The sequence below is a fragment of the Humulus lupulus genome, chromosome 6 (genome assembly GCF_963169125.1).
Source record: "Humulus lupulus chromosome 6, drHumLupu1.1, whole genome shotgun sequence".
Taxonomy (NCBI): Eukaryota; Viridiplantae; Streptophyta; class Magnoliopsida; order Rosales; family Cannabaceae; genus Humulus; species Humulus lupulus.
In genome coordinates this window covers 33,232,878-33,304,966 of record NC_084798.1, presented here as the reverse complement: position 1 = coordinate 33,304,966, position 72,089 = coordinate 33,232,878, and the positions used below count along the sequence as shown (strand labels likewise).

Genomic DNA, 72,089 nt, shown 5'->3' with positions numbered 1-72,089 from the left:
GTCAAAACTCACTTCTGCTACCAGCCACCTTCAACCCATGTTTTGTGGGTATTGGGTCTTGCACATTACTATTTTGAGCTTTAAAGCTCAATTTTTTTGGTGTTTTAGAAAAAGAGAAATTTGACCATGCACTAAAATAACTAGGTTAATATTTATAATAAGATTTGATTTTTTTTCAAAATCATATTTTTTTATTAATTTTTCAGATTTATTTTGTAAACCCCATTTTTTTGTTTAATTTCTTTTTAGTCATTTTCTCCCTCTATAAATAGGGACTCTTTCTTCACAATTAGTATGTAATTTTGAGAGTAAAGAAACTATAGCAAAATTTCTACTTACTTTCTTCTCATATTTTCTTCTTTGAATTTTGTGAGAATCATGAGCATAATGGCATAATCTTCCTAAGAAGGTTAGGGATCATTTCATATGCTAGTGATGTTATTTTGCTACTTTGAGTTACTATGTTTTTAATGTAATGTATTTGAGTTATTTATGTTCTTTCATCCCCATTTTCTATCTTGTTATCTTTATTTACTTGTGCTAATAGTATATAGGATTAGTCATGCTCTTTCTATGTGCTTCTAATTAGTAAAATTAATATTGATACAAAATTTTATGTCTAATCTTCTATTGCATTATTGCCCTTGGGTATTTTGTCATTTTTAGATTTTTCATAAGATTAACATTGTGTTTTTAAAGTAAAGAACTTTATAACTCAAATGGACTTTTGTTAGAAAAGAATATGGACTTTAATGTTAGATTTTCCAAGTAAATGTTGGGATGTGAACTATTTACTTGTGCATTTTTGTAAATCAAGTAACCAAGTAACTAAATAAGCATATGGATGATTTTTGAAACCTTTCTATTTCTCAAACTCTTGCTTTCCCTTACTTTTGCTTCACTTACTACATTTTATCATTTCATCAAAAAGACACTACCAAAATCTCAAATCTCTTTTCATTTTCATTTTTTATTTATTTCATGTTACTAACTTTTTGTGTTATATTCTACTAATATTTTGATCTTACGTTACCTCCTTGTGGATCGACCACCCGATCTATACTACAACCACCGCTTAGTGGTTGTCACGATTTGGGCGTTAAACAAATTTTGGCGCCGTTGCCGGGAAGGTAGCTTTCAAAGGTTTAGTAAAAATTTTACCAAAATATTAGTAACTTTATTAGTATTTTTGTTGGTATGAATATTGTGTTAATATAGTTTTTTTAAATTTTTTTTATTTTACTAATTTTTAGTTAATTTGATTATTATTATTATTATAACAAAAAAAATCTTTATTTATATATATTTTTTCTTTCTTCCTTTTCATTTTTGAAAATATATATTTTTTTCTTTTCCTTTCTTTTTGTTACAAAAAAATAATAATCATAAATATATATAATTTTTTCATTTTAGTTAATTTTTATTCCATTTATCTTTCTTAATTTCTTTTTCTTTTTTTAGTTTAATATATATTTGTAAAAAAAAAAGAGATTAAACTTGCTATTTTATCTTCACTTCAATTCTCTTTTATTTACTTTGTTTTTGTGTTGATTATTTTGTTACTTTAGGTTCCTTTGTTTAGTCTTTTCTTTTTCTTTGCCTTAGTTTTCTTTAGAACTTAGGTTTTCCAAAAAAAAATTGCATAAAATTGTTCATAAAATTTCAATCATAAAACGCTTAGTATTGGGAACAATTGTGTAATATTACAAATGGTAGAAACCGATATTGTTCTGTCTAGAAAGATTGGTTGTTAAATAAGGTTTGTGATAACGTTACCCTCCACACTTACATGGGAACCTCGAGGAGTTCTGTCTAGGCAAGTGTGAGTCTAAAGCGGTACCTTGGCAACCTTCCCAATCGGCCTGGGAACATTTCAAGCATCTACCTTTGCACTATTACATTGTTGAACTCATTACTATAAGAAAACCAAGCTTGTTCTGTCAAAATAAGCAATTTCACTCTGCTTAAAGGTTGTTTGGTCGAAAAGGTTAACTTGTGATCCACCATACTTACTCAGTAACCTCGGGGAGTTCTAGTAAGACGTTGGAGATCACCCAAAAACCTCCAAATCTACCTGGGAACAACTTTAACCAAAAAAAATTAAAATAAAAAAAATACAAACATAAAATAATTCTAATTCTAATTTCTGAGAGTGGATGAATCATCATGCAACTTCCATTGACACTTCTTCCAATTCTTCTGCCACTCCTTCTGGAACTCCTTCCACCAATCCTGCTTCTCCACAAACTTTAGCTGATAATAATCCATTCGCAATGGCTCGCAATGATGAAATCCAACCAAGAACTCCCAATGACTACCTTCATCCTACTCGCACTTCCACACCGTCATGCATTATCTTCCCACCTAATATGCCCGCATTAGACTTTAAACCTGGCATGATTCAACTTTTGCCCACATTTCATGGAATGGAAAATGAAAGCCCATACATGCATATTAGAGAATTTGAGGAGGTAGTGGCCACGCTCTATAACCGAGCTGAAAATGCCGATTCTGTGCGACTGAAGTTCTTCCCTTTCTCCTTGAAGGACAAAGCCAAAAGCTGGTTATACTCTTTGAGACCTAGGTCTATTAGAACATGGGAGGAGATGACCAAATCCTTCTTTCTGAAACACTTCCCCAGCCATAAGACCAACAGTCTAAAAAGACAGATTTCCACATTCTCCCAAAAGGACAATGAAATGTTCTATCAAGTCTGGGAAAGATTCAAAGATCTGTATGAGAACTGGCGTTTGGTCAGTTACTTCTATGAAGGCCTCATGAGTCATGAGTGCCAGTTTGTAGAAATTCTATGCAATGGTGAATTCCTCGAAAAAGAGCCAGACGATGCTCTTGAATATCTCGAAGAAACCGCGAAAAAGTCTCACACCTGGACTGGTCCAAGTGCTACTGATAGCACCAACCGACACAAACCATCTAAGATCTATCAACTTCGAGAAGAGGATAGTGTTAAGGCCCAACTCGAAGCTTTGAAAAAGCCGTCTGAGGTCTTAATGACGAAAAATGGCCTAAAATCTCACATGATCGCTCAAGCGGAACTACAAGAACCTTGCTTTGTTTATGAAGGGGCAGAGCATTTAGCTAAGGACTGCTTAGCTTTTAAAGAAATGAGGGGGGTTTATGAGGAGAAATGCAATGCCTTAGGGCATATAACAAGCCATTCTCCCATACGTACAACCCTAGTTGGAGAAACCACCCAAATTTCAGTTGGAGAGATTCCAACCAAGCTCAATCGTTTGGAGGGCACTGGAGAAATGAGCAACAAGTTCAACCATCAAAGGCGTATTCTACACCTCAATACAATGCTCATCCACAACAAAACTCTCTCGAGAATACTCTTCATGCATTCATAGAGGAACAATCCAAACTAAATCGCCAAATGATGGAAGAAATCAAGGAAATGAAATGTCAATTCTCAAAATTGATTGAATCCTTGGCCAATCCGAAAAAAGGCAAACTTCATTCCCAACCAAAATTCAATGTGCAAGGCCAACACATGGCCCAATATTCAAATTCTAATGATCAAAATGTTAAGGAAGTAAATGTCATCACGACTAGAAGCAGTAAAACTTTGCAAGACCCACCTATAAAATCCAACACTCCCAGTACTCCAAAAGTCATTTCCAAAAATCCACCACTCAATGCCACTCCAAAGGTACCATTTCCCCAGGCTTTGAAACTTGTTGGGAAACTTCCTGATAACCGAGCTGAAATCCTTGAGCACTTGACACAAGTGAAGATTAATCTTCCTTTGCTTCACACCATAAAACAAGTGCTGGCTTATGCCAAAATCATCAAGGATCTATGCACTACAAAAAGGAAGCACCATGTCAAGAAGACTGCTTTCTTGACTGAGCAAGTGAGTGTGGTGATTGAACAAAAGGCACCACCGAAATATAAAGATTCTGGTTGTCCCACCATTTCTTGCCAAATTGGGACCCATGAAGTTAGCCAAGCCTTACTTGATCTTGGCGCGAGTGTAAATCTCATGCCTTACTCTGTATACTCGCAACTCGATCTTGGAGAAATGAAGCCAACATCTGTTGTGCTACAGCTTGCTGATCACTCCACCAAAAAGCCTAGGGGTATTGTCGAGGATGTTTTAGTTCAAATTGAAAAATTCTATTACCCCGTGGATTTTCTTATTCTTGATACCCAATCTGTGATAAACATGGAGTCTAAAATTCCTATTATCCTCGGAAAACCATTCCTTGCCACTTCAAATGCTTTGATCAATTGTCGGAATGATCTAATGAAGATACCGTTTGGAAACATGACTCTTGAAGTCAATATCTTCCACATCGAGAAACAACCTCGAGAAGATGATGAATGCTATCAAACATTCATGATTGACTCTTTAATTCCCGAGGAGGTTCAATTGTGAAGCAACTTTGATAATCTTGATGAACTCCTCCTTCTGTTTGACAACGAAAGTCCCAGTTCTATTGAGTCTGCTCTTGCAATATCAGATCACATAGACTCACGTAATAGAAGGACTCAGTTTTGGCAACCTCGCTTTGAAGAGCTACCTCGTGAGAGGTCACATCCAAAAACTTCATCCGAAGAGGTCTCAATTGTTCAATTGGCCCAACTTCTCAAGGGTTTGAAACATGTCTTCCTGGGGGATGGTGAAACCTTTCCAGTTATCATCTTGTCCAACCTTCAAAATTCTCAAGAATTGTAGTTACTGGAGCTACTGCAAATGCATAAATCTGTGATAGGTTGGACACTTGCTGATATCAAAGGTATTAGCCCTTTAATTTGCTCCCATTGATCAATCTGGAGGACGAGGCTATCCCTCGAAGAGACCCTCAAAGGCGACTGAACCCCACAATGAAAGAAGTTATAAAAAATGAAGTTTTGAAATTGCTAGACACTGGTATTATTTACCCAGTAGATGATAGCAAATGGGTCAGTCCTACTCAAGTTGTTCCCAAGAAATCTAGTGTCACCGTGATCCAAAACGAAAAAGGGGTCCTTGTCCCCACAAAATATGTGACACGGTGGCGCATGTGCATTGATTATAGAAAATAAAATGTCGCCTCCCGCAAAGATCATTTTCCACTCCCATTCATTGATCAAATCCTTGAACGTGTAGCTGGTCATCCTTTCTATTGCTTTCTTGATGGCTATTCTGGCTATTCTCAAATTGAGATTGCATTAGAGGATCAAGATAAGACCACTTTCACTTGTCCCTTTGGAACTTTTGCTTTCCGGCGTATGCCATTTGGCTTGTGTAATGCACCAGCTACTTTCCAAAGATGCATGATGAGCATATTTAGTGACATGATTGAAAAATCAATGGAAGTATTCATGGATGACCTAACTGTTTTTGGAAATTCCTTTGGCACATGCCTTCTTCCTCTTGAAGCTGTTTTAAAATGATGCATTAAGAAAGGACTTGTGCTCAATTGGGAGAAATGCCACTTCATGGTATCTTCTGGCATAATCTTAGGCTACATTGTTTCTAAAAGAGGAATTGAGGTTGATCAATCCAAAGTCAACCATATCTCCAACCTGCCTACTCCTAAGACTATCAAAGATGTTAGGTCATTCCTTGGTCATGCTGGTTTCTATAGGAGGTTCATACAAAAATTTTCAATGATTGCTTGTCCGCTAAGCAACCTCCTAGCCAAAGATGCCACTTTCGAATGGACACCTAAGTGTAAGGAATCATTTCGAACGCTTGTCAATTCACTCACTTTTTCTCCCATCATTCACTCACCCGATTGGAGTCTTCCTTTCGAGATCATGTGTGACAACATCAACTTTGCTGTGGGAGTTGTGCTAGGAAGGGAGGGGAAACCCTTTGCTGTCTATTATGCAAGCTGAACTCTCAATAGTGCTCAAATGAACTATTCCACTACTAAAAAAGAGTTGCTTGTCGTTGTCTTTGCCCTTGACAAATTATGATCTTATTTGATTAGATCGCCTATTATGATCTTCACAGATCACTCCGCCCTTAAGTATCTCCTTTCCAAAAAGGATGCTAAGGCGCGATTAATACGGTGGATCCTTCTCCTACAAGAATTTGATATAACGATCAAAGACAAGAAAGGTGTTGAAAATGTCATCGCGGACCACTTGTCCCGACCTGAATTCAGTGATCCCGATGATGGTTCACCTATTCATGATGATTTTCCCGATGAACAATTGCTTTCTGTTGCTAAGTTACCATGGTATGCTCACATTGTAAACTACTTAGTAACTAGCGAACTCCCATATGAATGGAGATCACAAGACAAACGCAAATTTCTGGTCGAGGTGTGCAAGTTCTTTTGGGATGACCTATACTTATTCAAGTATTGCCCCGACCAAATCATGCGAAGATGCATCCACAACGATGAGGTGTATAGTGTGCTGAATTTTTGCCACAATGATGCTTGTGGTGGTCACTTTTCTGTGAAGAAAACCGCTGCAAAAATCTTACAATGCGGTCTTTCGTGGCCCACTTTATTCAAAGACACCAATGATTTCTGTCATTCTTATATAAGGTGCCAAAAGTTAGGTTCCTTATCACGTCGGCACATGATGCCCCTGAAACCAATTCTTGTTATCGAAATATTTGATTGTTGGGGGATAGACTTTATGGGACCATTTCCACCTTATTTCGGCAACCTTTACATTCTTCTCACTGTGGATTATGTTTCCAAATGGGTCGAGGTCGTGCCATGTCGAACCAATGATAACACTACAGTTGTCAAATTCTTGAAAGAAAATGTGTTATCAAGGTTCGGTACTCCTCACGCTATCATTAGTGATCAAGGCACTCATTTTTGCAACAGATCCTTTGAGTCTCTTATCCGCAAGTACGGTGTACTTCATAAAGTTGCAAATGCCTATCATCCACAGACTAATGGTCAAGCTGAGTTAGCCAATAGGGAGATAAAACACATTCTGGAAAAGACGGTAAATCCTGACCGAAAAGATTGGTCTACACGTCTTCTAGACGCTCTTTGGGCATACCGCACTGCTTTCAAATCCCCTCTTAGGATGTCTCCCTATAGGCTTGTCTTTGGAAAAGCCTGTCATTTACCTGTCGAGCTCGAGCATAAAGTGTATTGGGCTTGTAGGCCATTAGCGAGCTGAGATATGGCCTAATTATATCAGCCACGTGGATCCCCCATGACCAGAGTTGTTGTTGTTAGGACCTACCTCGCTAGCTCAGGGTATCAAGAGGTTCGCCAAGATTACTTAAGGACCGAGTTAGGTCTGTGAAGGCCATAGGTCGAGGAGGCATCCAGCTCGTGGTACGAGCTGGAGTTGGAAGCTATGACCTCCTATAAAGTCAACCACGCAAGGTAAACGTGCATATATCAGACATCATGTGTCTGATATATCCCTGACTTTTCGAACACGCAGCATGAATGTGCGTATTCAGGCACCCACGACTGGGTTGGGCCGTGCGGCCCATTATCCCCCTTACCTATTGATTAGACCACACTTAACGTGTCAGGTTTTAGGAATTAATCATGAATGTCACAGAAGTGACATGATAGGTAGGAAGGTCACGGGATGACCCCCCTTACCAACTCCTAGGTGCCCTCTCCTATAAATATGGAGACCCTAGGAGTTGCAAAGAGTCGGATTCTATTGTGTAAGGAAATACCCTGTAAAGAATACCAGGCATATAGCAATAATATTGGCTGGTGGAGTAGAAGGATTTTAACCTTTGAACCACCTAAAAAACATAATTGTGTCATCAGTCCATTTAGAGATCATTCCTCTATTTTGGTTCATTGTTAAGCACTAATCCCTTCCTCTTATTTTCTTAATTACCTGTTGGCGAAGAACCGCGTCAACAGTTTGGTGCTTTCATTGAGAGCTAGTTAGATTGGTGCTATCACAAACATCCAACTATGGTGACCACTCGATCAAGACACGGTAACAAGGCGGAACAACATGATGGGTAGGAGGCTCATCATGCCGCCATCTCCGGTGAACAAATTCCTAAGGTCCAGCAGCGGCCAGGCAAGCAGCCGGTTGGCCAAGATGACACTGGAAGTTCGGCTCCCCGGCCACCTAATCCAAGCCCAGATTTTTACACTGCGGTAGAAATGGAGAACGCTCAGCTGAGGAGCCAACTAGCGAAAGTTAGTCAACAGATCAAGGAGGTGTTGGCCCGACTACCCCCTCTTACAACCGACACTAACGTCAGAGAGAGGCAAGGCGAGACTCGTAAGTCCTGCCGGGGTAATCGGTCTAGGCCTAGCCGCTCGGACAGACCTCCGACATCCAACTCTATTCCCTCATCGCACCGTTGAGAGGCAAACTTCGAAGAAATTCCTAGAGCCGAACAACAGTACAGTCGCTCGGTCCGAACTTCAACTCCTAGCTCCCAGCCAGCCTCGAGCGCGCCCAGGAGGGCTCGAGGGAATTCCAGAAGGAGATCCAGGGAGGGCTCACAGCATCAGCCCGTCCCCGCCAGCCGTCCTGCGCCTCGCCAGGCGCGGGGCCCGCAGGTTGGCAGGGTCGAAAGACCCCCACCTAACTTGATCCACCCTGACGGAACCAGGATTGCATCTCCAGTCAGGCATCCTCTGTCACCAATAAGATATCCATCTCCTCCTCGGCCCATCCGAGATATTCTAGCTTATGGAGGCAGCAGGAGAAACCCGCCGTCCGCAGGACCTTCCCGACGTAGCAGGGCGCCAAGAGGGAGCCTGGATCCTCTCCCCCAAAGGCGGACTCCGAGCTTCTCTAACGGGAGCTACTGGACCGGCAGTCGCTGGAGCGACCTTTCTGGCGGAGACCTGCGTCAACGCTTAAGCTCGGCGCAAAGTCCTCAGGCCACCTAGAGGGGCGACCTTCGAGACCGCCTTAACTCTCATAGGGGGGACCCGGAAGGAGGTAGCAGCCATGCTCGCTCAGGGGGAGACCTGTCCGAGGTACGTAACGGCGGGAGTGCCCCAAATAACCTATCTCAAGATATAAGGGGAAATAACCCACTAAACATATACAATGGATCCGGAGCTGTCGAACAGCCCCGGAATAACCAAGGAAATCAGGACAAAACCCTTGAGCGCCTGGCTCAGATGGAGGAGCTAATAAGGAAGCTCCTATCGGAGAAATAGAAAGATGAATATGATTCGGGGGACGTGCTTGAGCTCTTCGCCCCCAGCATAGCAGCAACGGCATACCCACCCAGTTTCCGTATGCCGCACTTGTCCAAATTCAACGGAGACGGAGATCCGTCGGATCATCTGGGGATGTTCAATACCCTGATGATGGCCCACAACATTGGCCCTGAGCTGAGGTGTCTGATATTTCCCTCCACACTGACTGGACCAGCCAGGCAGTGGTTCAAACAAAGCAAGAAACAATCAATCAGCTCCTGGAAAACTTTCTCTGCTTACTTCAAAAGGGCATTCCAAGCCTCCCAGGCTGCCCGCGTCAAGGCCGACTCTCTGGCTAACGTGAGGCAACAACCCGACGAGCCTCTGAAGGCTTACCTAAGCAGGTTCGCAAACGTCGCTGCTCGGGCCAGAGACGCAGATGATAGCTCCAAGCTCATGGCCTTGAGGACTGGAATCCTCGTCGGAGGGGGACTCTGGAACGAAATACAAAGGAAGGGAGTTAGCTCAGTGAACGAGTTCCTAAATAGGGCCCAGGGGTGGATCAACTTGGAGGAGGCCCAAGCCTCAGCTGCAGGAACTAGCCAGGTCCCTGAGCAGCCCATTGGAGTGGGAACGGAGGTCGTGACAGCGACCCAGAACGTTACACATAATAACCAGTTCGCTGGAGGCAAGAGAAAGGGGAACGGCGAGGGCAACCAGCACGGCCCAAAGAAGAACAAGTCCATAGAGAAATTTAAACCGGTGTACGCGACTTATACAGAGCTCACCCACTCTAGGGAGAACATCTTCCTAGCAAACTCTGCTCGCCTCCCCTGGAAGAAGCCGGAGCCATTAAAGCACCAGAAGGGGAAGCGAGACACCTCCAAGTTTTGCCGTTTTCACAACGACGTTGGCCACAATACCGATGATTGTAGGCATTTGAAAGATGAGATCGAAACTCTCATCAGAGCCGGCCCATTGGCTCAGTACGCGCGGAACAGGGCTCCGACAGGCCGACCAGCTCCGAAAGTCCCGGCCAATCATCCCGGGTCTCGGGTAGATTAAGACGTCCCTCCTCCAGTGATAGGAGGACAGATATCCACAATCTCGAGAGGTCCGCATTTGGCTGGCGCGAGCAGGGGTGCCCAAAAGAGGTACGTAAACGAACTCAAGGCGCATAATGGAGTAGAGTTCGTCCCTGAGCGGCATCTGCCAAAACAACAGCGATTGGAGAGGCAACCAATCATTTTTACAGAAGAAGATGCTGGCCATGTCCAGTTCCCTTATAACGACCCTCTGGTCGTAGCAGTGTAGCTCGCTAATCGGAGGGTTAGGAGAGTGCTGATCGATAATGGGAGCTCGGTAAACCTTCTATTCCGGTCCACACTGGAGAAGATGGGTTTGACTGTCGCCGAGCTGAAGGCAACCTCCATAATTCTATATGGTTTTTCAGGAGAAGGATCGGCGGCTATAGGGATGATCGAGCTGATGATCACCTTAGGAGAAGGACCTCGGACAGTCTCCAAACTCCTCGAGTTTGTGGTCATCGACTGCCCCGCTGCGTACAATGCTATTTTGGGTCGACCCACACTCATAGCTTTTGAGGCCATCACCTCCGTTCGCCACCTCGCGCTGAAATTCCCTTCTTCCACGGGGATATGCACGGTCTGTGGCGATCAGCTTGCTGCCAGGGAATGCTACAGCATTTTCGTGAAGGGAAAATCAAAACCCGGGCAGTTAGCAATGGCCATACAAGGTGGAGGAGAGGAATCTCAGGAACCTTTAATCAATCCTGAGATTGAAAAACCTCATAGCGCCGAAGGGGAAAATATTGTCTTAAGTGAGGATATTGACCCCCGAATAGGCGAGGATAAGTCCGAACTCCAGGCTATTGAAGAGCTCGAGGAAGTAAACATCGATCCATAAAATCCTTCACGGATGGTCAAGCTCGGGAAAAACCTCTGTAGCAAGAGGAAAGCGGAGCTGATCAAGTTTCTGCAGGATAACCTGGATGTGTTTGCGTGGTCATACGAGGACATGGTGGGAATCAGTCCAAATTTCATCATGCACACCCTTCATCTGGATAAGAGCGTTCCTGCAAAGTCCCAGAAGCAAAGGCGCCTGGGAACAACTCGGGCTGAGGCCTTAAAGGAAGAAGTAGCCCGGCTCAAGAAATGCGGCTTTATCCGTGAAGCCAAGTTTCCGATTTGGGTCGCCAACCCCGTGCTGGTCCCGAAGCCCAACGGGAAGTGGCGGACCTGCATCCGACCTGAATAAAGCCTACCCCAAAGATTGTTTTCCCTTGCCAAGGATTGACCAATTGGTGGATGCCACAGCGGGGCACGAGCTCATGTCCTTTATGGATGCGTACTCAGGCTATAACCAGATCGCCATGAATCCGGAGGACCAGGAGCACACCAGCTTCATGACCCCGACTAACGTCTATTGCTACAAGGTCATGCCATTCGGGCTGAAGAACGCCGGTGCTACATACCAGAGGTTAGTAAATAGAATGTTCGCCAACCAGATCGGGAAGAATATGGAAGTGTACGTTGATGACATGCTGGTCAAGTCAAAGACTGTCGATAACCATGTTTCCGACCTGGAGGAATGCTTCAAGATACTACGGGAGTACGGCATGAGGCTTAATCCACAGAAGTGCACTTTTGGAGTCGCATCTGGAAAATTCCTGGGTTTCATCGTCAATACCCGAGGAATCGAGGAAAACCCCGACAAGATCAGGTCATTGCTCGAGCTTCCCTCGCCTAGGTCGCACAAAGACGTCCAAGGCCTGACAGGAAGGGTGGCAGCCCTCAATCGGTTTATTTCAAAATCCACCGACAAGTGCCTGCCATTCTACAACCTGCTCCGAGGAAATAAGAAGTTCGAGTGGACCAAGGAATGCGAGGGTGATTTTCTCGACCTGAAGGCACATCTGGCCGAGCCGCCCGTATTGTCCAAACCAAAGGCAGGGGAGCCCATTTTCCTCTACCTAGCTGTCACAGAGGATGCAACTAGTGTCGTATTGGTCCGAGAAGAAGACCGGGTTCAGAAGCCGGTCTATTACATCAGTAAAAGACTTCTTGGGGCTGAATCCCGATACCTGTTGATAGAAAAATTGGCGTTCTGTCTTATCATGGCCTCCCAAAAGCTCAGGCTATACTTCCAGTCCCACTCAATACACGTCATGACCGATCAGCCTCTAAGGCAGGTTTTGCAAAAACCTGAAGCATCGGGACACTTGTTAGAGTGGGCTATCGAACTCAGTCAGTTCGAGAATTTGTACACCCCACGAACTGCTATAAAAAGTCAGGCCCTGGCCGATTTTGTGGCAGAGTGCACAGGATTCCAGGAGGATCCTGTAAAAGACTCACCCCAGGTCACCTTGGCCCAAACGTTGTGGAAGATCTTCGTGGATGGCTCATCCAATGAGAACAGCTCCAGGGCTGGAATCATTTTGATATCCCCTGAGGGACATAGATTCCACTCGGCGCTGAGATTCGGATTCAAGGCCTCCAACAACGAGGTCGAATACGAAGCTTTGCTGGCTGGGCTAAGAATAGCCCAGGAGCTGAAGGCGAGCTCCGTCCAGTGCTTCAGTGACTCCCAGCTCGTGGTAAATCAGGTTCTAGGTGAATATCAGGCACGAGGAACCAAGATGGCTGCTTACCTGGCAAAGGTAAAAGTCGAACTGTCCGCGTTTGGGCGAGGCTCAATCGAGCAGATACCTCAGGAGCAGAACGCTAACGCAGACGCTCTTGCCAAGCTCGCCACCTCCGGGGAGATGGAGGCTTTGGGGTTAGTACCGGTAGAGTTCTTGGAGAAACCAAGTACAGAAGAAGTCGGGGCGGAGGTCGAGATGATCGACGCCAGGCCGACCTAGATGACCCCCATCCTTGAGTATTTCACCAAAGGGAAGCTACCTGAGGGGCGTAATGATGCGCGGCGGGTACTATACCAGGCTCCAAGGTATACGATGGTAGATGGGGTGCTGTACCGATGTGGGCACTCCCTTCCTCTCCTATGGTGTGTTCTGCCAGGCGAAGCAAAGGTCATCCTGCAGGAAGTGCATGAAGGTTTTTGCGGGGATCACACTGGGGGGCAAAGCTTGGCCCTAAAAGTTTTAAAGCAAGGATATTACTGGCCCACTCTGTCAAAGGACTCGATCTCGTGTGTCAAGAAGTGCGACAGGTGCCAGTGATTCGCCACAGTTTCCCGAGCTCCCCCCGTCGAGCTGAAGATGATCTCCTCCCCATGGCCATTTGCAGTTTGGGGGATCGACTTGGTTGGCGCCCTCCCTACTGGAAAAGGCGGGGTCCGCTACGTCGTGGTGGCTATCAACTACTTGACAAAGTAGGCTGAGGCAGAGCCTTTGGCAACAATAACTTCCAAAAAAGTCCTCGACGTTGTGGTTAATAGCATTATCTGCCGATTCGGGCTGCCCAAGAAAATCGTTTCCGACAATGGGACTCAGTTCGACAGCGACCTATTCACCGAATTTTGCGAAAGGTATGGGATTGTGAAAAGCTTCTCGTCCGTGGCCTATCCTCGGGCAAATGGCCAGGTTGAAGCCGTCAATAAGACCCTAAAGGCGAGCCTTAAGAAGAGACTAGACGAAGCAAAAGGGGTCTGGCCAGAACAGCTCCCCCAGGTTCTATGGGCATACCGGACCTCGCACCGGACTCCTACGGGTCATACTCCTTTCTCCCTGACTTTTGGGAGTGAGGCAGTCCTCCCTGTGGAGATTAAGGTACCTTCGCATAGAATCCAGGCATATGACCAGGACCGCAACCACGAACTACTTTGCGCTTCCCTTGACTTGGTCGATGAAAGACGAGAAGATTCGCAACTTCAGCTCGCACATTACCAGCAAAAAATCACTCGTTATTTCAACTCAAAAGTCAAAAAACGCGCCTTTAGCATTGGCGACCTGGTCCTCAGGAGAGTTTTCTTAGCTGGTAAGGACCCCAAAGATGGAGTATTGGGACCGAACTGGGAAAGGCCATATCAAATCATCAAGGTCATTAAAGAAGGAACTTACAAATTAGCTCGGCTCAATGGAGGGGCAGTCCCACGAGCTTGGAACGCCATCCATTTGAAGAGATATTATCAATGACACCCTTGTAAGGTCTAAAGGCCATTTTTTATGTATTGAGCAATGAGAATTAACTTTTCGTTCATGATTGAATATATTTGCAAGTGTAATCTAAAGTAACCACGAAAGACCCTTTCCTAGTTACTTGGGGGGCATATGGTGCCTGGATATAACCAGGTCACCTTAAAGGCTTAGAAGTTAATTCAAATTGATTGATCGTTGTTTTTCTTAAAAAACACGAGATATTGATAAAGGATTAACGCGAACTAAGCTCTACCCTGGATATAACCAGGTCATAAAACTTATAAGTTAATTCAAATTGATTGATCGTTGTTTTTCTTAAAAAACACGAGATATTGATAAAAATTAACACGAACTGAGTTTTCAAACTAAGGTCCTGGATATAACCAGGTCATAAAACTTAGAAGTTAATTCAAATCGATTGGTCGTTGTTTTTCTTAAAGAGCACGAGATATTGATAAAAATTAACGCGAACTAAGTTTTCAAACTAAGGTCCTGGACATAACCAGGTCATAAAACTTAGAAGTTAATTCAAATTGATTGATCGTTGTTTTTCTTAAAAAACACAAGATATTGATCAAAATTAACGCGAACTAAGTTTTCAAACTAAGGTCCTGGATATAACCAGGTCATAAAACTTAGAAGTTAATTCAAATTGATTGATCGTTGTTTTTCTTAAAAAACACGAGATATTGATAAAAATTAACGCGAACTAAGTTTTCAAACTAAGGTCCTGGATATAACCAGGTCATAAAACTTAGAAGTTAATTCAAATCGATTGATCGTTGTTTTTTTTAAAGAGCACGAGATATTGATAAAAATTAACGTGAACTAAGTTTTCAAACTAAGGTCCTGGACATAACCAGGTCATAAAACTTAGAGGTTAATTTAAATTGATTAATCGGTGTTTTTCTTAAAAAGCACAAAATATTAGTCAAAAATTAACACGAACTAAGTTTTTCAAAGCAGTAACCAAAATGCATAGAGGCAAAAGGAAATAAACCAATTAAAAGTAAAAATTGATAAAACCAATTGTCTCGAGGTGGAAAAACCTCATGCAAAGTTACACAAAAAAAGATGATAATAATAAAGGAGTGGGTGCGAAAAAGAAAGGCCCTAGGCTCCACCAGGCTGCCCCATGGAGGTCGCTGTCTCACCCTCCTGCTCGGCCACGGCGAATGCCTCCCCGGTCTCAGAAGGTGCCTCTTGCTAGAGGCGAGTTTTGAACCCTTCCTAGAAGACCTCCTAGTCCGCTCCTAAGAAGGAGAAGTCGCCGTCCGGGTTATAGACCCAGCAATGGTAGAGCATGTCCTCCATGGCGGAGCTGGAAGCTGCCTTCTCCATTTCCAAGGCGGCCTTAGCTTCCTCGGCCCCAGTCTTCGCAGAGTCTAGCTCGACCAGCGCGGCAGCAAGGGCGGCTTTGGTGGCCTCTTGAATCTTAGGACGGGCTTTTTCCAGCTCGGCATGTGCGGCCGCCAAAGCATCCTTGGCTTCTTTTTCCTTCTATTGGGCCGTTTGCAGGGCGCCCAAGGAAGTTTGATGGCGGCCAAAACCGTCTGATGCTCGCCCTCATCTCCTTGAACCGGGCCCTGGACCTGGATATGCTCCGGTGAAGGGCCAAGACACTCTACAAAAATAGAGAGGCAACTGCCTTAGAAAAAAAAAAAAAAAAAGAGGAAAAACAGGGCAAGGCATGATAATCAAAGATCATAAAAGGGTAAAGTCAGCTTACCGTTAGGGCCATTCCCAATGAAGAATCCATTACACCCTCTGGGCTCCTTGTTTCGATGGCCCGCAGGTCTCTCTCAGTGGCGCGGTAGAAGTGTTCGACGGCGTAGCTCGCCGTCTCATACACCGTCCCCCAAAAGATGTCTGGAATCTTCTCCAGGGCCTAGGGGTCCACCGGGATGCGCACCTCGGGGGCCGCGGTTGCCGAGGCCCCGAGCTCCGCCCCTGTGTCTCGAACAAAGGCCGGAGCTCGCAGAGGGGGCGGGGGCATGTTCTCCACTGCAGCAGGAGGTGCAGTTTCCTTGGCCTAGGCAGCTGGGGTCTGGTCTTTCCCCTTTGCAGGGGACTTGATTGGGGCCCCAGCGGCTTTCTTCGCCACCCGGAGCTTCTTCATTTTGGGCCCAGAGGCCCCAGCTGAGGAGTTCCCTCCGGCGAACATAGCTCGCAGATCTCTGCTCCCGGGCTGAGACATCTCCTCTGTCAAAACAAAGACAACATCAATATACCAGTAAGCATTCATGCAAAAATAAAAATAAGGGGGAAAAAGTGAAACTCAAGTATATATACTAAAAGGAATCCTACCCCCCGAGCTAGAAAAGGAATCTATGGTCACGACCATCGGCCCCGGAGCTTCTGCAGGGGAATCTAAGACAATTACTTCTCGAGCTGGCGCGGGTTCTGGGTCCAAGACTGGCTCAGGACTAGACTCTTCTACGTATTTCCTAAGACCCGGAGCTACGGTACCCTCCCGGAGTGATGGCCATGACCGAAGGTTGGTCCCATACTCCTCAAATAAGGCCGACCTAAAGGCTAGGGTGTTGTCTACGACTATGGTACCCCTAGGGCGGCTATTTTCGTAATCCAACACGAGCCGGTCGACACAATGGAGCAGGGTTATATCAAGGTCTGGGTCACTTCGATGGTGTTGGACAAGCTGTTTGGGATTGAACCTAGCTAGCCGGGGGTCTGCAATGGCCCTATCTAAGTTCCTAAATAGATATGGGTTACCTTGGCCGGAGGAACCTGCAGCTGCTCCGGACCGGATCCTCTCCTCGTCCGTTCTTTGGGCGACCTCCAGCGCCGGCTTCCTCCTCAGGAGGGGCACCTCGTCCTCCTCGTCCTCATCCCCCGCGGCCTCCTCCTCTGGGATGGCCCTCATCTCGCGAGCTGGGGGAGGCACCCGGGGTCTCCTCAGGTTCAAAGTCTGGCCTAGAGAGATCAGCTTGCATGCCAACATCGTCTCATCTGTCACGAGCTGGCGATAGTCCTTTTCACTGGGGGGCAAGCCCACCAGTGTCTCATACTGACTCCCGAGGATCACAGACTTGTCTGTCCTCGCGAAAATGGCTGCAGAATTATTCTAAGTCAGAAACGGATAAGGGGGAGCTAACCGATACTTAACTTACGAGCTAAGGATGAAAGGAACTTACGAGGACGGTTGAAGTAGTGCAGGTCGCAGTTGCGAAACCCCTTGGACATAAAGAACTAGTCTTAGAAGTCATTGGGGTGGCTGGGCAGCTCGATGACCGCAGCCGTATTTGGAAACCGGGTCAAGTAATAGAACCCGTCGCCTCGCCCCCGCTGCTCCGGGCTGGCCTTGAGGCAGAAAAAATATAGGATATCTGCCGGAGTGGGGACCTCCCACTCCTGTTTCAAGAACAGATATCTCAGCCCCGCCAACAAACGATAAGAGTTGGGGGGGAGCTGGAAAGGAGCCAACCTCACGTAGTTGAGGAAGTCGGCGAAGTATTGGTCCAGCGGGAGGAAAGCCCCAGCCTTGAAGTGCTCGTCACTCCAGGCCGCGAACTCCTCATCAAGCGGCGCGTAGCTCCGCTCACCCTCTGTGGGAGTTCGGGCGATCAGAGCCCCCCTCCCCAGTTCGATGTTGTGGGAAAGGAATATCTTATTCACTTTCCCCTGGCCAGTGATCTTCGAGACGATCCTCTCGACCTCAAAGAAAGCATCAGGCGCCACCTCAAGCTCCTGCTCTACGGCCGGCCCGAAGACAGGAATTGGGGAGTCTGCCATCACCTCTTTTCCTTTGGATTGTTGGGAGGACGAGCTGCCTGCGATCCTCTTAGGAGCGTTCTTCTTGGGTCCCATCTGGTCGCCTAGCGAACAAAAGAAGAAATTTTCAGAAAAGGTGACCTAAGCATAAGGGAGAATCAAAAGAGGAGTTTCCTTTGCACGAGCTGAGGTAATCTCAGCCCGTGGAGAGTGAGACCACGCGGTTCTATGAACACGCGCCTATGCTCCCAACAGATCCCCGATTGCTCGGAATTCGTGTGTCAAGAGGGTCAGGATAAAAATTTGCCTTGGAAGGAAAGTTTCAGTAGGCAAGAGGTGCAAAACCGCCTGTGAGGCGTGTCCCCTAAGCTACCCGGTTTTGCACCCAAAAGTATTGGATATTTTAAACAAGCATACCGAAAATCCTACCCAGAAGAATTCCCCAGAAAATGCACCCTATAAGCCATGCTCCTTAATGGTTTTCTTCTACATTCGATGCCCTAAAGTAAAACCTACACCCTTCATACCCACAAAAAACCCACAGAATATTGCATGCAGATACAGTTACCTAGGCTACAGTGAAAAGGAGATTTAAAACATGCACAGTCAGAGAACTTACGAAATAGTTTGCTGTGGGAGGGATGAAGGGGTCGTCTGGGTTGGGGCCTCGACGGAATGACTGGTTCCAAAACTTCAAAGGAACCCTTGCGCCTGACCTTCTGGAGTGCTGGGAACGGTGGCCGGAAAGAAGAGGGTTTTTCTTTTGAAGATGAGAAGAGAGAAGAAAATGGAAAGTTCAGAAAATTTTTGAATAACCGGGTGGCCCATGCGTAAGGTGGCCACCCCTTTTATATACGTGAAAGGCCACATGAGGAGGGTCGTTGGATTGCCCTGATGTGGGATCCAAGACTCTTCACTCGAAAGGCGAAACGACGACTGAGTATAGGCTAGGCCATTTAATGCGGTTCTCGGAAGACGTACCGTCACCAACCACGATGTTCCACGTATTCGACACCTACGTAAAAGGTGGAATATGGAGAGTCCATGAAGAAGCCTAAAATCCCCTACTATGGCCCTACACGGCGTCGTGCACCATGAGCTGGGGCTTGGGGGGCAAATGTATGCCCTAATTTTCCAATGGGCCATTAGCGAGCTGAGATATGGCCTAATTATATCAGCCACGTGGATCCCCCATGACCGGAGCTGTTTTCGTCAGGACCTACCTCGCTAGCTCGGCGTATCAAGAGGTTCGCCAAGATTACTTAAGGACCGAGTCAGGTCTGTGAAGGCCACAGGTCGAGGAGGCATCCAGCTCGTGGTACGAGCTGGAGTTGGAAGCTATGACCTCCTATAAAGTCAACCATGCAAGGTAAACGTGCATATATCAGACATCACGTGTCTGATATATCCCTGACTTTTCGATACACGCAGCATGAACGTGCGTATTCAGGCACCCACGACTGGGTTGGGCCGTGCGGCCCATTATCCTCCTTACCTATTGATTAGACCACACTTAATGTGTCAGGTTTTAGGAATTAATCATGAATGTCACAGAAGTGACATGATAGGTAGGAAGGTCACGAGATGACCCCCCTTACCAACTCCCAGGTGCCCTCTCCTATAAATATGGAGACCCTGGGAGTTGCAAAGGGTTGGATTCTATTGTGTAAGGAAATACCCTGTAAAGAATACCAGGCATATAGCAATAATATTGGCTGGTGGAGTAGAAGGATTTTAACCTTTGAACCACCTAAAAAACATAATTGTGTCATCAGTCCATTTAAAGATCATTCCTCTATTTCGGTTCATTGTTAAGCACTAATCCCTTTCTCTTATTTTCTTAATTACCTGTTGGCGAAGAACCGCGTCAACAGGGCTATCAAAGCCCTAAACTTTGCTCTGAATGCCGAAGGTATCAATCGCAAACTCCAATTTTCCGAAATTGAGGAGTTGAGAAATGATACATATGACAATTCCAGGATTTATAAAGCGAAATTGAAAAATCGCTCACGATAAAAAAATCCTGCGAAAACACTTTGAGCCAAATCAGAAAGTGCATCTGTATGATTCTCGCTTGCACTTGCACCCCGGTAAACTGCGATCGCAATGGACTGGTCCATTTATTGTGAAGCAAGCATTTCCCAACGGTTCTATTGAGGTCGAGGACCCAACCGATGGGAGAATTTTTCGAGTCAATAGCCAAAGACTGAAGCATTATATTGAGAGTGTGAGTCATGTTGAAAAGGTCCTTCTTAAGGACCCAATTTATACACTCTGTAGTTCTTAATGGTTTGTTTGTTTGATTTTATTTATTTATTTTTCCTTTTATTTTCCTGTCACTCTTTTATTGTTGTATGTTGTTTGTTTTGGGGTATTGTTACCAGGCTATTTTCGCTCTCGCCTCATGGACATGGTCATCATCCAAGTGTTCTCTTTCCTTACCTTTTTCATTGATTATTCATTTTGACATTGAGGAGACTGTCTGATTTTTGGTTGGGGTGGTAAGCATGCATTAGCTTTCATTTGGAAAATCTTATTATTGGGTCATTAGCATTCATTTGGAAAACATTATTGTCTTGTTGAATTTTTAAGTCAAATTTTCTCAAAATTATCCAAGCATGAGTATAACTTGTTGGTTTGAGTCAGTTCTTATAATGTTTAGCTATTAAGAAGTGATTTTCAGAGTTCTTTTGTGCACTTTCCAAACATGTGATAAATTGGTTGTTAACACAAATAGTTGAGAGAAAATTCAAGTTTAAAGTTTTTCATTTCTTGGTAAGTTGTGAGAGTTGAGAAAACAACTTTTTGAACTTTTATTGATCATTTCCTTTCATTTTTGTGTTGCCTCTTGTCAAGATTATTAAAAAAAATGAATGATAAAAAAAATGAAAAAAAATGATGATGAAAAAAAAAGAAAAGAAAAAAAATGTTGAAAAATGAAAAAATAAAAAGAAAAAAAAAGAGAACAAGAGCAACACTTTCCTCTATTGTTTTTTTATTATTGAAAAAATATATATTTTTATATTATTATTATTTTGTGTAAGTGTATTAAAAAAAATCATTATCATTATAGTTCCTTTTCTTATTTATCATTTCTAGTTAGTTGTCTTTTTTTTTTTTTTTTTTGCTTTCTCATGTAAATCCCAAAGGTTGTTTGTCATTTGGATTCCAATAAGTTGATATGCCTACTTGTGATCAATATTTGTTCAAATTGCTTGTCCTAAAAAGTTTATCTTTTCTCATTTCAACGTAAATTGTTATATTTCCAACTTCAAGAGTGTAATCCTTCCCATACAAATACTTTCAATGCCCGTGAGGAATTTGGAGTTGAGACATTTATAATTTTGAGATTTTTTTATACTATTTGTGTTATGACTTGCGATAAAAAGAATATGGTTTAGTGCACACACACACAGAACTCTGCAATCGCAACTGAAATAGTTTAGATAGTAATTTCTGACTTCTTGCTAATACTTTGAAAATGCTTGGATGATTTTGCTTGGTTTGACTTGATTATTCAACTTGATAATTTTATTTTTCGCTTGAATCGTTAGGGACTAGTAATAAGCTAGTTGGAGGTTGTGATTAATGCTCAAAAATGCAAATTCATTGGTTTTAAAGTGTAAAATAAATTAAGTTTTAATTAATATTTTCATGAATTTATTGTAATATATTTTATAATTGAAAATATTAATTTTTAATTTAATTTGTGTTTAATTTTCATAAAATAAATTGCATTTGGACATTAATAAAAAGAGAGAACAAAGAAATAGTTAAAACTGAAAAAGAAAATGAAGGAAATTGCATTTTTGAAGAAATTTGGCCCAATCTGAAACCCTCAAGCCACTACTACAAAATACCCTTTACGGGACACTTTTTTAGGACATGTACATAAATGCAAGTCCTTAAAATTATTTATGAAGTTTTTAGGACACTCATTGAGAGTCCTAAAAAAACACAATTTAGGACTCACAATGAATGTCCTAAAAAAAATATGCGAGTCCTAAAAAAATCTGGGCTAAAAAATGAATGTTTTACTTAACAATTTTAAGGACTTGCTTTGGGAGTCCTTAATACTCTTTAAGGACTCGCTTTGCGAGTTCTAAAAACACTTAGGCTGAAAAATTAGGAATGATGAATTTTAAAGACTCGCTTTGCAAGTCCTAACAGAGTATTAAGGACTCTCAAAGCAAGTCCTTAAAATTGTTAAGTAAAAGAGCATAAAAACACCCATTGTTTCTAATTTTCCTCTTCTATTTCGCATTTCCCTCTTCTATTTCGCGCTAAAGGTAATAAAAAAATCCCATTTTTTTCCCAATTCTATTACTCAGCCCTCTCGCACCTCAGTCTCTCTCTCCCTTCTGAAACCCCAAATGTCGAAACCCCCAAATCCCACAAGATCTTCTCCATTTTCCCTCCCTCAGCTCACTGTTGGTTAATTTTTTTCATTTTTTTGTTAGATACGTCTTCTTCTTTAATTTTTCCCCACTGTTTTTTTTCCTTTTTCTTCTTCCTGATCTCCGACTTGTAGATGGCCCTCCGACTACCTGTCTCTTCGCCTCCCTCCCTTCTGCTCCAGCTCATCTACAGGTGCAGCTCCCTCTTTATTTTCAGGTATATATATATACATAAATTTAGTTTCATTTATTTTTAATATTATTAACTTAATAAAGGCTCTGTCTCACTTTTCTCTTAGATCCAAGGCTTTCTCACTCAGAGTTTAATCACTATTTTTTTTATTATTTTACTATTCTGATTTTTCTTTTGTTCTGAATTTTTTTAATATTTGGCCTTTGATTTGATTACGACTTACATTTTGAGCTCAAAGCCTCAAACTAGATAATATTTGAAGCCTAATTTTGGAGAATTTAAGAACTGATGCCCTTGTATGTCATATTTGCTTTCAATCTTTGTGGTTTTGCTATGCATTAAATTTTTGGTTGAATGCACTCTTAGAGGTTTATATTGTGTTTAGCTCATATATTTAGTTTGACAAAATGCCAAAAATTTGTTATTAGAAACAAAGACTGAATTGATTGGTCATGTGTCCTATCCAGATGAGCCTTTATAATTTTTGGTTTTATTTATGTTAGTGTGGTATTAACCATTGTTATTACTTGCACATGTTATGAGTGGATATTAAGATGTTTATGGAAACTTTTTAATCAGTTAACACTTCTGCATACTAGAAAATGGAACCAAAGTTTAGTGCCCAATTTTCATGATCATCAATAAGCATTATTTTGTGTTATTTTTTTTTTCTATGTGTTTGCTTGTCCAGAAATTAGAAACAACATCAATGAATGAGATGGACTTTTGTGTTTTGTATATTTAACTTTTGGATATAAATATTTTTACTTTATGTTTGTGAATCTTTGAGATAAACATTCTGTAATGGGTTGGGTTTAAGTTGTCATCTTTAGTTTTTTTTTTCTCTGTATATATCCAAACATAAATGTGGGCAGATTTTGTTACATATGTTTGTATTATATATTATGTATACCAAGGACCCTATTTATATATATATATATATATATATTCGAAGTGCATAGAGTCATAGTTCTTTATGAAGCAGGGCTATTTGCTTCTTGTACACTTTATTTTATAGTGATTTTCAAATTTGTCTTTTTTTTAGGTTTGACAATTGCTAATGTGTGCACATATATCATTAATGCAGGAAACTCGGTTTCCAAGTTCAAATTCAAAAAGAAGCTTGAGTGAGTTTGATTTTACTGATATTTTTTCTTGTTCAATTTCTATATATATTTCTCTTATTTGAATTTTGAACTTTTTTTATTATGTTTTCTCCTATCATTTTTTTTCTACACATTCTTTTTCTTCATATTTATAGTTCTTTTACACATAGTGTTTCTTTGAATTTTATTTTAAATCCTGATTTGCTTGTCTTAGTGTGGTATGTGGCATCTAACTTTCAACATGATATGGAACATACATCTAACTTTTTTATTTTTTATAATGTTAATAATAATGTTTAGGTTAATATTTTGATTGGTCTTAAAGCATTGGATCGTAGCCAATTGCAAGAGGTATATTGTATTTGATTTTTTTGTTAAATTTTCAATATTTTACAATTTTGAATGATAATTGTATTACTTTAGTGGAGTTTGAATATTTTAGATATTCATCCGTAGCGAGGTAGGTTCTGAGAATTCTGTGTGCTGCGGTGATAACAGAAAATTGAGAACTTGCATGTCTTAGTGAAGTAGGTTCTGAGAATTTTGTGTGTTGCGATGATATATGGATGAAAACATTTGTGCTGTTTGATTTGTTTGACATATTGGTGTTGAATGTGACAGATGGCTAGGCTAGTAAATTAGGGGATATGCTGTCCGATTTTCTATAGATGGCAACATATTGGCTCTTTTTCTTCTATTTTCAGTGCAAGATGTGTATTTTTCTATGTTTTAATTTTCATGTAATATGTTTTTTTTTTTGTAACCTATTTTTTGTTAAATTTTCATTTAGTATATTTCTGTTAATTGATGTTGTGTTTTGCTCAGTCAGAATATGTTGTGTGATTATATCATTATAGCAATTTATGCATGTTGTACAATTTTCTTGCATAGCACATGTTTGATGAAAGTCCCAAGTTTTATGCTATAATCTTAATATTAGGCTCCAAAATCTAAAGGTTTGAGTCACCTTTAAGCATGTTTTATATAGTCAACCGAAATGTTATATATTACATATAATTAAGGCCACCTCTCTACTTGACAGACATTTATATAAACATTACTCAAATATAAAATAGACTATGTAACCACCATCATTTGTGTGGGGTCCAATGTTGTAGAAATTGATATTCTAACATGTTTGCCCATCTTTTTCTTCCTCTTGTGTTTAAGATGTTTCATCCAAATTACTTAAAAGTTATTTTTGCATCATGCAATTTACAAGTAACAGTTATAACAACTACTAGCTTTGTATTTAATTAAGAACCATGCACATTTCCTTTAGTCTTTAATTCATGCTTTTTGAAAGATATATCGATTGCTTGTTGGATCTATAATGGAGGCAAAAGCTTCTTTAGGAAAGTGTTTGCAGGGTTTTCTTTTATCAAATATGCTTGGTTGTTAGATATTTATTTTATTCTTTTGAATGTAATATAATATATAGCAGTGTCTTTATGTAACACTGAGAATAAGTTTAAGATATATAATTTATATTTATTATGACTATTAAACATCTTACTTCTCACTTTGGTTGTTCTAATGTTTTTGTTGTCTATTATAATTCAATTTGTGAAGAACAAAAGCATGGGAGAGCATTATATTGAGTTTTATAATTCGTTTTGTTTGCCATGTATAAGTTTGGTCTTTATCTTGTGAGATATTTTATTTTTTGGGAGTACATCTAACTTGATATAATAAAAGTATGTGTGAACCTTTCTTGTTTTTTTATTTCTAGTTGTCAACATTTTAAGAACTTTTTATTTCCAGTGGAGAAGTTTTTTATTAATATTTTAGTTTTTTGTTCTCTTTTGCTTTGGTGATCATTATTCTTTAAGTTCTTGCCACTGTTCTCTGATTAATTCTTTGATGACAATTATTTCTTTATGATGCTAGTTTGTTGACAGTATGGAACATTTGGTTTTGGAGCAAGAAAAGCAATATCCATCTGGAGTAAGATGACAACTTTCAAGTGCACATGTATGTTTGCTTTGCTATGTAGCTTGGTAAATGTGTGTGTTGCATTTCTATAGATTATCTCTTGTATAATAATCTTTATTCTCTTATAAATGTTTAGTATAATCGTCTCCCGTCTTTTGTTTAGGATTCTTTCTTTGAAATCTGTCTTGTTTTGTCGCTTGATATAGAAATAGCTTAGTGTGGCAAAAGCTAGAATTTGTCTTTTGTAAGGACTTTCAACACTAGTTTTTATGAAATTGCAGTATTTTTTTCTTCTAGAGATGTGATACTCAAAGTTCTTTGGGATTTAAATGTCGGTTTGAAATTATTTCTTAATAGCATGTGGACTGTCTATAGGTTAATTAGTATGTGTGAGTAACTAAATATCTCTCCAAACTCCAATACTAAATCTAGACATTATGCAGACTGACATCTATTTTTAACGTTTTGCACTTAAATTTCTTTTATATTGAATATATGTAATTGATCTTTTAAGTAGTATATTATATCTTAAGTTTAAAACAATCATTTTTCATTCTTAATTCAAATGAATTTGTATTTCTCTTTATTTATATCTAGTTGCATGAGGATTAAAAATTAATCATTAAAAAATGTTGAAATTTGTAAACAAATACAAGCGTGGCTAGTTCTCTTGAAATATATTTCTTGTCCCAAATTTCCTTGATCTATTGGACTTGCTTATTTTCTAAAGGTATATTTTTTATAAACACAATATTCTAATATTAATTATCAACTTGCAATGGATTGATTGTTTCTAAGCAAACTTTTGAAAAGTTTGATGAACCTAATAATTAAAGAACTTTTTTATAATGTGCAGGTTTATATTGAGATGCATTTCTTTGGCGCAAAACTAGATATTGGTAGTTGAAGTTTTTAGAATCAAAAATATATTTCATTAACTTTGTATACATTTCTTGTTTAATATTTGGTGATGATAGAATTTGATTGTAGTATAAACTTTCATGTAATATGATTTTGTAAGCTGTGTAGACTAAATATTGAAATTATATTTTTGAGTAATTAATAAAAAATTATTTTGTTGTATGTTCTTTTGAAAATTTTAGAAATGTAAAATATATAATACATTTTGGACTCTCAAAGGGATATATTTTTTTTAAATCAAAATGAAAATTGTAACTGCATTTTTTTTTAAAAAAAAATTACTTTTAAGGGCATGCAAAATGAGCCCTAGAATCTTAATTTAAAGACATTCAATGGGATCTTTTAGGACTCACATTGCGAGTCCTAAAAACATCCTTTTAGGACACGTGCGAGTCCTTATAAATTAATTAAAGGCACTCAATCCGATTTTTTAAGACTCGCGTTGCGAGACCTAAAAATATTCTTCTAGGACTCGCAATACGAGTTCTAAAAACTTACTTAAAGGCACTCAACAAGAGTTTTTAGGACTCGCATCATTCTTTTAGGACTCTCAATGCGAGTCCTAAAAAAATAGAGGACTCGTAATGTTAGTCCTAAAAAGTCTTTTTTGTAGTAGTGAGCCCAGGCCCAGCCTCCTCCTTCCTCTCTCCTAGCGCCAGGTGGCATGCCCTCCTCGCGCCACGCGTCCCAGCCAGCAGCTGCCTTGACCCGCGCCCCACCTGGAGACCCGGCCCTTGACCTGCGAGCCTCCAAGCCCAACCCACGCAAACTAGCTCCAGCAAAATAGCAACCCTCTAGGCCCAGCGCAAGCCCAGCCTCCTCCAGCACCCCACCTGCCCTTCTCCTCTCCCAGCCAGTGCCACGTGGTGCCCCTCCTTTGGCTGGGAATGGGTCGAAACCCACTTCTTCCACCAGCCACCTTCAACCCATGTATTGTGGGTATTAGGTCTTGCACATTGCTGTTTTGAGTTTCAAAACTCAATTTTTTTGGTGTTTTAGAAAAAGAGAAATTTGACCATGCACCAAAATAACTAGGTTAATATTTATAATAAGATTTGATTTTTTTTCAAAATCATATTTTATTATTGATATTTCAGATTTATTTTGTAAACCTCATTTTGTTGTTTAATTTCTTTTTAGTCATTTTCTCCCTCTATAAATAGGGACTCTTTCTTCACAATTAGTATGTAATTTTGAGAGTAAAGAAACTATAGCAAAATTTCTACTCACTTTCTTCTCATATTTTCTTCTTAGAATTTTGTAAGAATCATGAGCACAATGGCATAATCTTCCTAGGACGATTAGGGATGATTCCATATGCTAGTGATGTTATTTTGCTACTTTGAGTTACTATGTTTTTAATGTAATGTATTTGAGTTATTTATGTTCTTTCATCCCCATTTTCTATCTTGTTATCTTTATTTACTTGTGCTAATAGTATATAGGATTAGTCATGCTCTTTCTATGTGCTTCTAATTAGTAAAAGTAATATTGATACAAAATTTTATGTCTAATCTTCTATTGCATTATTGCCCTTGGGCATTTTGTCATTTTTAGATTTTTCATAAGATTAACATTGTGTTTTTAAAGTAAAGAACTTTATATCTTAAATGGACTTTTGTTAGAAAAGAATATGGACTTTAATGTTAGATTTTCCAAGTAAATGTTGGGATGTGAACTATTTACTTGTCCATTTTTGTAAATCAAGTAACCAAGTAACTAAACAAGCATATGGATGATTCTTGAAACCTTTCTATTTCTCAAACTCTTGATTTCCCTTACTTTTGTTTCACTTACCTCATTTTATCATTTCATCAAAAAGACACTACCAAAATCTCAAATCTCTTTTCATTTCCATTTTTTATTTATTTTATGTTACTAACTTTTTTGTGTTATTTTCTACTAATCTTTTGATCTTAGGTTACCTCAATGTGGATCAACCGTCTGATCTATACTATAACCACCGCTTAGTGGTTGTCACGATTAGGGTGTTAAACATGTACATATGCAATCTGCTCGACCGCCACGGCCGAGGTACCACAGGGGAACTAAGGTTGGACCTTGTTTTGTCGCGTAAGTCTGCTTGTTTTGTATTCCCTGAGTTGTAAACAAGTTTTTAAACTTGTATTTTGGGATCCCATGTAAAGACTAAAGTTTTCTTTTAATGGAAATGTTTATTCGTTGTCCAAGATTTTTAATACATAAACCCTTAATGGCGTAATCACATGTTTTAGTCTAAATGACTCGTTTAGTGAGTCCAGCACTAATTTTAAACACACGTGGTACCAGACTCTAATTAACAGGGCGTTACAATATTAATCACTCAAAGTATTAAATATGTTTAAAATGAAATTAAAAATATTATAGAAGTTACTAATATGCTATAAAATCACATAAAGAACCATGTAAAATAATTTAGGGGATATTTTTTACCACATTACAAAAGACATATGTATCATTTCAGATTTTTCATAAACTTAGGTCATTCCCATATTTCAACAAAACAAAGGAACCATTTTAGAATAAATAAACCCATTTAAAAATAACATAATATTTTTATTAAAACATTTAAAAAATTATTACTCTCTTTTGTCAATTAATTTACATAAAATATTTGTCTATTCTTTTTTGTCTTACTCTCCACCTGTCATCGGTTCTTTCTTTTATGGTCACTCTACCAAGCAGTTCCATAGTAAAATAACAAAACCATATAAAATCACACAAAGAAACATGTAAAATAAATAAATAAAAAATTAAATGGGGTTTCGTAGGGGGCGGGGAGTGTTATCCCTGTTCCCACCCCATTTAACATTCGAGGTTTGAAAATGGCCCCCGTCCCCTCCTCATTCCTCATTTAGGCGGCAAATTCCCGCCCCATTCGGGACAGGTCCCCATAGAGAAAATTTTCATCCCTAAATCTTCCTAGTGATAGAAACGGGGCAGGTAATTGGCGAGGGGAGCTCCCCTGCCCCCATCCTCGTTAACCATTTTAATCCCCATCCCCACCCTCATCCCTGCATATTCCCCGTCGAGGGTAGGGAATCCCCGTAGGTTAAAAATAAAATAAAAAAAGATAGATTACCTAAAATTAATATATATTACACTATATTAATCACTCAAAGTATTAAATATGTTTAAAATAAAATTAAAAATCTTTAAAAAGTTACTAATATGCTATAAAATCATATAAATAAACATGTAAAATAAATAAATAAATAAATATTATAAAATAAATAAATTAAATTAAACAAGGCCCCGTCGGGGGCAGAAAGTGTTATCTCCGTCCCTGTCTCATTTAACATTCAGGGTTTGAAAATTACCCTCAACCCGCCCCGTGGGAAAAAATTTCATCCCTAGGTTTTCCTCTCTTTTTCAAAAAAAAATAAAAAATTTAATAATCATGTTAAATAGATTAATTCATAAAAATTAAAGTTATTTTGAAATGTTAATTTAGGGATATTTTTACCGCATCACAAAAGACATCTTAGAATTTTCATAAACTTAGGCCACTCCCATATTTCAACAAAATAAAGGATCCATTTTAGAATAAATAAACCCATTTAAAAAATAACATAATATTTTTATTTAAGCATTTAAAAAATTATCACTCTCTTTTGTCAATTAATTTACATAAAATATGTATCTATTCCTTTTTGTCCTATTCTCCACCTGTCATCAATTCTTTCTTTTATGGTCACTCTACCAAGCAGTTCCAACGAAACTAGAGTCGGCCTCACCTTAAGGCCAGTGAAGCAGCTGCCTAAGGCCTAAATTATAGGAGGCCCATTTTTTTATACCATCATATAAATATATTAAATATATTTCAAAATTTAAGATATTTATTGTACACAGTTAACTCTTAAAGATTTTTTTTAAATATTTTTTAAACTTTAAAGTGGTGAGTCATGAGTTATACGGTTTAGTGAGAACAAATAGGTACTAGTTAACTTCTTTTGACTTTAATTTATTTTATTTTTCATTTCCAATGTAATGACAGTATATATATTCTAACGTTATTTTTTTCTATAGGTTAACGTTTCAAATTATACCGTTGGTTTGGTAATTGATAGATTTAATTTTATTGATATATCCTTAAAATTTTTGTGTATATATATTCCTACTACAATTTGCATAATACACTATTTTATTTCTCTTATTCTCTAAAAGTGAAATTTTCTCATATGCATTCTTTCTTTAAGCATTTGGATTCAAGAATCAAAATCTTTCTTCATAATTTTTCTAGAAAGCAAAAATCTCCAGTCTCCAGGTTATATCATTCTTACTCATTTTTTTATAATATTTTATATTGTTATTATTTTTGTTTTGTTACTTCTATCTTGTTATATTATTTTGATTTGCTTGCTAGTTTGCTTATTCTATGTAATAATTTTAGAGTCAGAAAAAATATGTCTAATCGAAAATATGCTTCAAGATATGATAAACTAAAAAAGAAAGTTTAGTTCAATCACAAAAAGGAGATCTTGATAAATTTATGTTAAGTAGCAAGAATGATGCATTGAATTTGAGTAGTAAAACAATTGAAAAAAATAATTTAAAATCACTAGAGGATGAGGAAATTATGGTAGAAAAGAACTTAGAGAATGAGAATGATGATGTAATTGTTAATGAAGATGGTCAAGAAAATATTAATGAAAATAAAGTTGATATAAAAAGAAAAGATGTTCATGATAATTTGAGTAGTGATGTTTCTTATAATATTTATAATCCCGGAAGGTGGAAAATTATTGATACTAAATTAAGAGATTTGTTAGTAGAAAAAAGTCTAATTAGAATAAATGATATAATTTTTCCAAAAGATGAAAATTCTAGGTATTTTTCCACTTTTTATTACATGAGAAAATTATCGAATGGAGAAACACATGATAGCCATCAAGATGGCTGGTATATTCTAAGGATTTTGACAAGGTGTATTGTTTTTGTTGCAAATTATTTCATTCTAATTCTACTAATAATATGAATCAATTAGGCAATGAAGGAATTAAGGAATGGAAAAATCTTGGTGCTAGGCTTAAAACACATGAAACAAGTAATGAGCATATAGTTAACATGAATGATTGGATTGACTTAGAATTGAGACTTGCAAATCATAAAACAATAGAGAAAAGTTTGCAAGAGCGAATTAATAAGGAGAAAGAACATTGAAGGACTGTTTTAGTAAGAATAATTGCTATTTTAAAAAGTCTAGTTAAGAATAATTTGGCATTTTGAGGAAATAATGAAAAGATCTACCAAGAGAACAGTGGAATTTTTTTGAGTTTAATTCAAATGATTGCTGAATTTGATCCAATTATGCAAGAACATGTTCGACGTATTCAAAATAGTGAAATTCATAATCATTATTTAGGACATAGAATTCAAAATGAGTTGATTCAAATATTAGCGAGTGAAGTGAAAAATGCAATTTTGAAAAAAGTTAAAGAAGCAAAATATTTTTCAGTTATACTTGATTGTACTCCTGATTTAAGTCATCAAGAACAAATGTCTCTTATATTGAGATGTGCAGATATCTCAACTAGTCCAATAAGAGTGGAAGAATATTTTTTAGGATTTTTAAAAGTTGATGATACTTCTAGAAAAGGTCTTTTTAGTGAACTCACAAAAAAAATTGAAAATTTGAAACTTGACATCAATGACATAAGAGGACAATGATATGATAATTGATCTAACATGAAAGGATAGCACCAAGGTGTACAAAATAGATTATTAGAGTTAAATCCTAGAGCATTATATACATCTTGTGGTTATCATAATCTTAATTTAGTACTTTATGATGTTGCTAATTCTTGTGTTAAAGCTGTATCATTTTTTTGGTGTTTTACAACATATATATTCATTATTCTCTTCTTCACATAAGCGATGCACAATATTGAAAAATAATAAATCTGCTTTGACTGTGAAATCATTGTCTCAAAGTTGTTGGGAAAGTCGTATTGAAAGTGTTAAGGCAATTAGATTTCTAACTCCAAAAATAAGAGATGCTTTGCTTGAACTAGCATAAACAAGTGATGATCCTAAAATAAAGAGTGAAGTTAAATGTCTAGCAACCTATGAATTAGATAATTTTGAATTTTTGTTAGGCATGACTATTTGGTTTGATATTTTGTTTGTTGTCAATTCAATTAGTAAAAATTTACAATGTAAAAATATGGATATTGACAATGCTATAAATCAGTTAGATAGCCTTCTTTCTTATTTTGAAAATTATAGGAAAGATGGATTTGTTTCTGTTATAATTTCAGCTAAAGAAATTGCAATTGAAATAGAAATTGAGCCTAAATTTTGTGAAAAACATGTGATTCGTAAGAAAAAACAATTTGATGAAATAATTGATGATGATGATATAGTAAAATCTGTTGAATAATCATTTTGGATTGACTATTTTCTTTTCATGATTGATCAAATTATTTGTTCACTTAGAAATAGATTTGAACAATTTTAAGTGTATGCAAACATGTTTGGATTTTTATTCAATTTGAAGAAACTAAAAGCATTGAATGAAGATGCTTTAAAATATCATTCTTTAAATCTCAAAAATGTTTTAAAATATAATGAATTTTCTGATAATGATAGTTTAGATTTGTTTTCGGAATTAAAAGTGTTGAGAAAAAAATTTCTAAATGAAAATAGTAGTTCAATTGAAATATTTGATTACATAAAAAAGATTGATTCATTTCCAATGCATACATTGCTTATAGAATATTGTTATACAGTTGCTTCTGTAAAAAAAAGTTTTTCAAAATTGAAATTGATAAAGTCTTATTTAAGATCAACTATGTTGCAAGAACGATTGAATAAATTGGCGATGTTGTCTATTGAGCATAATTTACTAGATAAACTCGAATACAATGATTTGATTAACAAATTTGCATCCCAAAAGCAAGAAAGATAAATTTTTAAATGAATCAATTATTATTGTTTATTTTTTAATCATTTTGTTTTAATTGATATTCTTGTTAGATTCTATGGCTTGGAGTTGTGAAAAGTTGGGAGAAGAAAATTTGCTTATTGAAAAATTCATCTACAACTTTGAATAATAAATTTGTAATACTTTTATTTAGAATATTTGACTTTATTAGGTGAGTGTAAAAAATTTATTTAAATTTGGATGATATATTAATATTAAAAATATAATTTTTTTTCTTCTTCATCAAAGGTCCCATTTTAAAATGTTGCCTAAGGCCCCAAAAAAGCTTAGAACCTTATATAAAACAAGACCTATAATATTTCCATATAATGAACCTTATTGAAATGGTATTTTTAGAGGTATTATAAACTTAATTTCTTTATGAAACATTATTTCAAAAGTATTTTAACTCGACCATCTAAAAGAAATAATAAAAAAAAAAAACTCACGTATAGATATTCAACTAAAAAACACCAAAAAGGTTTAGTTTTCATTCTTTTGGTCAGAATTTAGTTTTTCATACTTATTCTTAGGTAACGATGCCCCAAATTGTTGCATCCAGTTTGATGATGTCTATAAAAGAACTTGGTTATTTTGCTTCAACAAAGCCATAATTACTATCCTACGAAATTTTGGCCACAAATATAAGTCAGCATACTTGTTTTTCCTTGATTGCTTCCGTTGCGTCTTTAAGTCATTCTCCAGAGCTGAAGCAGCAATTGAATCAAAGAAACAATGGCGGCTATCATCTGCAAGCACCAAGCTCAGGTTCTGACAACTTTTTATCTAGCAAAATTATGTATAAAAGAATAGCAATAAATAATTATACTAACACAAAAGCTTGAAGCTTTCAAAACAAACATGCTAGTCATTTTTTTAATGACACATAATATGAACAAATAGAAAGAAAATAGAAAAAGATAGCTTTAACCTCAGGAATCGAGAAAGAAAGACTGCATTGATAAAGTGCAAATGATGACAGAATAAGTGTATGTATGTTGTTTGATCTTCACTTATTTAACAGCTTTTATATTTATTTTTAATGTTTTATTTTAAATCGCCTGTTTTCAGCCTGCATTTCGCCCTGATTATTTTGGGCAAACCTGACCTGGTGAGGCGGTTCCCTGCCGGGTTTGTTTGCCAGTCCTAACAATGCATGCAATTGACACACTTCAAACCACACAACAATGCAATGTACAGTAACAAATGAAGCCTCTAATTATTAAGAACAATGAAATCTCAATTGCAACAAAGGAGGCCTCTTGATATTGAGAATTTACTCAAATATAATCTCATAATTATTTTACCAAATTCATGTTAAGAAGCAAGCACCTCCGGTAGCAATACTATTCCAACACAATAAATAGTAAAAACATGAACCATCAAGTTTAGCCAAAACTTAGGGAGTTTCTAGACCGTTATTCAAAATAATGATTAGCATAAAATTATAATATTGGGTATAAAACTATTCGGTGTATAAAACTATTCAGTACCCTGTGTTTTATCAAAATACAAACTTGATACCTTATATTTTCAGCTCATCCAGTACCTATAATTTGAAATGGTACATATTTGTATCCTGGACTCAAATTTAAATAATAAAATTTTATAAATATGACCAAAATATCATCAGAATAATAATTAAATTTGAATTTGTAACTCATGTAATTGAGGGCAGTTTAGTTACATTAATAAAATTTTATTGATCAAATTTGAGTCCAATATACCAAATATGTATGATTTTAAATTACAGAATACCGAATGAGCATTATTGAAAATATAAGGTACCAAGTATGTGTAGATAAAACACAAGATATCAAATGATTATTTATCCTATAATATTTCATAAAGGAGCAGTATTCTTCAACTTCCATGAGTCATGAAAAGCACTTCAGTTATACTTCATAATAACTTCAGAAAATGCACAATCGTAAGTAGACACAACTATTGCCTATCAGAAAACTATATGAAAATTCTAATTTATGAAGCTGTAATTTTCTCTAAAACAATTGTTTCTAAAGTTTATGCTCTCAAGACTGAAAGATTTCCGTTCGATGCTAGATAGAATAAAAACTTTAACAAAAAGTTTAAGCCAAGTCGATATGATACAACAAGTTTAAGCCAACTTTAACTATTTAAGCCAAGTATTTGATAATCATTAATTAGAATAAACATGATACAACAAGTTTTTTTCTCTCCCAATCAACAAGTCGATATGTTGCTTATTTATTTCTTTCACTTGAAGCAATTCATGTTTTTATATACTATCATTGAAATATATGACAAAGACGAACAAAGTAAAAAATAAATCACGAAACTTAGAAAATACCTTGTGAATCTGGCTCTATTTAAGTATTTATAAATAGAAGGGTAGGCACATGCTTAACCTTGTAGAAATCCTCTCCTCCATCACCAACCCTATTTTTGAACTCCATAGGCATCTTTTGAATCATAATTTCCTTGAGAGTAGTAACATGTTGCAAACCATCAGGAATTGTCATCAATCTTTGGCAACATTTAATATTCAAATGGCAAAGACTAGGAAAAGCCCCGTTCTCCACCCGCAATTTTTCCAAATGAAGGAGCTCCACAAGGGAAAGTGATTCAAGTTGTCGAAAACCTCCTTTTGAACAGACCATTTCAAACCCTAAAAAGGCATTGTGATCAAGGTGAAGGATCCTTAGATTTGGTAGCTTTTGCAATATTGCCATTGGATCAACCATTAAACTTGTATTTTTAAGAGTCAATTTGACAAGGTTCGGAGAAATTTGATCATCTTGTGGTAGCTTTTCTATAGGCAGTCCCACATGAATTTCATACGTTCGAGGATATCTTAATATGATTGGTACTATATCTCTTGTTGAGCTTGAACCATTATAATTCTTCACAGATAGAAATTCAAGATGATTAAATGTAACTCTTGTGGGCTGGTAGCTTTCCCCCAAATTTCTGTCCACATACATTTTAAGCCTTCTAAGATTTGTAAGACATGCCAAACTGTTCCAAAGACAACAGTCAACTGAAATATTATTCAGGGTTTGCAAGCTGCTAAGACCATTCAAAAATAATTTATCAGCATTGACAGTGCATTCACATGGTAAATACAAATGTCTAAGTTCTTTCAGCTTGTATATCACATTCGGTAAGGTTAATCTTGAAGTTGATCGTAAGTCTAAAGTTTGCAAGTATCTCAAATATCCAATTGAAGACGATATTTGTTCAACACCACTGCCCTTTATGCTAAAGAATCTTAAATTCCTGAGCTTTCCAATGCTTTTGGGCAGTTGAACAAGTTTCCTGAGATTTTCCAACTTCAAAACTCTAAGCAAATGATAGTTGTCGATTAAGGGCTTCCATACTTGTTTGAGCTGTGGTGGCAGTAAGTTTGTGCATGTAAAAGATCTCAGATGACCATATCTATAAATATTATTATTGTTACCAAAGCTAGTCATCGGACTAGCATGACAGTCCACACTAACAGCGAGCCTTTGACACTGATTGAATTGCAAAACATTCTTCTCAGCGCTTGAAAAGACAACAGATTGTAGAAAATTATCATTGGAAGCCTTAGACAAGCAGAAGTCTCGTATGACATCATGGATGCGACAAGTTCTAATTCTTCCAGTTGAACCTGAGTCTTCAACCTGAACTAAGTGCCTGCGTACCAACTCACATAAACATCCATATGCTACATCTTCCAGGGTCTCAAATGAATTTCCCCTTCGCCATGGACTTGATGACACAAAGCCTTCAGCAATCCATAGTTGGCAAAGGTGGCTTACCTTTATCTCGTAAGCCTTGGGGAAAAGGCAGAAATACAAAAGGCATGGCTTCAAATAAGAAGGCAAATCATCATAAATCAAATTCAGTAGCCATGACAAACCTAGATGTTTCAATTCTTCTTGTTCATCCTCCATTCTATATCTTTCAAGATACGTCTTAAAAACATCACTTAGCTTCTTTAAGTCATCGGTTGTGCTTCTTGTGGACACAAGTCCAACAATGACACATATTGATAATGGCAATCCAGAACAATGTTTAAGCATTTTTTTAGCCAAATTGATCCTATTTTCATTTAATTTTGAATCTGCAACCCAGATGGGCAGGAAGTTAGTGAGTGAGTACTATTGCGTGTATAAGACAGATCTAATAATACAAACTAAAAAGAGAAAGATATAAGAGACATACTTGTGAGTTCATCATGATTAACATCAGTCTGGAGTTGTGCTACCTCTTTGTTACAGTTGGTGATCAAAATCTTTTGGAGCAACTTGAAGCTTTCGTCTTCATCAAGACAAACAAGATCATGATTAACAGCAGCCTGATGTGCTACCTCTTCGTTATGAGTGGTGATTAAAATCTTACTGTTACTTGTTTTACCATTAAGGAAGACAGGTACTAAACAATCCCATACCTCTGTGCTCCAAACATCATCAAGAACAAGCAAAAATGACTTGCCTTTGAGCTCGGTAGAAAGGTAGCCTGCAATTTTTTCACTATCCATTGCTGAAATTTTCTTCCTTTCCTCATTTGTGGCTGAAATAAGCTGAATTAAGAGCTTTTGCAGAATGTTTTTCGTATCAAAATCCTGAGACAAAGTAACCCAAGCCAAAGAATCGAAGTGACGCTTGATCTGAGAGTCCTGATAGATCTCGCTGGCTAGAGTAGTTTTGCCAATTCCACCCAATCCACATATAGAAACCACCCGAGTAGAATCCGATTCTTTCATCAGATCCGTCACGATGTGGTCAAATTTCTTGTCAAATCCAGCAAAATCATTATCAGATCGCGGCAGGGCCACTGCCCTGTGCTTCTCCACACCGAAACCTTCACCAACCAAACCCTCGTCCCTTAATTCTTTTATGCCTAAGTCTTGTAAACCCAATCTCAAATGCGCAACTTTGGTACGGAGTTCGTCAAGTTGTAATTTAAATTTGCGACACTTAAATCTTCCATTGAAGATCCACAGAAATCTCTTGATTAGTAATTTTATAAAGCTCTCTCCTTTTCTTTTCGAAGAAGAAGAAGGCAGTTTAAACGTCAATCTTGAAAGCACACAATCTATAAGAAAAACAGTATCCATTGTTTTAGAAACCACATTCATCACCTTATCGTCTGCATCTCCATTCCGCTTCACAAAAGCATCTGCATCTTTTAGAAAGCATCGCATCTGCTCAAGCTCCGCCATTATACCATCGATTCGGCCCTTGATTCCAGATAATTTGACAGGTCTTGCATAGAACAACTCTCTCAGTCTTTCTAGCACTAACGAAATATTTGCGTCCGCCATGACTGCCGCCGTGCCTGCTACTTTTTCCTCTTCTTAGGTGAGCCTCCGTCCGCCATCACTGCCGTGCCTGAGACCAGAGCATTTTTTTTCTTATTTTTTTTCTATGGAGAAAATGAGGGGAAGAAGAATACTTTACCACCGACCGTTTTTTTTTTAGATACAAACAACAACGTGAAATATGCCAAATATGCAAATTTGCTCAGTTTTATTAAAATTATATTAATTTCATATAAATTTTAAATAAATATTTTATTTTAATTAAATAATTTATTTATTTTGATTTAAATTTATGTGTGTTATAATTTTTTAATTTGGGGTGACAATAATAGATTATATATTATATATTTTATGTAATATTAAATATTATATGTGGATTTTAAATTTAAGTTTCTTGCTAGTATTTTTAAAAAAAAAAATTTATTACCAATTCACAGTAGATTATATTATATGTTTAATATGATATTATTCTAATAAGTGAGTTTAAGTTTAATTAAATTTTATTTAAGTTATAAAATGTATGATTTTATTATTTTTAAATAATTATTATTGTAAAATATCTAAAAAATATCATATTTTAATTTGTTTAATTGTTTATTATTTTAAAACAATTATCATGGTAAAATATCTCAAGAATATCATATTTTAATTTGTTTAATTATTTATTTTATTTTATTTTATTTAAGTTTAAATATTTACAAATTACCGTTAAATATAAGAATATTCTGTTAAATATAAGAATATTTCATTAAAGTAAACAATAAAAAAATAAAAACATTTAAAACCAATAATTTATGTTATCTACACACTTATTTTATTACTAAATACAAGCAACGTGCAATATGCACGTTTACTTAGTTTTATTTATAGAATTTATTAATTATTTTTATTAAATTTATATTAATGTCATATAAATTTCAAATAAATATCATATTTTAATTAAATAATTTATTTATTTTTATTTAAGTTTATGTTTGTTCTAGTTTTTGAAATTGGGAGGGACAACAAGAGGTCATATATTATATGTTTAATGTAATATTAAATATTATACGTGGAATTTAAATTTAAGTTTCTTGTTAGTTTTTTTTAAAAAAACAATTTGTTGCTAATTCACAGTAAATTATATTATATATTTAATATGATATTATTCTAATAAGATAGTTTAAGTTTAATTAAATTATATTTAAGTTATAAAACATATGATCTTATTATTTTTAAATAATTATTATTGTAAAATATCTCAAAAATATCATATTTTAATTTATTTAATTATTTATTATTTTAAAATAATTATTATTGTATAATATCTCAAAAATATCTTATTTTAATTTTTAATTATTTATTTTATTTTATTTAAGTTTAAGTGTTTACAAACTAAATATCATTTTTTAATTAAATAATTTATTTATTTTTATTTAAGTTTATGTTTGTTCTAGTTTTTGAATTTGGGAGGGACAACAAGAGATCATATATTATATGTTTAATGTAATATTAAATATTATACATGGAATTTAAATTTAACTTTCTTGTTAATTTTTTTAAAAAAGCAATTTGTTACTAATTCACAGTAAATTATATTATATATTTAATATGATATTATTCTAATAAGTAAGTTTAAGTTTAATTAAATTATATTTAAGTTATAAAACATATGATCTTATTATTTTTAAATAATTATTATTGTAAAATATCTCAAAAATATCATATTTTAATTTATTTAATTATTTATTATTTTTAAATAATTATTATTGTATAATATCTCAAAAATATTTTATTTTAATTTTTAATTTTTTATTTTATTTTATTTAAGTTTAAGTATTTACAAACTACCATTAAATATAAGAATATTCTGTTAAATATAAGAATATTCCGTTAAAGTTAACCTTAAAAAATTAAAAAACTATTAAAACCAAAAATTTCCGTTATCTACACATTTATTACACATTTATTATATAAAAGAGATTTATTTGTTTTTGAGTAGCGTGCAGTACACGAATTTTCTGGGCATCTTCGTTTTTTTTTTTTTATTAATATAAGGTGCATTTTTCAATATAATGTGAAATATTATTTTAAATTACTTTATTTACTAACTCACTTAAGTTCAAAGTAATGTATGTCATTTTCAATAAAACATATTATTTTAAGTTACTTTATTATTGTTGACTTGGAAATCCTCACCTCAACACACCAGTCACCACTTTTTTTTTTTATCACATTCACACCACACCTTTGCAATTCGCACGTTATCATGTGACGTCAGCTTGTGAGTTTTTTTTTTGAGGGTGTCGCTTGTGAGTGTCTTACTCGTTACTTTTTTAAATTATATTAGTGTTGAAATATTTGTTTTATTAGGGTAACCGAGAACCTTCATTAAGTAAATCAAACATTGGTTAAGTACTAACTCAACCATAGTCATGCCACAGAACAAAGTGATAGGGATATAAGAAAAGTACTAAGAAACTTACAAACATTGACATATGATTTCTTTCATAAAACATTATCACATTATACAATATTGGAGAATTCTCCTATACACCGCACCTCTTTATTATTTTTAGCTTGGAAAATATTTTTGGCAATTTTTTTTATAGTTGGGTACATTGTTGTCATTTAGAGCATCCTGCAAATGTTCAAAAAATTCTAAATAATTTACTGTAATATCCTAGATTTTTAAGATACGATAATGCGAAAATATAAACGTTTTCATTTAACGAAATGTCTCAAAACCCCGTATAAAAAAAACTTTTTAAAATCGTATGTCCATACTTCATTTTTAATACTAACATAGTTTATGAAGAGTAAACTAAGCCTAGTTTATGAAAATAAAACAACATTTCTAAAAACAAAACAGCTTCCCAAAAAGGTCGGTTCACATGTACATCCAGAAAGTAAACTCCATCGCTCACTGCTATGCTTTACCATTGTTCTTACCCACAACAAGAAACAACTAGGTAAGCGAAAACGCTTAGTAAATTCAACTTTAAAACAAAAGCATGCAAATAAGACAGGTGATCACCGACCAAGTTATTGTCCACTGATAACAATAGCTCACAAAATTAGGGTTCCGGATCCATCCGGACCCTACGCAATCAATTTTAAGAACGCAAAAGTGTCCTGGAAAACTTATGGTTATGTCTGATAACAAATGGCAAACTATTTCATATAAACAGATAAATTCCTGCACTCAGGAAATCCCACAGCAAGAAAATATAATATATCACAATATAATTTGAGACTAACGCTCGACAATTTCCAACAATTCGGACGTATCACGCCCTCCAACAATTTTGCTAATCAGTAGGGAAGAACCGAGTCTCAACACTAAGATATAGCCAATAAATATCCCCATCAAGGGTAACTATCAAGTTACCTAGGGCATTGCTACTTATCCAAGAGTAAATCCCTCACCAGGATAATCATCAAGTCACCTAGGGCATTGCTACTATTCAAGAGTGTAATCGAAGTTACACGGGTTTACAGAGACTTCTATATTAATCAGTGGTGCTGGTGAGCAGTTTCCCCTTTGGTGTTCAGCCTCACTCAAACTTGGCAACCCTTAGTGTAACGCCCTAATCTCCAGGGACCGTTACAGTGTGCATTTTAAACAGTTCTAAACTCGCTAATCGAGTCATTTAGCCATAATCGTATAACTAAGTATGATTAGTGGTTTAGGGTTAAAATTTTTGGTTAAGATACAACGTTTCACTAAAACGTTTACTGGATACATTGAGATCCCAAAAATATAACTTAAAGGTTAATTACAACAAAAGATTTACAACCAGTCGACCTGAGCAGAAAAATAGTGTTTAACCCTAGTTCCTCTTTAAACCCTTGGTCGTGGCGGTCGAGCAGCCGCATATGTACACATCGTCACCTAAGCTCTCTAACTCAAGGATGGCCCAGCTTTCTTTTGCCTTAACCTGCACCACATAGCTCCCGTGAGTCGAAGCCCAACAAGAAAACTTAATATGCTCATGAACAAGTAATAACATGTTACTAAATCATAATAGGCATGCCTAGCAATAATAGCCCTATTCATGCATGCAAATAAGTCCAGATAATGATGGTGGATCATGCCCTCCTGTGTGGACGACTATCAAGTCAATCCTAATCAGATGAGTGATTAACACTTTGAGTTCTGATAATCATGTTGGGGCATGTAGCCCTAATCAGATGAGTGACTGATGAGTGAGTCACTAACTTAAATCAGATGAGTGACTGATGAGTAAGTCACTAACTTAAACCAGATGAATGACTATGGAGTCACAAACTTGAATCAGATGAGTGAGTCACTAACTTAAACCAGATGAGTGACTATGGAGTCACAAACTTGAATAAGATGAGTGAGTCACTAATTTGGGCTCCACACCCTTAGCCATGTGACGATGCAGTCACCTGGCCCTTCTGGCCCTGGCTCTAAGTAACTAGCCATTAGGCTAGACAAGTGCTTTTGTGTTCATCGAACTTAAGGTCGGTCAAGCATTTCATGCTTATGACGATAATGCTTATGTCGATTAGATCTAATCTTTTCGGCTTGCGTTAAACACGCTAATACCGTTCTTGACTCTTAAGCCAATACCATACTGTTTACCGAGTTTTTCAGAAACTAGAATTATAAGAATAAAGAGAGCTTAGAAAGCGAAGAGCGTAGATTATCACACTAGGAATTTTACGTGGTTGGGGCGTTAAAGAGCCTTAGTCCACGAGTCGATTGTATTAAAGCTTTTAGGAGCTTAAGTAATGAGATCTCTCTGACTTTGAGCAAAGTGTATGTTTACAAGAGAGAAATTGAATCCCTTTTCCCAGCGCACAATTGTTCATATTTATAGGCAGTTGAGTGCTTCTGGGTTTGGGCCAGATTAATTCGGGCCCAATAAGAGTATAAACACTATTTGCTCGCTGATGGAGGCTTAATACAAAGGATTTTAATAAATAAGATGCACTAATTAGGGCCCATTGAACCGCCCTGAGTGTAACGACGCTACAAGAGTGACAATAGTACGTAGCTTTAGTCTGGTTCGCGTGGACTTCGAAGGAGATCTGAGGGACAGGATCCGTCAAAGTAGTGGCAGTACAATTCTGCAATAACAGCGTACATTTCGTATGTAACCTCTTACTGCAGGTTAGTTATGGAGACACAACTCCGTGTTTCTCAGAGTGAAGTCGATATCAGGGACCATTTATCACGCCCAACCTGGGTGCCTGGTCCGGGTTCGTTTACTAACATCCATCTTGATTTACCAGGACCTTAGTTCGTTTACCAGGATCCGGGATTATACACTATCGTCCCGATCCATTCGTAGACTTGAGGGAACAGTTTCTTCATCGCACCGCGGTTAACATCGGACAAGGGGTCTAGGAAGATGAAACACGCCAGCTTCATGGTCTCGGATTTTCTCCCAGGACAATGTGTGGGCTTTACTGGTACTTGGATCACTTAGAATTACTCCTGCATGTGTTATTGGGCCTGATCTGGGCCTTAAATCCCTTCAGGGTGGCCCATGAACTCAATATGCGGAGTCGTGACTGTTGGGAAGAAGCGGGGATAACATTTACCCCCCAAGCCTTCATTTGTGCTTCCGCTTCCTTCCCCGGATCAATTCTCGACATCCCGGTTCATTCCCCAGGAGACGTGTCTGCTTCCATGGGGAATTGATTGCCGAGAGCTTGCATAATAAGCATTTGTATTAACGTCCCTCATCGAATCCCAAAGGCCCGATCCGTTTACTAGGATTCGGGTTTGTTTACCAGAGCCCAGGTTCATTTACTTCAAGGCCGTTTAGATGACCCTTAATCCTTCAGCTTCATCATGATACACACACGTGTCCCCCTGCAATTGGTGCATCGATGGTACTCGAGTCTGACAGATTAGGGGACATTCTCTTGGTTACCGTGTTGGCAGTCAAACATCAGCGCGAATTCTGAAGCGTCCCATCTGCACGAACGGATCCTTTAATATTCTTGCATCATTGAGGATTGTTGGATGGGATGGCCTTTGAGATGCTTTTCCCGTGGATCGTTGGATCGAGGCAGCGCAGATCGTGACTTTGGGAAATTGCGATCTAATACTCGAGTAGGTTAATTAATGCCCCTGCGCGATCCGGGACCGTCCGATGGGGGGGGATCGTGTTGAAGCGTCAGATCAAAAACACATTTTCGGTCCTTATAAATACCCCCATATTTTCATTCAAAAATTTTACGCATTCCAAACGAACGGAATCATAGAAAGGCCCTTTTATGTCCGAGCTTGCCGATGAAATTCTCCGTCAGTTACTCTGCCTTCGCTGTCGTCTCTTTCCTACGCGTTTGATTTCGGCACCCTTGCCCGAAAGTGTGACTTCGGCCCAACCGTTGGACAAACTATTGTGTCGCCTCCGCTTGTTCAAGACTATGGTTCTACCATCATTGTCACCGGAAACACATCGTCCTCCACAATCAGCACTTTTCCGTAAATTTTCCAACTCTTTTACTCATGTTTTCTCGTGCTTATCATTTTGTTATACTGTCGTTATAGCTATAGGGCTGTTAGAGCTGGGGCCACCGTTTAGGGTAGCTCTGGGTGTCTTAGAATAAGAGAACAAATTTTATGGGTTGTCCTGAATCCTCTTAGGTCCGGGTTGTCCCTGAACAAATAGTAATAGGTCGACTTGGGAAAGCTTTTAGAAGAACTCTTCTTATTTGTTCCCAATCAGGGTTCTGCGGATCCTTGGTGATCCCGGATCTGATCCGGACGGGACTCTTCCAAGCAGTTTGTAGGAAAGCCCCCGAACCTTGACCAACCTTTTTGGGTTTTGGTGCTAACTGCTTGGTTGTTTGCTTTGTTCCCTTTTGTTCCTAGATCATCAGCCATGAGTCACGACGTCACCCTCCATCCAGAAGAGTATGTCCAAGCGGCCCCTTTAGTCCTGGAAGGACATAAACCCCCTAGTGGCAACATGTGGGAGATGGACGGGGAGAAGAACCTATTCCGGAACTACCGGATGTTGGATATCCTGGAGAAGCATTTGGGCGTAGAGTCGACTCCTGGACTATTTTATAACCGTCTAGCCAGGAAGGAGGAAAAGGCTCACACCAGCGTGGGTGAATTTGGGGCCTGGAGCATGGGCCACATCAGCACGGGAGCCACTCTCCCGCTCCACGACTATTTCGTGCAATTCCTCAAGTTTGTGGGGATCGCGCTGTTTCAGCTCTTGTCTCAAGCCTACTGGCTCCTTATCGGATGACACATCTTCTACGTGGCGAAGGAGGTACCGGAGCCGACCCTAGCTGAGGTGTTGTACTTTTATAAGTGGAGCCGCAGCTTAACGCTAAGGACAAGACCCGGGACGGCTTCTACAGACTGAAGCCTCGTGGCAATTATCCTGCCCCCACCAGTTCCTGGAAACATCCCCCGGATGTCAGACACTATTTGTTTATGACATCTGGGTTCCTCTTGGATAAGAACCCCACGTTGATGCTGGACTTCCAGCGAGTGGGTAAGTAGTCTCTTTTTTCCTAGTTTAATTCATTCTTTTCATTCTTTTTGTGATCCGCTTTCAACTTACAGTCCTAGATGACAGGACCCTATGCTCAGACCCCCCCTTACCCAGTCGATCCTTGACCGGAAGAAGTTCTACGCCACGTTAAGCACGGAGGACTTGGACGTAGGGGCTATGTAAACACCGCCAACCTGCGAGTAGTTAGGATGTTGGCGACTAACCAGATGATTGTGACCCCTAGCCTCCGGGGGCTACAATGCGAGAAAGATCCGGCTTTGAGGGAGGAACTAGCCCTCACCCATATCAAGGATGTGGAAGATACAGCCCGGGCGGATGCGATGAAAAGGAAGAGAAAACAGGCCCAACGATCAGAGAGGGCTGCCTCTGAGGAGCTGGAAGCTCTCTTCGAAGAGGCTCAATCGAACACGGGGGCTCCCGGGGCTAGTGTATCGGGGCAAGGTAATTCGCCTTTACTTTTGACTTATGCTCCCCGTTTTGGGGACTTAATTAAGGATATACTAGTTTGTCGAGGCCACTTGTTCGGGGTCATTAGAGAAATGAGACCTTCATCCCCCATCGTTGTAGATCCGAAGACTCTCATGTACTCGTCCGGGTTCTTTCAATATGGTAACTTCCTGGACCTTGACGACATGGGAGACCAAATTCATTCCTTCGCTGTAGAGGAATTGAGTCGATCCTGAGTTCTAGATAAGGGTTCATCTCGGAGGACCTTAGCCTAGTTTTTCTTTTGGATCACTTCTTATCCTTACTCGTATACTTTGCTGACTTTCTTTATGTTCGTCTATTTCAGAAGGATCCGATATGTCTAACCCCTGTGGTCAAGATGAAGTAGGCCCTTGAGGCTCGGGCGGCCAAGGCCAAGGCATCGGCCAAGAAAGCCGCCAGAGGCGCTCCCAAGAACAAGGTCTTGGCCGCGATTCTTAGGGGCTTGGTGTCAGAGCCGAATATGGTTGGGGAGGCCTCAGCCGCAACCCCTACTACCACGATTCATACCAAAGCTGTCCTGCCCCAACCTGCTCGACCTTTGGTCATTGACCTGGAGCAGGAACCTCTAGTGAGTCGGGGGTCTGAGAAGAGGGTTGCGGACTCGGCTACTGGTGAGTCCGCGAACCGGGCAAAGAGGGCCAAGACTAAAGACCCTCCTTGGCTGAGAATTCTTTCGGGGAAAGTCAGTTTGCCACTCAGGATATTTCAGAGGCTCCCATGCTCCCCGTCAATCTGGCTCTTCCTGAAGAGGGGGAGATGATCCTGCGGGAGGAGCGGTTGAAGATGGTGTCCCAGACATGGAAAGACGGCTGAGGAAATCAGGAGGAGGTGTACCGGGCTTTGACGATAGCCGAGATTGGGTTTCGCCCCAAATTAGGGCAGGACACAGCCCCATTCACTGCGGACCTACTGGAACAGGTTGGGACTACCATGTCCAATCTTCAGCTGAAACGATGCGCCTCCTCGGCTAACCAGGATGCTCTGCTCATCTCACAGGCTATCCGTCACCAGGCCACCATTGTATGTCATCTGCCCATATCTCCCTTTGCTTTTTGTATTTTTAATCCGTATTTTTTCTAACTTTGATTTGTTCCAAGATGCTTTATTGGGCCACCGGAATGCTGACTTGGTGGGCGAGATGGCGATGAAATTGGAGATGGGCCAGCTGGAATTGGAGGGGGTTGTGAACCAGCAAGAAGCCACTAAGGAAGCCTTGGCCAAGGAGGTAGCCCAAGCCAAAGCGGACTGCGAAGAGGCTGCTCGGGCTCGGTTCCAACTTGAAGAAACTTTGTCCCGGAAAGAAGTTGAACAAAAAAAGTTGGTGGCTAGTCTGGAGGCGAAGCTTCCTCGTGTTCGGGGCTCTGAGGCATCGTCTAAGGCTCTCCTAGAGGCAGCCGAAGCCCAGTCTCGCTTGGATCGAGAGAAGATCATCGCTCTTGAGTCTTGGATCCAGGCCTTGGACGATCTGCTTCAGCTAGAGGTGAAAATGCACGGGGAGACCCGTCAAGGGAAAGAGCAGGCGGATGCCTTGTTGGAGGCCACCTTCGATAAGGCTATTTATATGGCCTGGCTCCAGGACAAGAACATGAACCTCCTGCTTTACCCTGATCCCGCCGCGAAGAGAGCCAAGTTTGAGGCTAAGGAGAAAGTTGACGCGGAGACCTTGGCCGAGGAGGAGACAGATGGGTCCAACCCGGAGGCATTAGGACACGGATTAGCCTAAGCCCGGGTCTTTTACTTATTTTTCTTTCTCTTTTTTTTTTTGTAACACTTTTATGGACGCGGGTGCGTCCAAGACAATTTTTATGTGTATCTAATTTTTCCTTTTGCATAAGTTTTTCTCGTTCAATTCGTTAAAATCTCACTAAGTGTTTTACCACCTTGCCTAAAAGAGTCGAATGTTCGATCCTGGTTCCAACAGTCGGGACCATTTGGGAAAAATAGAAAACGTTTATCACGTCTGGGGAACAATATTCATCCCAATTTCATAATACGGGCTCCTACGGCTTGAACCATCGGAGATCTCTTTAGATTTTAACTTATTAACTGGCTTTAATCCTGCTGTTCAGGTTCCAACGGCCTGGGCCACTAGAGAGTTAACAATTGTCACCAAATTTGTTTGTCCTAATTCTGGTGTTCAGGTTCCAACGACCTGGGCCATTATAGGGAAGGTATTTGGTTATTTGGGACCACATTCGGTCGACCGATTTTCAAGATTTTTATTCTTCCAGACCATGTATGTCCGAGTTGGGACTAGGCTTGAGCCTTACATCCTATTTGGTTTGTACCCCCCGGGCCATGTCTGTCTGGGTTAGGGACCAGGCCTGAGCCTTGCGACCTATCGGGTCCGCACCCCCCGGATCATGTATGTCCGGGTTAGGGACTAGCTCTGAGCCTTACATCCTTTTGTTAGGAGTTGGGCTTCTGCTACCCCCAGTTTGTACGGTCCGAACTAGGACTAAACTTTACGTTTTGCATCTTGTTTGTTTTTGTTCCCGGACTTGTTCGTACAAATGGATATACCCCCCCAAGTGAGCGAAGACTGTAGTCTTGGGTCACTTGTTTACGAAGACGGACAGAAATTTCCATTTCTTTACAATATTTCTGTATGATGTTTTTTTCACATCATTTTCATTAACTAAGAAACCGCCCTAGGGCGTACATTATTTACAAGAAAAATTAAAAGCAGGAATGTAACGCCCTGCTAATTAGGGTCCATTACCAGGTGTGTTTCGAAACCAGTGCTGGACTTACTAACAAGTCATTTGGACTAAACATGTGATTAAGCCACTAAGGTCTGGGTATTAAAAACTTTTGATCATTTCATAAACGTTTCCATTAAGTTAATAACCAGTTCTTTACATGGGATCCCAAAAACATTAGTTTAAAAGCCTGTTACAAAACTCAGATTACACATTAAGCCGTCCTAAGCGGCAAAAGCTAGGTTTAACCCTAGTTCCTCTAAGCATCTCGGCCGTGGTGGTCGAGCGGACTGCATATGTACATACCACTGCTAACGGCCTCTGACTCATGGCTGGTTGAGCTTCTCTTTACCTTTACCTGCACCACAAAGCACCTGTGAGCCAGAAGACTCAGCAAGAAAACATAATCAACAGTTCAGTTAATAAAACAGCCATCAAATAGTAATAACTGAATCCAATGCATCCATCAAACCCAATTGGAGACTATAGAGTCACACAAGTGCATGTCGCACTTTCTTTCAAGTTGTTGGCATCCGAGCCAGTCAAGTGCATGTAGCACTCCCAGGGTGGCCCAGCCATGGTGGCCTGCACTCCACGCGCATTATGCCAATCTTAGCTTATAAACTAAGTTCCTTATGCCCTTGACTTATAAGTCAAGCCACCACGTGCCTCCAACTTATAAGTTGAAGCCTTGGGATTTTCAACCATTGAAAATCTCCCAGAGCCCATCATATTCTCAACTAATAAGTTGATCCTCATTTACCATCCTATTGATACCCTAGTTTATAAACTAAGCATCACAGTCATAACAAACAGTCTCATGTTCCATTTAGCATACTTATCTAACAGTCATACCATGCATTATAACACATTCACTCAACAGTCATAAGCATAATCATAATTATGCACGTTACAGCGTATCTAATCAGACATTCACAACATAATTATAATCATGTTCATCACCTTCATTATGTTCTAATCATGCATTCACATAACAGGTGCAGTTTTCTTACCTTTGGTCCGTATGCAGGTTACTAGCGACAATCCTCCGAGTACGATCTCCGATTCAAGCTCTTAGCGAAAACCTAGTCACAACCGCGATAATGAAGTTCCCATTACTAACAGATAAATAACAACTTCCAGACCAACTCTTAGCCTCCGGAACATCGAATTCCACTTAACAAGGAAGTGGGATCGATCCTGAGCCCAAACGGTTAAGTTTCCAACCTAAAAATCCCATTAAGGTCAATTTTCCCCTTAAGAGCCGCGGTCCCTCACAGCCGCGCCGCAACCCGCCTCTAATTCCAGAGGCTCGGCCTCCCTGGAAACCAACGCGCGCCGCGACGCGCCCCTGAGACGCCGCGGCCCGCCCATGCATCCGAGCCCTGTTGGCTCAAAATCCTTTTCGCAGGTCGTGGCTTACCATAAAAGAGCCGCGACTCATCACCACGAACCTAGAATTTTCTGGGTTTTTCTCCAACCGAACCCAGCCAAAACTCACTAAATTCCATTCCAACCTTCCAATTAAATCCCCAAAAACAATATACCTCTTACAAGCAATCAAACCCAACCAAATACTAAATTAAACTCATCAAAATCCCAAAACCCAATCTCCCAATTAACAAACATGCATGAACTCTATAATTCTAGATATTCCAACTGAATTAACATAATATCCCTCAATTCAAAATCCTTGCCTCAACTATATGACTCCAGTAGCAATAACTCCCAGCAATCCCCTGGTTTCAAGCCTTCCCTCCAAGCAAGATCCTTCAAGATAATCAAAATCACCAAAGCCCCAAGAGAAGAAGTGTAGTACGAGAGAGAGAAAGAAAGAGCTGATGTATTTCTTTCCTTTAGTTTCCTTAACCTTCTCAGCAATCCCAGCTCACCTAAAAACTAATCTCAGCCCAAGAATGACCATTTTACCCCTTGTCCTTACCTTACTCATCAAATATTCACAAGGGCAATTTTGTCCTTTGCTTTAAATCCTGCCATCCACAATTTGATCCTATAATTCCCGCTACTCCCGATATTCTCACACAATTACCAATAAATTCCTATTACCCACTAATTCCTGATAATGTAATAAATTACTAAAATACCCCGAACCGGGTATTTAGACCCCGTTGTGACTTTTCCGCTAACTTGCTCATCGAGACCGCCTCTCGTCGAGTAATCCAAATATATCCACATAATAATGTGGTCTCACTCATACAAGCACATATTTAATATCTTTAAAATACAAGCATAATTATATTATAATATAATTCACATATTAACTCAATTATTGCCTCCCGGCCCCTTAATCCAGGCACTAAGCCTTATTAGGAAATTTGGGATGTTACAAGGAACATGCCCTCCTGACTATTGATAGTATTTACGAAGATGTTCTGCGTTCCAGGCCCTTGGGACCTCTGTTCCATCAAGTCGCCTTAAGCGATATGTTCCCGGACATACTTCATGTTGGATTTCGTATGGTCCTTCCCAGTTTGGGCCCAGAACCACCACTCTCGGTTCTTGGGTTGCAGGGAAGACTCTTTTTGGACTAGATCATCGGTTTCAAACCGTCGGCTCCTAACTTTAGAGTTAAAATGTCGAGCAATCTTGCCTTGGTACATCGTCAACTGAACCTGGGATTCTTCCCGGATCTCTTCAATGAGGTCTAAGGATTCCTGGAGTAGGGCGTGGTTATGGGCGGGATCATATGTGTCCCTTCTGTGGGATGGGACAACTGTTTCCACTAGGATGACTGCTTCACATAATACGCAGGGTACCTCCTCCTCCGGCCACTTGCTTTTGCAGGCTTGAAGCTTTTTCTTCAATGTTCCCTTCAAGATCTTGTTCACGGCCTTTATTTGCCTGTTTACAAGCAATAATAATAATTTAAATAATATTGTTTACATTTAAATAAGCAAATATCCCTGAAATATCTAACTTATAACAGTATTGGAGTGTTTGTCTCGATCAAACGAACAACTTTGGTCGCATGTTTTTGCCTATCTTATTTCCCTACTGCTCAGCATACTCCTTCGTCTATTGAGTTGCAGAGTTTCTTATGATAACCTGGTTGTAGGTCGACCAGACCTTTATTAATGATCGGTCACGTGCTATTCACATACATTTTTAATGCGCTACGTCATCATGCAAATATTTAGGGAAACACATTTAATAAGTATGAGATAAAAATAGTAAAGAACTAACTTATAATATCTTGTTCGGAAGCACCGCTTGGATTTTGATTTTCAACTTGTCGAATGCATCCCCCAATTTGTGGGAAGAATTTGGTCATTTATAAAATTAGCATATAATTATTATTGAACTTTTTAGTTTCTTTTATATTTAATGTATTGTTTATTTTTTTTAAATGTAATGTTTGTTTTTTATAATGTAACATTTAAGTTAACTCTAAATTAATAATTTTTTATTTTTTACTCAATATGATATTATTATTTAATTATATTTATTAATGTTAATATTTATATAAGAATAATATTAGTTAAATTAATTATTAATAATAAAAAAGAATAAAAGAAAAATATTTATTTTGATATAAAATTTGAACTAATGGATTGGAGATGAAATAGTAAATATATGATTGGACACAGTGTTAGGCTCTCTCTAACCCTTTGAAGCAAATTAAGCTAAGCTGTCTCTTTCTCCTTTCCACTTCGGTACCTCTTCTCTCAAGGATAATTCTTCTCTCTATTCTCTCAAGTCTCAATGGTCGCTCTTTACTCTAAACACTGATTCTGGACGATTATGGTGATCCATTCCAGCTAGTTGTGGTAATTAGCTATCTCTCTCTTTCATCCGACATTTAAGGCTAATAAAGATTGAGAATCATGTTGTTCTACTAACTTGTATATAAGATTTTCTCACTCCCTGCATCTCTGTCTCTGTTTTTCATTGTCTCTTGCGTTGTGAAATGGTTGTTGTGCAATTAGTGGTTAGCAACAGTCTCTTGAGCAATGTGAGCTTCGATTTCGTTGGATCCTAATCTTGTTCTTAGTCTACATTGGATTTACATGAGTTTTGCACAATTCTTTTACCTAAATTCATTGGACGATTTTTGTCAATCTTTGACCTAGAAATTCTTAGGTTGTTAATAGTTTATGGTTCATATTTCGTAAATATTTCTTTGAAGATTCATTTGGTTTAACTTTGTCTATTTTTCTTAGATTTTCGTTACAAATGCATGCAAGGCGTTTGAGAAAATGTATCATTGAATGACAGAGCACTGCTTTGTTCTTCTATACATACATACATACATATATATATAATCTTGGCTATTTCCTTTTATGCTTGTGCTTTAAAATAGTGGTTAATCATGCTGAAAATAAAAAGAAAAAGAAAAAGAATAAGCATTTCATTTCTCTCAAGTACAACGCAACTTTAGAGAAAAAGACTATTCTCTGGAGAACATGAAGTGAGACTTCACAAAAAATAGGCACCTTTAGCTCAGTACATGTTAGAATATGACTGCAAATATAGCATCAAAATACATACACAGGACACTTTTCCTTACAATGTAAACTCTTAATAATTATAATATTTGGGCGGTCATGTTTAAATATATATATTTATTTATATAGAATCAAAACTTTACTGTAAAACTATTCAACATATATACTAATTATATGATAATGTATTTGATATTTGATTGACTTTGGTCTTTAATGTGTGGAATGATACAATGTTTATTTCTAGTTTTACTTAAGTCTCTAATTTTTATAGTTTGTACTCCACTTGTTTGATCATAGTCCTACTAGTAAAGTAGAAAATGAAAATGAGCGTCTGTATCTTTACTTATTATGCTTTGTTATATGTTTTTGGTGATAATCTTATATAGCTTCTAATTTTCTAGATGGCTACGATAATAGATATTTTCCCTCCACTAACGAGTATCTCATTGGATATCTCTTGTAGTTTTGTAGAAGAGATTACCCGACAACTAGCAATTTAGATGCTTGATTGCTAGAGGAACTCTCAAAGCTTTAGTTGCATAAGATGTGTACCACTGAGAGATCATTATTGCTGCATGAAAGTAAAGAGGATTGTGATTGATATGTTAATAGAAGCCAGTCAAAATCTTATAGCTAAGAACACTATATATCGCAACCTTTCCTCTTTCATATGCTTCAAGACTCTTCCAATAGGTTTTGGGTTGAAAAACTTTCCCAAACTAAGAATTCTCACGCTTGATAATCAATAAATGTTTGTTAAAGTGCCAAAGAATACAAGAACAAAGCAATCAAAAGTTGGAAGAAAGCTTAAGTTGCCAATGGAAGATGTCACTGCGTTCACATCGCTATATAGCCTAAATATAGCGATGTGAATGTAGTGACATCTTCCATTGGCAACTTGAGCTTCTTTTAAACTTTTGATTGTTTTGTTCTTGTATTCTTTGGCAACTTAACAAACCTTTTTTGACTTTCAAACGTGAGAATTCTTAGTTTAAGAAAAAAATTTAACAGTATTTTCAACTTAGAACCTACTGGAAGAGTCCTAAAGAAAGCCTACCATTTATAGTGTCTCTAGCTACAATAAGATTTTGACTGGCTTCCATTAACACATCACTCAAAAGCCTTCTTACCTTCATGGGACAATAATGATCTCTCAATGGTATTGATGATGATTAGCGCTGAGCAGAGGATGAAGCCATGGACTTGTACCCATCTCTTCCTCTCTTGTACATCCATTGAACCCAATAGGTCATACTTCAGTAAGTGTTTCTACAAGCTCCAAAACAGAAGTAAACAAATAGACTCCATCTTTTGTCATTCCTCTTTTCTAGGTTCACTCATCGTATCCTCAAAAGTAAGTATTATCTATGCTATCCCCAAATCTTGCGTAACGTGCAGTTTGTCTAATAATATTTTTACTATAACGTGGTAAAGGCTGATCTTGATTTAGTGATGTGGTCTTGTTTGCTCCAACATTTCATAGCTGTAGTAGAATATATGAGCTTATCACCAAGTAACTCGTTGAGTAATACTTCCCTTCGATGTTTGGAGTATCTCATATAGTCAAGCTTTTGGAAAGACTACTCTCATTTGCAGGCACCGGGCTCAGGTTCTTAACTTATTTGAAATATGAGCAAATCCTAGGTTCTGACACCTTTTTATCTAGCAAAATGTAGCATAAAGGGATGTTCGGTAACTATTATTTGAATAGTTTTCTGTTTATTTAAATGAGAAGTCAAAAAAAAAAAAAAAGCAGAAATCTCGTTTGGTAACTTTATTTCTATATTTTATTTCTTAAAATTTCAATTAAAATTATGAAAATTAAATAATTAAAAAAATCTACTGTCAATATTTTTTTTACACTTTTTTCCTCCAACCCTCATGAACTCTACTTTTTCTCGTTCTCATTAGAGATGCCACAGTTATTATTCTCCTCAAGGATGCCATAGTTACCTCCTCCATTATCACTTGAACCTAGCTAGCTCTATTGTCTACTTCGTCAGGTATCATTTTATTGTCTCAAAGTACCATTCTTCTACCAATCTCTTTCTTCATATTAACATTTTCACTCTAATGTTGATAACTTTTATTGTGAGGGTTTTTGGATCTGTATAAAAATGGCGTAATTTCTAAATCAGATTCTTAGAGTTGGATTTTTCTACCACCAAGGTATGAATCTATTTCTATTTTTTTTGGGTTAGGTTTCTTATTTTGTTTTGGTTCGATAAGTGCTTCTGTGACTGGATTTTTAATAATTTGTTTCATGATAATTGTTTTCTCATTGGATTATGGTTCTATGATTGTTTTCATGATGGGTTTGTGACCAATGAGATAGTGGTGTTATTGAAGAAGGATCGATTCAATGAAATTGTTTGTGATGTATTTATAAAATGTCACATTTCTTTCATGAAACATGTGTGCAGAAGTTTTTTCTAAGCTGCTGGTTCAAATATGTGGTAAATTACACAATCTTCTTCCAAATTGGTTTGACCAACATTGTAGCTGCATTCAAAAAGATTTTTTTAGCAATGGGAATGGTTTAATTTCTTGCGACATTGATTATTAATGTTGGTATGATACCAAGAATATGAGGCTTAAAAATGTAGGTGTAAGATTTGGTGTGTCGGACATCACTGCATATGTCAGGAGTGCTTGTAAGTTAAGGGTTGAGAATTCTATATTGCCAGAGAAAAATCTATATGGATATGTGGTTCGTGGACAGCATAGGGTAGTGAAGAGTAGGTATGGGGTAGATGGTGGTCATTGGGATACTAGTAGTGGGGGAAGATTGTTGGCTCGCGGTTCTTGGAGAGATATCTTGGCTTTGTATGAGGATTATAGGCAGTTGATCTGTTTCAAGGTGGGGAGGGGGGGATAGGATTCGCTTTTGGGAGAATGTTTGGATTGGTGATGTTTCTTTAAAGTCTCAATTCCCTGATTTATTTTTGGTGTCCCTGGCCAAAAACTGCTTGATTAAAGATTTAGCAGTCTCGGGAGGTGAAGGGAGTTCGAGTGGCCTAGGATGGAATCTGCATTTCCGGAGGAATTTGTTTGATAGGGAGGTTTCTAGCTTGGCTCAGTTGTTACATCTGCTTCAGTATGTTGCTTTATCGTCGATTTTGGAGGACAGGAGGCACTGGATTCCTGACAATAGTGGAATGTTCTCTTCTAAGTCTATCTTTCATAGTTTGATCTACGCTCATTTAGGCTCGGAGTTGACTTGACCTAAGAAATTGTGGAAGAGTGTCTCTCTTTCCAAAGTTAAATTGTTTGGCTGGTTGCTATTCATGGATAAGTTAAATGTCCATGTTAACTTGCAGAGGAGAAGACTCTTTCACTATTTGTCGCCAAATTGGTATGTGTGTTGTAAGAATGAAGGGGAGTCAGCTCGACATTTATTTCTGGAGTGTCCTTTCACTAGGAAGGTGTGGTTTAAAGTGCTTGCCGAGTTTGGGGTCTCTTGGTGCATGCCTTCCTCTTGTTCTCAATGTGCCATTTAGAGGGATGTAAGAGGGTGGCTCGATTGTGGCAGAGTATTGTGTTGGCGATTCTTTGGGCTATTTGGCTGGAGAGAAATAGTAGGATTTTTGAAGACGTTTCTTGTACAGTGGAGATTATCTGGGATAAGATCAAGTTCTGGATTGCTACTTGGGTGTATAGATGAAGAGGTTTTGAGGGGGTTTCTTTTTTAGATCTTTGTAGGGAGTGGGGTAGTTTGTGGCTTTAACAGCTTATGGGGAGTGTGGGGTTCTTTGTGTGTGTGTTTTTTTTTTTGGCCTTGTTTTTGTTTTTGTTGTTACTACGGTATTACTTCGCCATAAGTGAGGGCTCTCAATTTTATTGAGAGGAGGTCAGTCAATGACCTCTATCTCTTTTTCAAAATATATATATATATATATATTGGAGCAAGCATGCTGTCTTTTTTTTTTTTTTAAAAAAAAGGTTTATATCACTAGAGGTCCTCAATCTTTTTTAAAAGTATCACTTAGGTTCCCAAACTTACTAAATGTGTATCACATAGGTCTAATTTGTTAGAAAATGATTTACATAAAGCACAACAAAAAGTGATTTATAACCCACGTAATTACAAAAAAATTAACTAGGTCATAAATCACTTTTTGCTGGACATAGATAGTTTTTTGCTACGCATTCTGTAAACTATTTTCTAATTTATAACTGAAAGGACCTATGTGATACACATGTAGTAAGTTTGGGGACTTAAGTAATACAAAATGAAATTTGGGGACCTACGTAATACTTTTAAAAAATATTTGGGACCTCTAGTGATATAAACCAAAAAAAAAAGTTGGCTTTGTGCATAAAACTCTTTGCAGATCTCTCTCTTAGTGATCATTTGTGTATAATTTGCTTCTGATCTCTCCTCTCCTTTGTTGGCTTGAAAAATCAGTCAAGTCAATTTTGTTGCCATTGACAGGTACCTCTTGCTTTCTTAATAACCACTTGTATTGACCAAAAAAAAGGGAAAAAACCGGTGAAAGTGGTCCATCTCATCGGAAACTAGCTTAGTACAACATTTTTCTATGCTACTAAGTTAAAGGACTATTTGTTGGTTTGACCCAACATTTTTGGGTCATGCCTCAGATTTTGGTGTTAGGCCACCTATATACGCATATTCAAGGAGAAGAACTAATTTGGGAATTAATTAGTGTGTATTAGTTGTCTTTTTATTAGGAGTCTTTTAATTCATTTAAGTGAGTCAGCAATTTAATGTAATCCTATTGGTTGGGGAGGGTCTTAGACATAATGTATAAATAAGTCATGAGAACATTTTAGAGGGGTAGATAATTTTTGTGACGGGTTTGTACAGAGAAGTTCTTTGTTAGGAGTCTCCAAGGTACTCGAAACCTTGGCACCATTGTATCCTTACCAATTTAATAAGACATTTACCATCCTCCATATCAAGTGCCTATCAAATTGGTACCAGAGCTTTCGTCGGGACCATGGTCGGCGGCAAGAAGATGACCACGTGTGTGGACACCATGGAGGATCCCGACGATTCGGCAACGACTTCAGCACAGCAAGAATCTACCCGAGCAATGGCGTTTCTGGAGGAAAAATTTGCTCTGCTCATGTCCAGGTTTGAACAACAATTAGAGGCTCGGCTTGACGCAAAATTTGAGCTGCTGTCCAAGAGCTTGTCTTCCTCATCCCCGACCTCCAAGAATGATGGAATTTCGCTCCAAAGTACACATTCTGGGTTCAAGAACCCACCTCCTGCCCCAATGTTGTCCACAACCTTGTCTTCATCTTTTCGATTTCCAAGAATGATGGAATTCCTCTCCACAGTCCACATTTTGGGTTCAAGACACCACGTCCAGCCCCAATGCCCCAACACTACCACCTTCTTTTGGCACGTTGTTAGCAGACCACTTCAGCCATTCATATTATTTTAGACGAGATTTTGAAAGTAGAAAGATTTTTTTCTTTGCAGCGATTCACCAATGTTGAGAAAATTAAAGCGACTGTCATTTCATTTGAAGGTGATGTGCTTCTTTGGTACCAATTTGGAAGCAAACGAAGACCAATGAACCATTGGGAGGACATGAAATTGCTTTTGTTGCGTCGATTTCGCAGCCAAAATGATGGGAATTTATGACCAATTTCTTGTGGTTCGCCAATAATCCCTCGTCAAGGAATATTACCGACACTTTATTGAATTTTCGGCACCCTTGGACAATGTTCCAAACAAAATTTTCCTAAGTACCTTCACTAACGACCTCAAGAAAGGGTTGCGGGATGAGTTGTGGGTGTTCTAGCCACAGTCTTTAGAAACAACCATTGAGTTAGCTCTTTTCATAGAAAGTAAAAATAGAGGCAGCTCACGATACCAGTCTTCCAATCCTTCACAATCCACAAACGATTTTTCCAGCCACAAAACACAATGGACTAGCTCCACTACACCCATGGGGTCATTCAAGAAAATGACGAAATCAGAGTACCAAGATAAGAAAGACAGGGGTGTGTGTTTAAAATGTGATGGGAAGTGGTATAGGGGTCATGTTTGTAAAAACAAAGAGCTAAATGTCATGATTATTCCCGATGAGGAGGTTGCCACGGAAGAAGAGCTGCTAGCCGACGAGCAAGAACCAACTTTGGATGCTACGAAAGTGAAAACGTCGGTTGAAGTTTCCCTCAATCCGATGGCTGGACTGACTGCTCCGAAAACGATAAAGATCAAGGGCTTCATTCACAACCAGCCTGTGGTAACTTTAATCAACCTCGGCGCTACTCACAATTTTATTAGTACGACTTTTGTCCAACAATTGGAGTTGCCAAAATCTAAAACCGAGGCTTACGGCGTGACAATGGGATTAAGCGAAGCAGTAAAGGGGAAGGAATGTGATGTGGGGTTGTGTTACAACTCCAAGACCTCACCATTGTTGAAGGTTTTTTGCCACTTGGGTTGGGGGGTTCGGATGTCATCTTGGGCATTCAATGGCTGTCTAAATTGGGTATGACTCACACTAATTGGAAGACTCAAGTCATGAAATTCCAACTAGACCAATCCGTCACTTTACATGGAGATCCTTCTCTTGGTAGATCCCTCATTTCTCTAAAGGCCATGCTCAAATGCTCATCATGTTGATGCAAGAACGGGCATGGATTTTAGTGGAATTAAATGAAGCCACGGTACTGACAAGAACCACTCCAGCAGTTTCAGACAAGTTTTAGACAGTGCTAGAGGAGTTTGCGGACGTCTTTCATATGCCCGAGGGACTGCCACCCATATAGTATCAGGAACATGCCATTATTTTTAAAAGAAGGCACTCCCCCGATTAGTGTACGACCCTATATATACCCACGGTTTCAGAAAGAAGAAATTGAACAATTAATTAAGGAAATGCTTACTACTGGAATAATTTAGATGAGCAGCAGTCCCTTCTCTAGTCTAGTGCTCCTAGTGAAGAAGGATGACTCTTGGCGCTTTTGTGTAGACTATTGGGTCCTCAACAAGGAAACCGTGCCCCACAAGTATCTCATTCCTATCATTGACGAACTTCTAGATGAACTACACGAATCTAAGGTGTTCTCAAAATTGGATCTCAAATCGGGTTATCATCAAATCTGACTCAAAATGGAAGGCATTCCTAAAACAGCCTTTCGCACTCACGACGACCATTATGAATTCAAAGTCATGTCGTTTGGTCTCACCAACGCTCCTGCCAACTTCCAATCTTTGATGAACGACATCTTCCGCCATTTTCTACAAAAGTATGTCTTGGTGTTCTTCGATGACATCTTAGTATACAACTTGGATGTTACTACTCACACTCAGCACCTACACACTGTTTTAGGGCTACTACAGCAACATAAATTGTATGCCAACAAGAAAAAGTGTGAATTCGGCCAGTCCCAATTAGCCTATTTGGGACACATCATCTCAGAACAAGGTGTGGCAGCTGACCCAACCAAGGTAGAAGCAATGCAAGCGTGGCCAACTCCCTCAAACATCAAGTCTTTGAGAGGGTTCTTGGGATTGATAGGGTACTATCGATAATTTGTATACAGATATGCTAAAATAGCTCTTCCACTCACTTCTTAGCTCAAAAAAGACAGCTTCCAGTGGGATTCAGTAGCAGCCTAAGTTTTTGAAGAACTCAAACATGCGATGTGTTCGGTTCCCGTTTTGGCCATGCTGGACTTTAGTAAACATTTTATCATCGAAACTGATGCTTCCGGCTTCAGATTAGGAGCTGTCCTTTTGCAAGAAGAGCGCCCAATAGCTTATTACAGCCACACTCTTGGCCATCGGGGACGCCTAAAATTCATGTACCAAAAAGAGTTAATGGCTATTGTGATTTCAGTCGTCAAATGGAGACCATATTTATTGGGCTGAAGATATATGGTCCGAACAAACCAGCAAAGTCTGATATTTCTTTTAAAACAGTGAGTCATTGGCCATGAATACCAGAAATGGGTCTCTAAGTTGATGGGATATGGCTTTGACATCGAGTACCGCAGTGGTGCAAGCAACCGAATGGCACCACCGAATGGCTGATGCATTGTCGCAGCTTGAAGGGCAACCTGAATGTGCCACCATTGCAGTACCACAGTGGAAATATTGGCCACAGTTGCAAGATGATGAGTTGGCACAGTTAAGACAACAACACCATGGCTTTACTACCACTAACGAATTTCTATACTACAAAGGGAGGCTGGTCGTTCCTTCTTCCTCTAAGCTTATTCAGTCGTTGTTGGAAGAGTTTCACAACTCCCCCAAGGGAGGGCATTCGGGTGAGTCTAAAACTTACCAACGGCTGAAAGCAGAAGTCTTTTGGACTGGCATGCGAAAAGATGTCCTCAAGTTTGTCCAAATCTATCAAGTACGCCAACAAAATAAATATTTGACCACCACTCCAGCGGGATTATTGCATCCAATTAGTCTTCTAGCTCAAGTTTGGGATGAAATCTCAGTGGATTTCATTGAGGGATTGCCGAGATCGGAGGGTTGAGATACTATACTTGTTGTCGTTGACAAATTGAGCAAATATGCTCATTTTATAGGCCTCAAACACCCCTACACGGTGGTAATCGTGGCTCAGCACTTCATGAAGGAGGTGGTTAAATTACATGGAGTTCCCTTAGCCATTATTTCAAATTGGGACAAGGTGTTTACAAGCAAGTTTTGGGAAGAAATTTTTCAACAACATGATTATATATCAAAGCACAGCACAGCTTATCACCCTCAAACGGAAGGCCAAACGGAGGTTGTCAATAGGTGTTTGGAGACATACTTACAGTGTTTTGCGTCTACAAAACAAAAGGTTTGGTACAAGTGGTTAGCTTGGGCTGAGTATTGGTACAAGGTTTGGTACAAATGTACTCCCTTCAAAGCATTGTAAGGCCATAATCCACCACCACTCCTTCGGTATGACAAGGGGGTTGGCGTGGTTTCTGCCGTAGACACATTGCTGGAAGAGTGAGAAGAGATCCTGGATGAACTCCGCATGCAGCTCCTTAAAGCACAACAAAAGATGAAATTTTATGCGGACAAGAAGTGCCATCATGACGAATTCCAAGTGGGTGACTTGGTATTCCCAAAACTCAGACCCTACTGGCAGAAGACGTTGGCACAACGGAGGTCACAAAAGCTGGCAGCACGCGATTATGGCCCATACCCGATTGGAGCTGCCACTCACTACTTCCATACCCCCAGTCTTCCACATTTCACAATTGTGCAGAGCCCATGGAGCTAGTTTGGCTACTTACCATCTTCCACCACAACTAACAGCAGACTTGGAGTTGCGCACTTAACCTGAACAGCTGCTGGATGTGCGAAACAAAGTTGGAGGGCCACAAGGAGACACGGAGATCCTCATCAAATGGCATGGCTTACCAGATTTTGAAGCTACTTGGGAGGATTTCCACAAGCTGGCTACTGAGTTTCCGGATTTCCACCTTGAGGACATGGTGGATGTTTGGGAGCGGGGTAATGTTAGGCCACCTATAACACACATATTCAAGGAGCAGAACTAATTTGGGAATTAATTAGTGTGTATTAGTTGTCTTTTTATTAAGAGTCTTTTAATTCATTTAAGTGAGTCAGCAATTTAATGTAATCCTATTGTGGTTGGGGAGGGTCTTAGACATAATGTATAAATAAGTCATGAGAACTTTTTGGAGGGGGAGATAATTTTTGTGACTGGTTTGTACAGAGAGGTTCTCTGTTAGGAGTCTCCAAGGTACTTGAAACCTTGGCACCATTGTATCCTTACCAATTTAATAAGACATTTGACCATTCTCCGTATCAAGTGCCTATCATTTGGTTCTGATCTCAGTAATGGGCTTTGCAAAGTTTTATGTATTCAAAAAGAAAATTTCCTATTGGGTTTGATTGGCTGAGTTTATAAAACAATCTAAATCTATTCAAGTCACATTTTGCTGAAGTGATTTTATGTTAGTCTGAATCCTATTTTCATTTCTTGCTAATTGGTATGTACAGAGATTGACACTCTCATTTGCTTTCTTATTTATCATTTGATCAGTTCTTACATAAGGTAGAACAAGTTGCAACTACAAAACGTTTAAAGGTAAGACACTCTTATATTTTACCTTTTTGGTTTACAAGTTGTAATTAGTCATTTTCATGTTTAACAGAGAATTTAAGTTCCATCTTCACTTTTTTTACTGCCTCTGCTTTGCGTCAATCTCCATAGTACTTAAACCCTTTGTTAGAACATATTCAAAGTTCAAGGAAGGTCTCTACATCTACAACATTCAGTTTGAACAACATTGGCTTGAAGCTCATCCTGAACGGTTGGCAAAAGGTATCTTATTCGAAAGTTTGTTCTGTCATTCCATTGGCTTGAGTTATTTAGCTGGTTGAATTGGGTCTAAATCTTATGAATCTCATGATATCACTACTCTAATATAATTGTTTCTGAACAAAGAAAATGTCTCCTTGGGAGAGTTGGGTTATTATTCCTGATAATGATCATGTTGTGTCTTTCACACTCTTTTGGCCTATTGATAAAAGCTACAATAAAGATAGTGGAAAGGATGAATCACTTCAAGTGAATATGATTTGGATAGAGACTTAGTTTCTATTTAAATAGAATGGAAGGTCACGGTGGTAATGATGATGGTGAAATGGGGTTATTGATTTCAATTAGAATTTAGTGAGATTTTAGTTTGGTTTCTTATGTTTGAAGTTTCTATGAATTTAAAATATGGAGTTTTGAATGGAATACAGTAATTATGTTTTGGGCAGGTTAATTGTATTTATATAAATATAAATGTACATATATATATATATATACATATAATTGCAATTCAATCATCTGTTGGCTTTACTTCGTCTAACTACATATGTAAGCTTGTGATTTTCTTATCTTATATGTCTCAAATCACTCTGCGGTATTATGAATGCTGATGTGTTTAGATTTAAAAAAAAAATAGTTGGTTTACTTGTATACATTTGTTTCATCTGTAAATGCCTCTTCTCCTAGTTATAGGTTGTGTGCACAGAAGCAAGAATGTCTGTATCGAGGGAGAGAAGGATTCATGTAACACAGGAAGACTATGAGATGGATGGTAGAGGCCAAGATAATGAAGAAAGACACTGAGAAAAACATGTTCAGCAAGCTTTGTTAGTTTAGACTAGCTATTTACTTTAAAAGTTTTTTTGTATTAATGTATGATTGATTTTCTGAATGTTTTTTTCTTCTTTGTTTAAACATATTTTATTGGGGAATTCTCTTATAGGAGCTTCACTTTAAGCCCTACTGGTGGGGCTCTCTGTGTTCTCGATCCGCGAACAGTTTTCGGCGTAATTTTTTTTTTGACAGTATATATTGTAGTTATTTAGAGCATCTTGCAAATTTTCAGAAAATTCCGAATAGTTTACAGTACTGAAAACTAGGTTCAAACATGTTGTTGCACGTGTGACTAAATTTTTTTATGCGCGTGGAAAGCAACATGCTTGAACCTGTTTAAACTTAGTTGTCGATACTGTAAATTATTCATAATTTTCAGAAAATTTGCAGGATGCTCTAAACAACAACAATATACACGGTCATAAAAAAAATCGTACCGAAAACTGTTTACGAGTCGAGAAACACTGAGAGTCTCACCGATAGAACTTAAAATGAAGACTCTATAGAAAAACAGTCTATATATATATATATATTGAAAAAGTAACTAAGGTGCTAATCAAATAAGAACAAGCAGATATGATGATGAATTGACCACCATGCACGTGATGGATACACAAGCTCACCACATGCCTCAAGGATGGAGTAAAGTTAATTTTCACTTTCAACCCACTTCTACAGGTTCTTTGTTGGCTGCTCTAACTCTATTGTACACATGCATTCATTAAACAGTAGAGTAAAGATAAGATCATCAACAAGGGTGGGTGTGTAAAAATGTCAAAAGATACGGCTATAATATTTCACGCGTTATATTTAATGTGGGACCAATCTTATCTATAAGCACAGCAAGATAATAGATTTTCTTCCACCATCTAAAACCAGTGTTTTTTCCTTCATTAAATAAACTCGGCCATAAATATACTCCTTAAATAAACCCTTTTAATTCAAGATAAACTAGAACTAATGCTTATATTTACAAATTAAAAAAAAAAAGTATGTCTTAAAAACAAAACTCATATACAAAATAAATATAACACAAAACACAATAATATTTTTTAAAGGAAAGCGAAGCCAAACTATAAAGACGCTCGAATCAGCAAGATGATGTGATGTATATCGAGGAAAGTTACTCTATGACTTATGAATAGATCTCAACAAAAAATAAACAAGGCTACGAACAGTTATACATTAGTCTTTCTACAATTAAATAAACCAATATTCCTAATCGAGAAGAAATGAAATCATGAGATATTTTATTTATTGTGAATTAGTTTTTAAGTAGAATCGCATAGATCTTATAGTAATATCATATAATCTAATAAATAAAATTCGTGGCCAAAAAATTAAACATTATAATAAAAATTGATGCTCCAAAAGAATTACTTTCTTAATTAACTAATTATAAGGGAGCATATAAGAGGTTTCCACTAAAGATAATTTTTGTTGACGTATTTCTTAAAAGCACTAGGAAATTTTACGTTTATTGGCTTGTTTCATGAATCGTGCACTAGGACTTTTTTACTGGCAGAAGTATTTTTTTTCCCGATGCATTTTGCTAAAGTCCTTATTTTTTTCCGATAATATTTTTCCGCTAGTAAAAGTGGCTTTTTCCAGCGCATTATACGAAAAGCATCGTGAAAAGTTTGATCATGAAAATTTTGATACTTTGCAAAACTTTTGGAAGCGCTTTTAATCGAATTTTGTTGGGAAAAGTTGATCGTGTAATTTATTTGGAGACTTTTACTTGTTAATAATATAAGTTTTATTAATATGTAAGGATAGTTTAGTCTTTTAGCCTCTCATTATTTTGGCTATATATTTTGTTGCTCTTGTACTCTTATTTTTATCTCTTTCGACATAATGAAAACGTAGCCTCCTTTTTGATTCTCTCTCAAATCTCCTTTGTCTATTTTGCAAAATTATCATGGTATCAGAGCAATGTTCTTGAGTACCCTCGATTTGGTTGCGCTAGGATTACAATCTCGGTGTCTTTGGCTTTGATTTTGAGATTTTCGCACCAATCTTGGGGATTTCGCACTTTGTTCTGTCTATTTGGATTTCGATTGTTCGTCATGGCTGGCGCAAAAGATGATTCGCTTCAGTCCATCAATGTGCAATTGAATGGGCAGAATTATTCGTATTGGCATTATGTTATGAAAATTTTTCTGAAAGGGAAACGTATGTGGGGTTATGTTTCTGGAACTTCCACGAAACCGAAGGACGATAAGGATGAGAGATTTGCAGAACAGTGGGATCTTTGGGATGCCAACAATTCAAAAATCATCACTTGGATCAACAACTCGGTTCAACAATCAATCGGTATCCAATTGGCGAAATATGAGACGGCGAAGGAAGTTTGGGAGCACTTGGAAAGGCTGTATACACAGTCTAATTTCGCAAAGCAATATCGGTTGGAGATTGATATTCGGGCCCTTCAATAGAATAGCATGAACGTTCAGGAATTTTATTCTGCTATGTCTAATCTATGGGATCAACTTGCTTTGACTGAATCAACGGAGTTACGGGCATTTGCCCCTTACATTGCTCGGAGAGATGCACAACGTCTGGTTCAGTTTTTGATGGCTCTTCGAGATGAGTTTGAAGGTCTTCGTGGAACAATCCTGCATCGCAGTCCTCTTCCGTCGGTTGATTTGGTGGTTAATAAGTTGTTAGCTGAAGAGATTCGCTTGAAGTCTCGTGTTGATAAAGGGGGGGGGGGGGGGGGCGGAAAAAGGGATTCTTCCTTCTCCGAATCCCTCTGTCTTTGCAGTTCCTCATCGGCCAGCCTCCAACAATCAACACAAGACTCAAGCCAAGGTTGGCTACGATGAATGCAGTTTTTGCAAGCAAAAAGGACACTGGAAGGCTCAATGTCCCAAACTGTTGAACAGGGCGCAATCACTGAATCAGTCTCCTCACTGGAAATCTGGCAACCAACCTCATCGACCTCTTCACTCTATGTCTTCGAACATGACAGCTATTGTTCCACCTGCAGATTCTAGAAGCACTCCTAGTACCTCGATTGCTACACTCACAGAGCAGTTTCAGAAGTTCATTGCCTCGCAGCCACACGCCATGTCAGCCTCCTTACACATAGGTTTGCCTTCTAGTAGTACACTAAGTATATCTTCCTCTATATGGGTCCTTGATTCTGGAGCTTCACATCATATGTCACCTAATTCCAATTCCTTCTTGTCCATTAAATCAGCACCCTCTGTATCTGTCATGACCGCTGATGGCACTCCCATGCCATTAGCAGGGATTGGCTCGATTTGCACTCCAAAAATGCCATTCTCTGATGTATATCATATTCCAAATCTTACTTTGAATCTTGTCTCTGTTGGTCAATTATGTGACTCTGGTTTCTCAGTTATTTTCTCTAATTCTTGTTGTTATGTGCAGGATCCTCATTCCAAGAAGCTGATTGGGATAGGCCGTAGGCAGGGGGGCTTTACATTTTAGATGAGCTGAGAGTTCCTGATGTTGTAGCTTCTAGTGTCGATTTGTCTTCATTTCGTTTAAGTTTGTCTTCATCTAGTTTTTATTTATGGCATTCTCGTCTTGAACATGTATCTGGTTCACGTTTAAAGTACTTAGCTTCCACAGGAGCATTAGGAAAGTTACAAACCCATGATATTTCAGATTGTTGTGGTTGCAAATTGGTAAAATTTTCTGCTTTACCTTTTTATAAGAGTGTTTCTGTTTCTCTTGCACATTTTGATTTGATTCACTCTGATGTGTGGGGGCCATCACCCATTCTAACAAAAGGTGGATCACGTTACTATGTCTCTTTTATTGATGATTATACTAGTTTTTGTTGGGTCTATCTTATGAAACATCGTTCTGATTTCCTCGCGATTTATCATATGTTTCGTGCTTTTGTTAAAACTCAACATAATGCTGTTATAAAATGTTTTCGATGTGATCTGGGTGGTGAATATACCTCCAATCATTTCTCTGAATTGGTTGCTTTAGATGGTACCTTACATCAAACCTCTTGTACCGATACACCAGAGCAAAATGGGGTTGCCGAAAGAAAACACATACACATTGTTGAAACTTCTCGTTCTCTCTTATTGTCTGCTTATGTTCCTAGTGAGTTCTGGGGGGAAGCCATTCTGACTGCAATTCATTCAATCAATATAATTCCGTCATCTGTCACTTCAGGTCTGTCTCCCTTTGAAAAACTTTATGGTCACGCTCCTGATTATTCTTCATTGAGAGTCTTTGGTTCCACATGTTTTGTTCTCTGTCCTCATGTTGAACGTAGTAAGCTTACTTCTCGTTCCGCTCTTTGTGTATTTCTTGGTTATGGTGAAGGTCAAAAAGGATATCGATGTTATGATCCTGTTAGTCAGAAACTCTATGTTTCTCGTCATGTTGTGTTTCTTGAGCATATACCTTTCTACTCTATTCCATCGGACACCCCCAATCTACACAAATCTGATCTCACTCGTATTGATCCATTTGATTCTTGTACTGTTGATACTCTTAACCCTGCGGATGTCGGTTCTCAGCCTGTCGAAGTCCCTTCTATCCCTACTACTGCCCAAGATGCTTCTGAGATTGTGGATCCTGCTCCTCCTCCTCGCTACCCTCAAAGAATTCGTAAGTCCACACAGTTACTTGGTTTTGTCTACTCCACTTATTTTGATTCTTTCTCTTCTTTTTTGACTTCTATTCACCAACTCTCTGAGCCCTCTTCCTATAAAGAGGCTATTCTTGACCCTCTTTGGCAGCAGGCAATGGTTGAAGAACTCTCTGCGTTGTACAAGACAGGTACTTGGGATATTGTTCCTCTTCCTGTGGGGAAGCGTGCTATTGGTTCCCATTGGGTTTACAAGATCAAGACTAAGTCTGATGGGTCAATAGAGCGGTACAAAGCTCGTTTGGTTGCTAAAAGGCTTTGCTCAGGAGTATGGGATGGATTATGAGGAAACTTTCGCTCCAGTTTCCAAACATACCACTATTCGTACTCTCATTGCTGTTGCGTCTACTCAACAGTGGTCCATTTCTCAAATGGACGTTAAAAACACCTTCTTGAACGGGACTCTTCAAGAAGAAGTTTACATGGTTCCTCTTCCAGGTGTTCCTCATAATTCAGGAGAAGTTTGCAGATTGAAGAAGGCTCTTTATGGGCTTAAACAAGCTCCCCGAGCCTGGTTTGAAAAATTCTCCATCGTGATTACTTCTCTCGACTTCCACCCCAGTGCACATGATTCAGCTCTCTTTATTAGGTGTACTTCTTCTGGTCGCACTTTACTCTCTTTATATGTTGATGATATGATTATCATCGGTGATGATGCGAATGGGATAACGGAGTTGAAAACGCACTTGACTCGTGAATTTGAGATGAAAGATTTGGGTTCCCTACCGTACTTTTTAGGGATAGAAGTAGCTTACTCTCCTCGTGGCTATCTTCTTTCTCAATCTAAGTACATTGCTGATATTCTCGATCAGGCTCCTCTCTCTGATGCTCGCACTGTTGATACCCCTCTTGAGCTTAATGCCAGGTATTCTTCATCTGATGGTGTTGCCTTGTCAGATCCCTCTCTATATCACACTCTGGTTGGTAGCTTAGTGTACCTTACTATCACCAGGCCAGACATCGCTTATGCAGTTCACATTGTCAGTCAGTTTGTTGCATCTCCCACTACCGTTCATTGGGCAGCTGTGCTTCGTATTCTTCGATATCTTCGTGGAACTCAATTTCAGAGTCTGCTTTTTTCCATCTACGTCTACTTTAGAGTTACGTGCCTACTCAGATGTAGATTGGGGTGGTGATTGTACTGATTGCAAATCTACCACTGGTTTTTGTATATTTTTGGGAGATTCTCTTATTTCCTAGAAGAGTAAAAAACAGACTGTTGTCTCTCGATCGTCTACAGAAGCAGAATATCGTGCCATGGCCTCCATTACCGCTGGAATTGTTTGGTTGTGTTGGTTACTTGCTGATGTGGGTGTTATTCTCTCAGATCCCACTCCGATGCATTGTGACAATGTTAGTGCTATTCAGATTACTCGCAACTCCGTTTTTCATGAGCGCACGAAACATATTGAGATAGATTGTCATCTTACTTGTGACTACTATCAGAATGGGACCATCACTTTACCATTTGTCACTTCCGCTATGCAGATTGCCGACTTGTTTACGAAGGCTCATACTATTTCTCGTTTTCGTTTCTTAGTTAGCAAACTCTCGATGCTTCCCGCAAATGCATCGCGAGTTTGAAGGGGATGTTAATAATATAAGTTTTATTAATATGTAAGGGTATTTTAGTCTTTTAGCCTCTCATTATTTTGGCTATATATTTTGTTGTTCTTGTACTCTTATTTTTATCTCTTTCGACATAATGAAAACCTAGCCTCCCTTTTGATTCTCTCTCAAATCTCCTTTGTCTATTTTGCAAAATTATCATTACTGATGAGTTACGTAAATGCACCATTAAAGGTCAAAGGAAAGCATTGAGAAATATCATAAAAATGCCAAAAAAATATATAAATAGTGTCAGGAAAAGTATAATTTTTAGAAAGGATATAATTTTTAAAAAATTAGCAACAATTTCTTTGTATTCTTGATTCCTTTGCTAATTATTGAGTATTTTAAACCTAATTAACAATCCAATTTCACATAGTGTTCTAAGATTAACGATCAGACTAATCAACATTATTTTTTTTAACTATTAGTGGTTAAACTGTTGTGATCAGTGTTGATTGCTGGTGATTTAACCTAGAGGTCATGGTTTCTTGTATCCTTTGGTAAAATTTAGTTATTTTAGTACAATCAACGGTTTGGTTGCACTTGTAGTGTTTGAAGATTAACAATCAAACTATTATTGAGTATTGTTATTGACTGTTATAGTTGAAGTGTTATGATTTGTGTCCATATGTAAAGACTCATTTTTTTAAAATTAAATAATATATTTTTATTATTGGTGGGACCCACCGAGTCAAAGAGTCAAATGTTAGGAACGAGTTTCCTAATACGCAGCGGAAGGGAGGTGGGGTTGGCCTAGTGTACAACAAAATTTTTGTAACATATTTAAACTACCTTTAAATATGTGGATCCATTAATATACATACATTAATCATAAGCAAGTTAAGGATAGAATTAATACCTCTTGAAGTCTATC

The 72,089-nt window shown here is 38.4% G+C and overlaps 2 protein-coding genes and 2 long non-coding RNA genes across 6 annotated transcripts; 3 read left to right on the top strand and 1 right to left on the bottom strand.

Annotated features, from left to right (window-relative positions):
- Positions 1-22,191: 22,191 nt before the first annotated feature.
- On the top strand, positions 22,192-26,639 carry LOC133782028 (uncharacterized). Its single transcript, XR_009870318.1, has 4 exons — positions 22,192-22,539; positions 23,603-23,642; positions 25,512-25,595; positions 26,413-26,639. It is a non-coding gene; the product is annotated as an uncharacterized LOC133782028 (long non-coding RNA).
- A 5,124-nt stretch (positions 26,640-31,763) lies between these two features.
- On the top strand, positions 31,764-32,859 carry LOC133784948 (uncharacterized). Its single transcript, XM_062224213.1, has 2 exons — positions 31,764-32,076; positions 32,576-32,859. Exons 1-2 carry the CDS (start codon positions 31,764-31,766, stop codon positions 32,857-32,859), a joined length of 597 nt encoding a protein of 198 aa, XP_062080197.1.
- Positions 32,860-33,866: 1,007 nt separating this feature from the next.
- On the bottom strand, positions 33,867-38,830 carry LOC133782027 (probable disease resistance RPP8-like protein 2). 2 transcript variants are annotated; one of them, XM_062221171.1, is made up of 3 exons: positions 37,591-38,830; positions 35,732-37,489; positions 33,867-34,188 (listed from the first exon to the last, which is right to left on the bottom strand). In XM_062221171.1, the coding sequence occupies exons 1-2, from the start codon at positions 38,690-38,692 to the stop codon at positions 35,751-35,753; spliced, it is 2,841 nt and encodes a 946-aa protein (XP_062077155.1). In that variant the 5' UTR covers positions 38,693-38,830; the 3' UTR covers positions 33,867-34,188; positions 35,732-35,750. The 2 variants fall into 2 exon arrangements, with proteins under 2 accessions (XP_062077155.1, XP_062077156.1); XM_062221172.1 differs by having other exon boundaries at positions 33,867-34,151.
- A 14,154-nt stretch (positions 38,831-52,984) lies between these two features.
- On the top strand, positions 52,985-65,776 carry LOC133782026 (uncharacterized). 2 transcript variants are annotated; one of them, XR_009870317.1, is made up of 4 exons: positions 52,985-53,164; positions 63,850-63,894; positions 63,962-64,131; positions 64,813-65,776. It is a non-coding gene; the product is annotated as an uncharacterized LOC133782026 (long non-coding RNA). The 2 variants fall into 2 exon arrangements; XR_009870316.1 differs by having other exon boundaries at positions 52,988-53,164; positions 64,021-64,131.
- The last annotated feature ends 6,313 nt before the right edge of the window (positions 65,777-72,089 follow it).

What these genes read in the sequence shown, in the direction of transcription:
- LOC133784948 (XM_062224213.1), top strand. Translation starts at nt 31,764, where the DNA reads ATGATTGCTGAATTTGATCCAATTATGCAAGAACATGTTCGACGTATT. An exon ending in TGATGATACTTCTAGAAAAG is followed by an intron (nt 32,077 to 32,575) that starts GTCTTTTTAGTG and finishes AATTTTTGTTAG; the next exon opens with GCATGACTATTTGGTTTGAT.
- LOC133782027 (XM_062221171.1), bottom strand. Translation starts at nt 38,692, where the DNA reads ATGGCGGACGCAAATATTTCGTTAGTGCTAGAAAGACTGAGAGAGTTG. An exon ending in TAATCATGATGAACTCACAA is followed by an intron (nt 37,490 to 37,590) that starts GTATGTCTCTTA and finishes TCTGGGTTGCAG; the next exon opens with ATTCAAAATTAAATGAAAAT.